This window comes from Setaria viridis, chromosome 7 (assembly GCF_005286985.2).
Source record: "Setaria viridis chromosome 7, Setaria_viridis_v4.0, whole genome shotgun sequence".
Taxonomy (NCBI): domain Eukaryota; kingdom Viridiplantae; phylum Streptophyta; class Magnoliopsida; order Poales; family Poaceae; genus Setaria; species Setaria viridis.
Genome location: NC_048269.2, coordinates 1,751,481 through 1,823,569, shown reverse-complemented (window position 1 = coordinate 1,823,569; position 72,089 = coordinate 1,751,481). Strand labels below are relative to the sequence as shown.

The following is a 72,089-nucleotide window of genomic DNA, read 5'->3' as shown; positions in this document are numbered from 1 at the left end:
AGGTTGTTTCCATTCTCTGTAACAACCCACTTTTTAGAACATTTAAAAATACGAACTTTTTAAAAATTTTCTTTAAATTAAACACATTTCCTTTTCTCAAATATTCAAAACCATTTTACAAATAAATCTTGCATAAAATATCAACATGCGTGTTGCATTTGATTGTTCTAGGAATATTTCTCTTGATGAAACTCTTCCTAAGATAATACTTGAATTATTCAAATATTAAACCCATCCAAACCCTATCTAAATTCCTTCCAAATATTATTCAAATTCTTGGCCCAATCTATACCCAAACCCCTCCAAAAAGTTCTATTTCTATGTTTCATCCAAACCCATGCCTTAAAACCTATTCCAAATTTGGATTTAAACCCTCTTAAAAAAATAGAAAACCCATTCAAACCTAAACCAAGCCGCCAACCACCCCTTCAGCCTACCTCCACTTGTGGCCCACCTCACCCCGCACCCTCCCACGCCCGAGCCAGCCTAACACACCCCCGCAGCCCACTCGCGCCGACCCACTCCACCAAGGCTCACTATCGTGCGCACAGCCCAAGCCTACCCTGCTCGCTCGCCGGCGCCGCTGCTGCTCCTGCGCGGTTCCCTCTGCACCACACCACCATGCCACACCGCATGGCGCGCCACCACGCCGGTACACTCCCCCTCGCCTGCCTTCTCCCCCAAGCAAACCCTCTTCCCTCACTCGCCCCTATCCCCGTCCTGCCAACCTCTGCTAACAGGCCGCCAGTGCCTCCCCCCACCTCCCCTCGCCGACCATCATTAATGTCGGTGGCAGAACACGTCCCTTCTCCCTTTCCTTCACCGCCATGGTAGCCGGCCATCCTTATCCATCGGTACGATGTGGCTGCTTCCCGCATGCCACTCCAACCTATAAAAGGCCCACCTCCCCTTACCGGAGCCCCTCACTCCTCCCCGAGGCGAAGAGGTGGGCGGTGCCACTATCCCCTAGTGGCCGCACCTCTTCCCCTCTCTCGCTCCCCCACGACTCCGCAGATGGATTCCCCTTGAGCTTCTCTTCCGCCTGGTGCGAGTCTCATGGCCGGCGACGAACCCTAGCTTGATTTCGGCACCGCTTTGGCAAGTTCTGCGTTGGTGGCAATGGCGCTGCGGTGGCGGCACCCCTCCCTTGCTGCCAACCACTACGCCTCCATGTCCCGTCTCCCCTCCGTCACGCCCCTCTCTTCTCTTTAACCTGACGTACGGGCCCACTCAGCCCAACGCCATCCCTTGCCATCTACCCCACTCCCTCCTCCCTCTATGCGCGTGGTGCACGTGGACCTCTCCCCCAGCCCGTGCCCCAGGTGCACAGCCTAAGTCCACGGGCTCACAACACAGTAACCCGTGGACCCTGCTGCTTGCGCTAGCCATCCCTAAAATGCTACGTGCACCCAACCTTGTGTACCCCAAACATCATGTAGAGACCTTCCCAATTTCCAAAATTTCCAAAATTTCACCAAAAATACTAGAAAATATTATAAACCTATCCATGTATTCTTTCCCATCGTTCATCTCATACAAGCCCTTTTTAAAATATCCTTCTCTCACATAATAGAAAACCCCTTTTAGTGTACGCTAAAAATAGCATTTTCATTTATTTCACTTCCAAAAACTCTAGGAAAATTCCTAGAAATACTATAAAACCATCCAAACCTATGTCCATGCCCATCTTTTGTCACCTTGTCCAGGCTCCGCCCTAGTGGCCAAAGTGAGTCTGTCGAACAATCTCTAACTTGTGACCCGCTTGATTTTGCCTAGCTCTACCTGCCGTGTGACTAGTCCATAGCACAAAGTTAGGTCGAAGCGATGTCTATCATGCAAACACTCAAGCTCTTAAACCTAACATCAAAACACCACCCAACCAGCCGAACCCAAGTCCATGGAAACTTGTTGGAGCTCCACCTGCCAAAGGGCTAGGCCCCGGGTGAAGCCAAGCTCGTTGTACAAGTATCCTTACCTTCGATTCTATTGTCACATCACCCCGTATCCGATACTCACATCCACACTATTCCTAGGATCCATCCATCCCGTTATGCTGCTCGGCCAAAACCCTAATTAGTAATAAAACCTAGTCATTATAATACCTAACCAAAACCCTAAGAAACAATCAGTAATTTCATGAATTATTTAGAAATCTATTAATAAACCATTCCTCTCTATTTTGGGAATTATCCCTAGAAATTAGATAATTCCCACAATGTCCATCATCCTCTCTCTTTCTTTACCCTTAAGCTAGAGATTGATTGTTAGAATTGTTTGTATGTTTGCATGCTTGTTTGAGCCAAGGGTACGTCCAACCAGAGACCTAGAATCCAAAGGTCAGGAGCCGAAGGCCCAAAAGACCAAGGCCACGTACGAAAATGTTAGCCTGACCAGGTGTCATACATACATCTATGGACCCACCAGGAGGTTTGGGTAGACCCAAATATGAGGCTGGACACCGCCATGCAACTGACATGGAGACCATGGCGTAGGATGGTGCAGTCTACATGGAAAGACAAGAACTAGTAGAGGATTAGGAAAGTACTTGTTGTAATAGGGTAGGCTTCTTCTAGTTGTATGTGACTAGTATTCTTGTAACCAACCGACCTGCAACCCTGCCCCCGACTATATAAGGTGAGGCAGGGACCCCCTCCAAAGCAATTCAATCCAACCAACACACATGATGTAGGGTATTACGCAATCTAGCGGCCTGAACCTGTCTAAATCACGTGTCCGTGTTTACCTTCGAGTTCTTGATCTTAACGAGCTCCACCAACAAAACACTACCTCGAGCACCCTCCTCAGTAGGTTGCTGGGTCTAAACACCGACAGCTGGCGCTCTAGGTAGGGGATCTCGCCAAGAATCCACTGGCGAACTCAATGGCACAAGTCATCATCAAGCCAATCGTCGCGTTCGAAGCAGGCGCGACATTCGTCTTTGGTTCTTGGGTTTGCATCACAGATGGCGCTAGAAATTTCCGCCACCACATTATGCAGACCTCGGAGAAGAAACAACAAACCATGAAGCTCCAGCGCCAAGCTCTGGAGGATCTCATTGAGAATTTTTGCGAATTTTCAATTTCTAACCTAGTCAGTAGCTGGGGGGACGAGTCCAAGTACAACTTGACTTCTTTCGCCGGTCGGATTGACTTGCACGAGCCGGCGCATAAGTCATCGTGCGACTCGGATTACCACCAGAGTCGATTCCTGTTTGGACTCCGCAACGCGACCACAGTTTATTAGGCAGTCCTATTCATATCACAATCCGATACGGATACGATCGACGACCTCGACTTCTACTCGGATCCGGACAAGGAGACTCCTTTATCAGCTCCACAGTAGGGCCTGGTAATCACATGAACTCCTCAAGGCAGATTCATCTACTGGCCCAACATGAAGCCACCCGCTCTTGCCAAGGATGATGATTCGCGCCTCATCGCCTACCTCGACACTCTCCCATACCAGGAGGGAGCTCCTCTATCACCCATCTACGAGAAAGGTGGCACCACGGAGGTCATCACTTCAAGCTTGGGAAGCTACTCTCCAAAGTGAGAAGTCTTCACCGTCGTTGCTGGACAAGAGGACAAAGAAGAAGAGCGACGGGACAGAAACTCGTGACATGAGCGCCACCCAGATGACCTCTCATGGGATGAGCTTACCGCCAACATTATCGAAGAAGAGACCAAAGCTAAAAAAACTTGACGACAAGCAAGAAATGCCGCAAGAGCAGAGTGCCGCCACCGCCTTGGAGCGGATCTACCAATCCAGAACCTAGATAACATCTTTGAAGTAGTTTACACGTGTCACCATCGTAATCATCTGGCTACCGTCGCGTCTATTGATCTCATCACCCGTATGATGCCCCAAAACAAGTACACTAGATAGGTTGCTAAACTGGCGGAACTCGCATATGAACAACTCAATCAGTAGAATCCGATACAGTCAGTCCAATGCTCTACATCCCTATGAAGTCAACATGGTAGCAGCCATAGAGGCCCTCCATCTAGACCATGTCAACTTAGAGGCACTAGACCAAGCCAAGCTGGAGCTGAAGGTAGTCGGGTAGGATCCTCAGGAGGCCGTGGCCACCGTGGGGCTAACCCAGAGCCTGAATGCCCAGTAGGAGACCTCCATAACAAGACCAACGCTAGCCGCGACGCCCGTACCATCATCGATGGATGGCACCCCGAGTGCGAGCAAGAAGTCAAACATCTAGGGGATGGTACTGACGGATTCTCCACCTTCTCTAGACGTGTGAGACTCATCCAATGGCATTACCAAGTACGATGGCAAGCAAGACCCAATCCAATGGCTCTGATTCTACTCACTGTCAGTACAATCAGCTGGGGGAAACGACGACACCAAAGTCGTCTACTTCCCCATCTACATGGAGGCAGCGCCACTCACATGGCTCAAATCATTTGACAAGAACTTCATTGACTCATGAAAGGACCTCAAGGTGGCATTCACCAACAACTACGCGGGGGCAATGCAACGTCCTGGCAATAGGATCAACTTGTCTCAGGTCAAGCAACAAGAAGGCGAGACCCTGCAAAGCTACTTACGCTGCTTCTTCGACAAGAAGGCCACAATCGTGGATGTCATGGAGCGCGACGTCATTGACTGCTTCCAAAACAGCCTCCACGACCGCCGGATGTTTCAAGACTTCGGCAGAAGACGCCCCGCTGATGTCAAATCTCTCAAGATCATGGCATAGACGTGGACAGATGAAGAAGACAGGGAGATTAAAAGGTTCGAGTCCAATCGCAACAAGGGCTAGAACAACAACAATTAGAACAATGGCCAATGCAACGACAAGAACCGCAACGATGACCCCAACAATGACAACCGAAATATTGTCATGGCAATCTCATAGTCATCCAAGAAAGGTGGTGGCAAGAACCAAGACATGCCCTTGTTTAACGAGCTTCTGAAGAAACAGTGCCCATGGCACCCATACCCCAAGCACTCAGTGTTAGATTGTTTTAGTCTATGCAGAGTCATGAAGGACCTATCAGAGCCATCTAGCACCAATGACAAGGGCAAGGACAAGGAAGATGAAGACGATGATAACCATGGCAAGTTCCGAAACCCATCCAACACTATCAATGTCATCTTCAGCGGAAACCCGGGTACTGCTACTAAGCAGTCTAGGAGATCACTCTTTGAGAGATAATGTCCATTGAACATGTGGCGCCAACGTCCCTCAAATGGTTCGAGGTGCCAATTACCTTCTCTAAGAAGGACCAATGGACTAGTTTCTTAGACCCAGGACGGTATCCCCTCATCTTGGACCCGATTGCCACTGCTCTAGACTTACCAAAGTACTCATCGACGGTAGCAGCGGTCTCAACATCCTGTTCACCAAGACACTGAAGAAGATGGGCCTCAACGTCACCGATATGCTCGCCCTGATGAACTCTTCGTTCTACGGGATCGTTCCAGGCAACACAGCTATACCCCTCGGACAGGTGGTTTTTCCAGTTACCTTTGGGACCAAAGAACACTACGACACAAAATACATCCAGTTTGTGGTGGCGGACTTCGAAACATTATACCACGCCATCCTCGAAAGACCAGCATTGACCAAATTCATGGCCATCCCGCACTACGTGTACTTAGTACTCAAGATGCCGGGATCCAAGGGAGTACTCTCCCTGCGCGGAGACTTGAAGAGGTCGTACGACTGCGACAAAGAAACCGTGGAGCTAGTAGCAACTACTCAAGTACCAAACTCGAAGAAGATGTCCCCGTCAGAGCTCGATATTCTAGAAAAGAAGTTGGGGGCAACCAAGATCAAGCCAGCAAGTGAAGTAGATGTCAAAGCCATTGACCTTGAGACTGGTGGAAGCTATCAGATATGCCGGGGGTGCCCGGGGAGTTTATTGAGCACTCACTCAATGTGAATCCAAAAGCTACATCAAAAAGGGAACGCCTACGATGATTCGCCCAAGATAGAAGGAAGGCCATCAATAAAGAGTTGGCCAAACTACTCGCGACGCGCTTCATAAAAGAAGTCTATCATCCAAAGTGGCTCACCAATCAAGTCCTGGTGCGAAAGAAAAACAACAATGAGTAGAGGATGTGTGTCGACTACACAAACCTCAACAAGCACTATCCAAAGGATCCCTTCGAGCTCGCTAGGATTGATCAAGTCATCGACTCCATAGCTTGATATGCCCTCCTCTGTTTCCTCGATTACTACTCAGGGTATCAGCAGATAGCTCTCAAGGAGGAAGACCAGATCAAAATCGTGCTCATCACCCCATCGAAGCTTTCTGCTACACAACAATGTCTTTCGGGTTGAAGAACACTGGCGCCACTTATCAACGGGCAATCCAGGAGTGCTTCAAGAAATAGCTACACCGCAATGTTGAAGTGTACGTGGATGACGTGGTCATAAACACCAAAAATCCTAACGATTTGATTGCTGACCTGGAAGAGACCTTCGCCAGCCTGCGAGAATTCTGAGGAAGCTAAACCCAACAAAGTGTGTCTTTGGCGTGCCGTCCGGGAAACTACTTGGTTTCATCATCAGTCACTAAGGAATTGAGGTGAACCCAGAGAAGATCTCCACCATCAGTGATATGCATGTCCTATCAGGCATCAAGGACGTCCAGAAGCTGACTGGATGCATGGTAGCCCTCAACAGATTCATCTATGGCTTGGAGAATGGGGCCTACCCTTCTTAAACTACTCAAGCGGCAAGACAAGTTTTAGTGGACTGAGAAGGTAGATCAAGCCCTACAACAATTGAAGGACTTCCTATCAAAGCCACCGGTCCTCACGGTGCCAAACCCCAACAAAAACTTGGCTGCTTTACATCGCCGCGACTACTCACATTGTCAACATGGTGATCGTGGTTGAAAGACCGGAACCAGACCATGTATTGAAAGTACAGAGGCCTGTCGACTTCCTAAGAGAGGTGCCATCAGATTCCAAGACCAAATATCCATCGGTCTAGAAGCTGCTATATGCGATACTTCCAACAACGAAGCTGAATACGAGGCACTTCTGCACGGGCTCTATCTGGCAGTATCACTAGGAATAAAGTGATTGTTGGTCTACAGTGACTTACTGCTTGTGATCAATCAAGTCAACAACGAATGGGACCGCCACAAGGAGAACATGGATGCGTACTGTCTAGAAGCACGCAAGCTAGAGAACAAATTCTCTGGTTTGGAGTTCCACCATAGCGTCCCGACAACAACATTGCTGCAGACATCCTATCAAAGCTCGGATCTACTCGCGCTCAAGTTCCAGCAAGAGTTTCATCCATGAGCTACACAAGCCATCCATAACGGAGCTGGCACCATCAACTATCACTGATCGAGATCCTATCGTACCAGATCGGGAGGTTATGATGATTGATGTACACTGGGCCGCTTCCTTCATCGACTACATCAAAGAGCACAAGCTACCTTCAGACAAGAAAGAGGTAGAACAAGTCTCACGGCGCAGCAAGAATTGTGTTCTAGTCCGAGACAAGCTATACAGAAGAGACTCATCATCAAGGGTGCTCATGAAGTGCGTCTCATGGCAAGATGGCAAGGATATCCTGGAGGAGATACAAAAAGGCATCTGCAGTAAACATGCATCATCACAGACAATTGTGGGCAAAGCTTTCAAATTAGGGTTCTATTGGCCTACAGCTCTCGCTAAAGGTAAGGAACTAGTCCACCGATGTCAAGGGTGCCAATTCTTTGCCAAGCAGCAACATGTCCCTGCCTACAAGCTAATCACCATACTACCGTCTTGGCCCTTCGCATGCTGGGGACTTGACATGATTAGCCCTCTACCAACTGCACCTGGGGGGTTCAACCGAGTTGTGCTGGCCATTGACAAGTTTACCAAGTGGATCGACGTGAAGCCAGTCACCTAGCCCAAAGCAGACAAAGTACTCAACTTTCTCGACAAGCTTGTTCATTGCTACGGCTCCCCCAATCGCATAATCACAGACCTGGGTTCAAACTTCAACAACCATGGGTTCTAGGAATACTGCGAGAACAATGGGATCAACGTCTGATACGTCTCCGCCGCTCATTCGCAGGCCAACGGCCAGGTTGAGTGCGCCAAAGGGATGGTGCTAGATGTTCTTAAGAAAAGGCTGCACAACATCTCCAACACCAAGGGTGTTGGGGATTGATCCCTAGTACCCGCAAGGCAGGAAGAAGGCAAACTCCTACTAGAATTCTCCAATAATTCTACTAGGACTCATACCCTGTAATCCTATTAGGACTTCTACCTTGTAACCAACTAGTAATCCCGCCCTCTGGAGTATATAAAGGAGGGCAGGGGTCCCTAGATCGGTAGGCCAAGACCTCATAGAACCATAACAGAGGACCAAATCCTCAACACCAAACAACACCCAATCGCAGGGCGCAATATACAACACCTCAAATAGGACGTAGGGTATTACACTACTCTGGCGGCCCAAACCTGTATAAATCAATGTCTTGTGTCCTTGATTTTACCGTCAAGTTCCAAGTCTAGCGACCCCCCACCAACCAATCTACTACCTTGGGATACCCCTCGGTAGGTTGCCGGGTATAAAACACTGACATCTAGCACGCCAGGTAGGGGTGATTGTCGAGATCATCGGGCGAGCTTGAAGGACCCTCTATTATCAAGATCAATATATTCGGTGTAACAAGACCGCCGTCCTCACCGTGGGCTTCGACTGGATTCGTCGCGTTGCCATGAGATCAACTTCCTAGACTCCGCATCCGAGTCGATCAGCATCAATTTTGGGCATATTGCAACATTTTTCCGCCGTTGCAATAGACCAAAAATCTAGTATTGATTGTATATATAGTAATTGTATAAATACTAGTTTGATTCGTTTAGATACTAGTTTGATTTCATTATAAAAAAAGTCTCAACTACTAAAGGTTAACCAAAGGAGTACGTACGTGATGCATGAAATTACAGGCAGCATGCAGGCGCCTGCATGGTGCGCTCTCAAAATTTCAAGCAGGACTTTAGTCCCGGTTGGAAAACCCAACCGGGACTAAAGGGGCTGTCTCACGCCTAGCGTGGCAGGCCCTTTAGTCCCGGTTGGTTTTACCAACCGGAAACCAACCGGGACTAAAGGAGGTCTTTAGTCCTGGTTGAGTCACTCGAGACTAAAGACCCCCCTTCATCTCAATTGGTTTATCCCGGATGAATTTTCGGGAGATTTGCTCCCTACCAACTGGGATTAAAGGTGAGTTTTGCACCAGTTTAACACACCTTGTCATGATGTGTTGTACTGAATATGAATTGGTCAAGTTATTTTAGAGCTTCTTTACTAGTCGATTCTATCTCAGTTTGAGCAAGCATCACAGAATCAGTCATTTTTCTCCTAGATTTGAGACATCACAAGTGCATTGAAGAATTGTTATTGACAATTTTACCGATCTTATACTGAAAACGAAAAACTCAATACTTTATTTTGCAGCTACCATTATGGCTGGTTTGGTTCTAAGATTTCTGTGCGGTTTTGGTCTCGTATATGCTGCTTAATTTCAAGGATTGACGTATCTCAGGAGGAATATATGTGTGCACAATTATTTTTGAAGGAACATGCATTCAGTTCATATTATGAAACAAGGGACTTTACATGTACACAGCAATAGTAGAGGCAATTTCACATAAATCAGGCCATCACAATCAGCATGATACGTCTAAAAGAGATATTTATATATATGTGGGAAACCTAGTCGGAGGTAGTTTGTTTACTTATTAATTGGTGGCGACACAGTTTGTACTCAACAAAGGTTTGAGGTCCGAGTAGTTGCTAGTGAGTTCCTTGGTGCCAAGGTCAAGAGTTCAAACCCAAGTTTTGGTAAATTTTTTTGATATAAAATATTCTATGATAGCACACAAAATCGTTCCAACTCAAGAAATTCATGGTAATACTATCAAGGAATTGCAACCATTTATTTTTTTATTGCAACATATAACAACTTTTTGCAATGAAAGACAAATTTATTACAACACAATAAATTTTGTGGCAATATTATCAACTAATCGCCACCATTTTACAAAATGGTGACAATAACAAGTAGCTATTACAATGAAATTCAAGATTATTGCATCAGAAAATACTTGTTTCAATCTTTGCGACATATTGCAACCATTTCTAAAAATGGTGGTAATAACACTTATCTATTGCAATGGAAATAAAGATTATCGCAACGGAATATATTCATGGCAATATTCTGCACATATTGCAGCCATTTCTCAAAATAGTGGCAATTACACCTACATATTGCAACGAAAATCAAGATTATCGCAAGACAAGATATTCGTTGTAATATAGTCCACCTATTGCAACCAGTTTTCAAAATGGTGGCAATAACACCTACCTATTGCAACCGAATTTGTGTTGTTGCAATGATTTAAGTGGCAATAGGGTAAAAATCTAGTAGTGTAAGCTAAGGTGCTAGACTACATGAAGAAAGGAGAGTGGTTTCCATAATACAACTTTCACCATGGGCAGAATAGGCCTCAATTTAATGCAAGCTCGTCCATTTAGAATATTGTTTCATTATGCATCCATTTTCTCGTATTCATCACCACGATAGAGGATATAGTCATTAGGGCATGCGTGTATCTTCTGAACATCCAATCCGAGAGGGCAAATAATCTGTTTAGCTTCATATGTTGTGGACAGTAATTCATTATTCTTGGGAAGAATCTTTTTGACAATGTTCAACATTCTCTCTAAAATGCCTTATCGGACACACCATTTTTTGCCTTCTAAGTGTCGTACCTAGTTTTTTATGGCCCTGCTGGCAATCTGGGTACAACAATTTTTGGTGATCATCTATCATGCGCTGCAACTTTGCTGCTTCCTTCTCAGTTTGTGTGCATCTCGTAGCACCTGACCAAGGTCATCAGTAGGGCCATTTTCTGCAAACTCATCTTCATCAGCCTTGCCAATTGTAGTATCTGCAAAAGCTTGGCCTACAACCCAGTCCGGAATGTTGTCATCCTCCTCCTCCTCCTCACCGTCTTCCATTACAACCCCTCTTTCACCGTGCTTGGTCCAAACCAAATAGTTAGGCATGAAACCGTATCTAAAACAAGTGGCTGTGAATAGTCCCCCAGAAATCCTTTGAATAGTCCTTCTTGTTATTGCATTGGAAGCATGGACAACATACGAACCCATTCTCTGGCTTGTTCGCTTTGGCCACTTCAAAAAAATAATGCAAGCCATCAATAAACACATTGCTCCATCTGTCTGCGTTATACATCCATTGCCGGTCCATCTGCATCGTATTACGCATAAAAATTGATTACACTTGAAAATGGATTACGCGTGAAAATTGATTACACTTGAAAATGGATTACGCGTGAAAATTGATTACACTTGAAAATGGATTACGCGTGAAAATTGATTACACTTGAAAATGGATTCACGATTGAAAGCATGTCAAATGTTGTAATGCAATTAATGCTGAAAGTTTAGATGTCGATACAGATACACATATTTAAATTAAAGATCCAAACAACATGATACAATACAACAAGCCATCCACTAGTTATTATCTAGGAGGACTTTAAGCATCCTTGGGTGGTGAAGATGAAGGTTCCGCTGACCCAACCTCATCCTGTGGTTTATTTGTGCCGTTTGAAACGGTAGTACTAAGTGGACGTGAAACACCCGGGACTGAGGGTGGAGCATAACGACCACCAAAAGGAGGTTCCTGACCCGCGGCAACAACTTCTTCATGATGTTTCTACAAATAACGAAGCATTGCTTTCTCCAACGCGCTCATTTTCTTCGGCTTATCCTGAGGGCCAACTATGATTTTCCCCTTGCCGAAAGAGGAACGATGATCGCCCCCACCATCGCCACTTCCTCCAGTAGCTGTAACATCCGCAAAATCAACAACCTAAAATCACCCGTTAAAAATCGCTTTTAAAACCTTTTTACCGTTGAGCTCCCGGAATTCCAAAACCTTCCCGGCGATTTCACCGTCCCAGCACCCAAGCCGACAGCCATCATTTTATCCGTGCCCATAATGTCACCGCATGCCGTCATCAGACGCCGCGCGCGTGCTCCGACCGCGTGCCGCGAACGCCACCGGTCTCCCCCTTTTCTTTTTTTTCCCTTTTCCTTCTTCCTTTCTTCTTCTTCTTCTTTCTTCTTCCACCTTCCTCCTTCTCTTTCCTCCTTTCTTCCTCCTGGCGCCCACCTACTCGGGCCTTAACTCCCCCCGGCGCCACCTCTACTAGCGTCACACCGCCTGGCCGCCTCGGGCCGCGCCCCTCCCGAGCCCCGTGCCGCCGCCCCGGCGCCGGTCCCGCCAGCCCTCGCGTGGACGGCGCGCCGCCGCCGGCCCCTACCCCCACCCGAGCACCGCCTCCGGCCGGCCACGCCACCGGTGCCGTGCCGGCCACCGCCACCCGCCGGCCCCCGAGCTGCACGCCACCCCGAGCCCCGAGGCGCCTGCCGGACCCTGCCTCCGCCCATACCGCCGGTGCCACCTCCTGCCCGGACCCCCACCCCGCCGCTGACCTATAAAAGGGCCGCCCGCCCAGCCTCCCTTGCCACTCCACCACCGCCCCAGCTCGCCACTGCCGCCCGTGCGCCGCCGCCTCCCGCCACCGCCCGTGCGCCGCCACCTCCTAGCCATGATCGGCCGCCCCCTTCCCCATCCTCAAAGCTCTGAGGTGAGAAGCAAAATGGGATCCCCTCCACTCCCTCCACCGCCCCGACCCTCGGCTCACCGCCGGCAGGACCCGGCCGGCCGCCGACAGCCACCCTCCACTCCCTCTCTCTCCCTCTGATTCCTGGAAGAAGAAGGAACAAGTTTCCTAAAAATGCCGATCTAACCCCCAACTTTCGTCAAATTACAGAGTAGTCCTTCCACCACTCTCATAACCCCTTTTCAAAGATAAGCCCCTCCACCTCTAGAAATATTTACAAATAGGTCCCTGGTTTACCGCAAATCAGTCCTAAACCTCTTTTTTAAGCCCCTAATCCATGTTTAACTCGTCATTTCATGTGCCAAACTTCCTCCAATTAATCCCAAATTTTACCACGTCATCCTCCAGAATACTTATGCCGATCCATATCCAAATTTCCTAAAAATATTCCTTCTACCTATTTTCCGTTCACGTTTTCTGTTTGGAGCTCAATGGATAAAAACCGATTTTGTTTTATTTATTTGTGTGTCCGTTTGTGTGTGCCGTAGATCGCGGACTACCCGAGGGGGAGCCCGAGGAGGAGTTTGACTGCAAGCCCGAGCCCGAGGATCAGCAGCACGAGCTGGAACTCCCGGAAGGCTTTGAAGACGGCAAGTCCAATCTCACCCTTTGATGCATACTTAATACCTAGTTTTTCAAACACAACCTTTTGGCCTATTTTATAAAATGCATATTGTTTTATTGCAAGACATGGTTGGATAGCCACCCCTTGATTGTTATGAACGTCCTTGTTGTCCTATGGTTGTCTCTAAATATGACCCGCTCTATTTAGGTGATAACCACTGCTAGAACGCTTAGGAAATTGCTACTCGACTACAATCATTATTACAACGGTTTACTTGGAGAATAAATGTGTGTGTGTGTTCAATTGGGAAAATGGTTTTCCAGGTTCAAAGGAAAGAAATGTGTTAGATGAGATGGATGGGTGTTTCTTGTGTGAAATGCCAGGGTGTTGTGCTCGTACCTTAGTGGTTGGGCAACATCGGGAGATATCCATCTTGTCATGGTTAAGGACCGAGTTGATGTGTCATCTTGCCTAATTCAACCATCGTGCAACCACTCGACCGTTGTATGGGCAACGGCTTAGCATAAATCCCACTAGCTGAACTGTTAGTCTTTAGGGGTGCTGGTGAGCAACGGGAGCCCATGGAAAAGGAGTAAGATCTTGGTGACTTAGGTCCCAGTTACGGTCTCGTGGATGAGCCGTGAACCCCTTGGGTGCTTCCGTGAGGACTAGCTAGACTTAGCTAAGGTGGGTAATGGCTTTGTTAGGATCCGCACTGGCACTAAGGTGATCGTGCTGCGGTACCCTACTTGTGGGAAAAGTGTACAACCTCTGCAGAGTTAAAACCTATCCGGCTAGCTGTGTCCACGGCATTGGACGAGTTACAGCTTGGTCACATAACTAGTACTTGGGCATGGATGGTCACGAGTGTGTGTGCGTGTGTGTGTGTTGGATTTTGGAAGTGTCCGGCAGTTGTGCCGTGAGCTATGGCGGACGGGGAGTCCGATAGCGATAAAACTTGAATCCTTTGTGTAGGATCAGCCCCACTCAATGTTTCGGTTACTAAAGAAAAGCTTTATGAAAACTTGTTTGAAAACGAGCCCATGCATGTGTTGGGAATTTAGCTTTACCGCAAATGAACTCTAGCCTATCCTTGATATATCATGTGCATATACTTGCTTGTATCCCCCTCCGTGGATGGGGTTGGACTTGTTGAGTACGTTCGTACTCACCCTTGCTTCGTTGCTACAGAGAAAGACCCGGACTTCATCACCGAGGACCTTGAGTAGAGGTTGTGTCCGCACCCAACGCTGCCTGTGGTGTTGGCCTTTCCAAGATGTTGCTACTGCCGTGTAGTCCCGAGTGATGTCTTTTGGTGGTCGCTTAGTTAGCCGCTGTTGTTTATTTACTTCTTATCGCTGCGTGGCTTTCACGCCCACTCCCTCAGAAGTTGTACGGTAACTGAATTATCTATCGAATAAATATGCTATCAGACTCCTGTAACTAATATTTGTATCACATTTAGTCTCTACTTATGTGGGGACGCTTCAGGTGGTATCAGAGCCGTCGTTTGGTTGTAGGACGCGACCTTAGGACCGGACTAGCCCTTTTTGACCAAAATAAAAAAACTTACAAAATTTCTTCCGACCTCTATTCTATTGCAAAACTAATTTGTGCCCCGGTTCTTTTCCATATGGACGAAGGGTTGTGGACCCACAGCCGTTGCACGGAAGAGCCCGGTTTCCCCAAGTTGTTGCTTGTTTGCCTAAAGTGCCTTGGCATCCGAGAGCCCCCGGAGTATTCCAGTAGAGAATATGAGCGCTACGGTATCTCTCAGTGTGAAGTAATCATTCACATTGGAAGGAGTGCTCGCTACCCCAACATCGAGCCGCTCCAAGTATCAGCTATGGGTTTCCGGCACCGAGACACTTACCCAGTAGCGGCTTGAAAGGCCCTTGGTTACCTATGTCAGATGTACGAGATGCACCTCGAGCCCACATCTATGAGATACTTTCCACCTGCCGAAAAGGACCATCCGGATTGGAGAGCCCGGATGAGAGCTTTGGACGAACATGGACGGTGTGAAGAGGACACCACCGTATATCACATGGCCGCTTATCTCATCAACTTGGATAGACTCTATGATCAGCAGGCCACAAAGCTGAAGCAACAGGTTCGTCACGTTGAGAGGGTAGAGATTCACATAAGGATGCTCCAAGCAATGCTAAGGGAAGCTAGAGCACAAGTGGTAGCCGCCCGAAGTGTAGAGAGTGCAGCTATGGAAGCCCTTAAGCAAGCTCAGGATCGGCATCTCTGAGAGCTTAAGGAGGCGCATCTCAGGGGGATTACCATAAGACGGATGGTTGCCTCGGAAGTCGAGGGTCCTCCTTGCTCCGACGGGAACCCTCTCGCCCTCGAGTACTACAAATGTCACGGCCTCAAAATTCCACCGGTTGCCCCCTTCCTCGATGCTTCCAGAAGAGGCATTGAGCTCATGATGGGAGAAGCCGCAGATCCTCCTCCCGTGTGCGGAGCATAGAACAAGGACGATGAGTCATCCCTCCTCATCCCGTTAGAAGACCACTCAGTCCAGGGAGAAGACGCACCCCGTGAGTAGTATGCCCAGCCCAGAGTTGCCCAAGGGAATGAAGCCGTCATGGTCCGCAGTTTAGAGTTGTACCCCCTTCAGTTGTGTTGTTGTAACCGGTCGTGTAGTACATTTTTTAGCCTTACCCCCAGCAGTGTTGTACCCCCCCCTGGCAAAATGAATAAAATCGCTTGTGTTGGTTGCTTGTTAGTCTGCGTGCTTGTTGACAGAAGGTGGATTCTGTCTCTTCAAAAATACGAAATAAAAACTCTAAAGATCACTAAAACCCAAATCCTACTCTCATAAAAGTCTCACTCAATCTACAGATGCCACCCAAGCGCACCACCAGGACCTCCCCAAGTCAGGCCCATGCCACCCCCAGTGCAGAGAGGCAGCCAGAAAGGCAAGAACCGCCTCCGGCAGTGCTTCCCGAGGAGCAGGAGGTGAGTCAGCCAGAAGGAAGGGGAGAAAGCCAAGTGGGAGCACAGCAGCCACCGCCTCCACCAGTCATTGATCTGGTTCAAGTGATGAACAACCAGTCCCTTCTGCTGGAAGCTCTGGCCAACGCCGTCACCCGCCAGAGGCCCCGTGGGCAGAACATGAATGAGAAGTTGACGGACTTCCTTCGAACCAAGCCACCCACTTTTGGCGGGTCCGTCAACCCTCTGGACGCAGATGACTGGCTGCGCATCATCCAGAGGAAGCTGGAACCATTTGGTTGCGAGGGCAGGGACAAAGTCCTCTTGGCTGTCCACCAGCTCACTGGAACTGCCCTAGCCTGGTGGGAGAACTACTGCTCTACCGCCCAGGATGCCTCCACTATCACCTGGGATGAGTTCGTGATAGAATTTCGTCGCTACCATATCCCCACAGCCACCATGAAGCGCAAGGCGGATGAGTTCCGCGAACTCCGCCAAGGCAACAGATCTGTGGAAGAGTACACCTTCCAGTTCATGGAGCTGGCCCGTCATGCTCCAGAGGAGGTGGACAAGGATGAGAAGAAGCAGGACATGTTCAAGAAAGGCTTGAACGCGGAACTGAGGACCCTGCTCACTCCCCAGATCTACCCCGACTTCAACACCTTGATGAACATGGCCATCTTGACTGAGAGGGCCAAGGCAGAAGAACGGAGGGACAACAAGCGTCGGTTCCTAGAGAGCAAGACGCACCAGCAGGACCGATTCCAGAAGCCAAGGAGCTTCGGTCATCCCTTGCCCAGATCCCAAGCTCCCATGCATTACCGGACCCAATCCCAAGCACCCGTTTCACACCAGACCGCTGCCCCGTTCAGGAGCCAGAACCCTGCTAAGGCCCCACAAAGCGGTGCCAGCCAAGTCACTAGCAACAGCAGGGCATGCTTCAACTGCAGAGAGCTAGGGCATTTCATCGCCCACTGCCCCTATGCCAACAAGCCAGCAGCGTCAGCCTTCTCCAACTCGGTAGCGGGGCCTAGGGCAGCATTGTCAGAAGCCAACCGTGTGCCAGTCCGCAGCAACAACAACCCCAGCAACAACAACAGCTAGCAGATGAGGCCGCCCCAGCAATCATTTGGACGAGCCCGCGTCAACCACATCAACGCGCAAGAGGTCGCGAAGCTCAGGGCGTGGTACTCGGTGAGTTTCTAGTCAGCTTAGTCTTGGCAACAATACTTTTTGACTCTGGAGCATCACATTCCTTCATATCCTCAAGTTTTGTGGAAGAACATAATATACCCACAGTACTACTAAAGTTACCCCTACTAACCCGGACTCCTAGAGCTGACATTCAGTGTCAACTAGGTTGTTCCCAGGTAAGGATTAATTTAAGTGGGGTAGAATTTGTAGCGGATCTAGTAGTACTTAAGTCTAAGGGGATAGATGTGATTCTTGGAATGGACTGGTTGAGCCTGCATGACGGTCATATAGGGTGTGCCGATAAGATAGTGCACCTAACCAATCGGGATGGTGTACAAGTGACCTGTCACACTCGAGGGAGTGGCCCAGACCCCATGGTGTTTAGCATGGAAATCAAGACCATAGAGGGAGTCCCTGTAGTAAGTGAATACCCGGATGTCTTTCCTGAGGAACTACCTGGAATGCCCCCAGATAGGGACATAGAGTTTGTAATTGACCTTGTCCCCGGAACCTCTCCTATAGCCAAGAGACCCTATAGGATGGCAGCCTTAGAGTTAGCCGAACTGAAGAAACAGTTGGGAGAATTGCAGCAGAGTGGCTTTATCAGGCCTAGCTCATCCCTGTGGGGAGCCCTCGTGCTTTTTGTCAAGAAGAAAGATGCGAGCATGAGGATGTGCGTGGATTATCGCGCGCTGAATGAGGTTACCATTAAGAACAAGTACCCACTCCCCAGAATAGATGACCTATTCGACCAGCTAAAAGGAGCCAAGTATTTCTCCAAGATAGATCTGAGGTCAGGGTACCATCAGCTCAAGATCAAGGAGAGCGACATCCCGAGACGGCCTTTGTCACCCGTTATGGTCAATTTGAGTTCACTGTGATGTCTTTTGGATTGATCAATGCACCTGCTTATTTCATGAACCTCATGAACAAGGTGTTTATGGATGAGTTAGATAAGTTTGTCGTAGTCTTTATTGACGACATACTTATTTACTCCAAGAGTGTTCAGGAACATGAACAGCATATACGGGTGGTGTTAGAGAAATTGAGAGCCCACCGACTCTATGCTAAATTCAGCAAGTGCGAATTTTGGCTTGAGAAAGTGGCATTCCTTGGTCATATCCTGACTGCGGAAGGAGTCACAGTTGATCCAGAAAAAGTTGAAGCTGTCTCCAACTGGCAACAACCCACCAATGTTAGTGAGATTAGAAGCTTTCTGGGTTTAGCTGGGTATTACCGGAGATTTATTGAGGGATTTTCCAAGATAGCCCGGCCCATGATAGAGCTACTCAGGAAGGATAAGAAGTTCACCTGGACCGAGTCATGTGAGCGGAGCTTCCAAGAGCTGAAGAAGAGGTTGACGACAGCCCCAATATTGACCTTACCTGACATCCAGCGAGACTTCATCATCTATTGTGATGCATCCCGACAAGGATTAGGATGTGTCCTCATGCAGGATGGGAAGGTTGTGGCCTATGCTTGCCGCCAACTTAAGCCCCATGAGCAGAACTACCCAACCCATGACTTAGAGTTTGCAGCCGTAGTGCATGCCCTCAAGATCTGGAGGCATTATCTGATTAGGAATAAGTGTGAGATCTACACCGACCATAAGAGCTTAAAGTACATCTTCACCCAACCCGACCTGAATTTAAGGCAAATGAGGTGGTTAGAACTGGTAAAGGACTACAACCTAGAGATCCACTACCACCCCGGCAAGGCTAATGTTGTGGCTGACGCCTTAAGCCGGAAATCCTATGGACAGCCCGGATCCGAGAATGCCCGCCTACAAGAAGAAATAGCTCGGTTAAATGTGCACATAGTTCCCCAGAATACTAGTCGCAAGCTAAGTGTCCAGCCCACCTTGGAGGATGAGATCCGAGAAGCCCAGGGTTCAGATCAGGACTTAGTAAAAATCCGCAAGCAAACCGGAGAAAATAAAACCCCGGATTTCAGAGTGGACAACAAAGGAACCTTGTGGTACAAGGATAGAATTTGTGTCCCCAAGGACGGAGAATTCAGGCACATCATCATGGACGAAGCCCATAACTCGGCATATTCCATTCACCCCGGATCCACCAAAATGTATATGGACTTAAAATAGAGATACGGGTGGAATGGGATGAAGGCAGACATAGCTCAGTTTGTCGCCTGTTGTGATACTTGCCAAAGGGTCAAGGCCGAGCACCAGAAGCCAGCCGGCTTGCTGCAACCATTGCCTATCCCGGTTTGGAAGTGGGATGAGATCGGTATGGATTTCGTAGTAGGCTTGCCCAGAACTCAGAAGGGAAATGACTCCATATGGGTAATAGTGGACCGACTCACTAAAGTCGCTCACTACCTACCCGTAAGGACCACTTATGGTGGAGAAAGACTAGCCCGACTTTACGTCGACAACATAGTAAAGCTGCACGGTGTGCCCAGCCGGATCATCTCGGATAGAGGAACTCAATTCACCTCTAGGTTTTGGAGAAGTTTTCATAAAGCCATAGGCACCAAATTGGACTTTAGTTCAGCCTATCACCCCCAGACTGATGGCCAAACAGAGAGGGTCAATCAAATCATAGAAGATATGCTGAGAGCGTGTGTCCTCACCTATGGCAAAGATTGGGAACAAAGTTTACCCTATGCAGAGTTCTCATACAACAATAGCTATCAAGCCAGTCTAGGCATGTCACCATTTGAGGCCCTTTATGGTAGAAAGTGTCGGACCCCTTTGATGTGGTCAGAAGTAGGAGAACGCTCCCTAGTTAGGCCTGCTTTCATCAAGGGAGCAGAAGACCGCGTGGCAGAAATCCGAGCGAAGCTGAAGGCCGCACAGTCCAAACAGAAGAGCTACTCGGACAGGAGGAGACGGGAATTGTGCTTCAATGAGGGAGATTTTGTCTACCTCAAGGTCTCCCCGAGTCGGGTTACTCGAAGGTTTCAAGTACAAGGAAAACTGGCACCTCGGTATATTGGACCTTACCAGGTGTTAAAAAGAGTTGGAGCCGTAGCTTACCGTATCCAACTGCCCGAGGAAATAGCGGATATACACCCGGTATTTCATGTCTCCCAGCTGAGAAAGTGTTTGAGAGTACCGGAGGAACAAGTACCGGTGGAGACAATAGAGCTACAAGAGGACCTTCGGTATCAAGAAGTGCCCGTCAAGATTCTGGACACCATCACCAGAAGGACAAGAAATACAGCAGTCCGGATTTGCAGAGTACAATGGAGTAGACATGGCGAAGAATAGGCCACGTGGGAACGCGAGGACGCGTTAAAGAAGGAATTTCCCCACCTTTTGAGGACTCAGTCGAATCTCGAGGATGAGATTCAATTTAAGTGGGGTAGGTTTGTAACATCCGCAAAATCAACAACCTAAAATCACCCGTTAAAAATCACTTTTAAAACCTTTTTACCGTTGAGCTCCCGGAATTCAAAAACCTTCCAAGCGATTTCGCCGTCCCGGCACCCAAGCCGACAGCCATCATTTTATCCGTGCCCGTAATTGTCGCCGCGTGACGTCATCAGACGCCACGCGCGTGCTCCGACCGCGTGCCGCGAGCGCCGCCTGTCTCCCCCTTTTCTTTCTCTTTTTCCCTCCCTTTTTCTTTTTTTTTTCCCTTTTCCTTCTTCCTTTCTTCTTCTTCTTCTTTCTTCTTCCTCCTTCCTCCTTCTCTTTCCTCTTCCTTTCTTCCTCCTGGCGCCCACCTACCCGGGCCTTAACTCCCCCCGACGCCACCTCTACTGGCGCCACACCGCCTGGCCGCCTTGGGCCGCGCCCCCCGGGCCCCATGCCACCGCCTCGGCGCTAGTCCCGCAAGCCCCTGCGCGCACGGCGCGCCGCCGTCGGCCCCTACCCCCACCCGAGCACCGCCTCCGGCCGGCCCCGCCACCGGTGCCGTCCCGGCCACCGCCGCCCGCCGACCCCCGAGCTGCACGCCACCCCGAGCCCCGCCGCGCCTGCCGGACCCCGCCTCCGCCCATACCGCCGGCGCCACCTCCTGCCCGGACCCCCACCCCGCCGCCGGCCTATAAAAGGGCCACCCGCCCAGCCTCCCTTGCCACTCCACCAACGCCCCAGCTCGCCACTGCTGCCCGTGCGCCGCCGCCTCTTAGCCATTACCGGCCACCCCCTTCCCCATCCTCAAAGCTCCGAGGTGAGAAGCAAAATGGGCTCCCCTCCACTCCCTCCGCCGCCCCGACCCTCAGCTCCCCGCCAGCAGGACCCGGCCGGCCGCCGCCGGCCACCCTCCACTCCCTCTCTCCCCCTCTGATTCCTGGAAGAAGAAGGAACAAGTTTCCTAAAAATTCCGATCTAACCCCCAACTTTCATCAAATTACAGATTAGTCCTTCCACCACTCTCATAACCCCTTTTCACAGATAAGCCCCTCCACCTCCAAAATATTTACAAATAGGTCCCTGGTTTATCGCAAATCAGTCCTAAACCTCCTTTTAAGCCCCTAATCCATGTTTAACTCGTCATTTCATGTGTCAAACTTCCTCCAATTAATCCCTAATTTTACCACGTCATCCTCCAGAATACTTCCGCCGATCCATATCCAAATTTCCCAAAAATATTCCTTCTACCTATTTTCCGTTCGCGTTTTCTGTTTGGAGCTCAACGGATAAAAACCGATTTTCTTTTATTTATTTGTGTGTCCGTTTGTCCCGGTTGGAGCCTCCAACCAGGACAAAAGGGTAAACCCACCGACACCCTGGAACTAGCTGTTACAACCAAATACTAACTGGGAGTAAATCTTCCCTCCATTCTTGCCTACCGTGGCACACCCCTTTTCTCCCGGACCTACTTTAAACCGGGACAAAAGGGGGCGCATCGAAAGTCAGTTCTCTACTAGTGCTTGGTGGTGCCATGGTCTCGAGAGTTCATACCCAGGAGGGCAGGACCCGTCTTTTCCTATGAAGGAATATATAGTTTAATTTCCAGCCACGTATCTTTGGAACATCACATTGAGAAAACATACAGTACACATGTTTGGGCAATGGTGCCATCTACAACAAATTCATTCCTTTGCGAAATCTCTGCACTAATGGCACACCCCTAACGCTCGCCACTCCTAGCCGCCATTTCAGTGGGTTCAAGTACAAGTCTAGCGTTTCTCCATTCGTACTCATGTTGTCTTAGTGTACACGGCATAGAATAAAAAAGCAAACCAGATTATCGATGGAACCAGAAAAACCGTGAACCAGTGATCAGACCGGTTCAGTTCAATCAAAAGATTAGTCCTCCAATTGGACCGGTGCGAATTGGTTGAACTATCAGTTTGGTTTCGGACTGGTGAAGCATGAACTAGTTTTTAGTGAACCGCTGATAGTTTGATGTTTGAACATTGGTTTCGAACTCTAGATAATAGACTATTATGATAATGTTCGAATAGTAAACCGCTGGTTGGATCAAATTTTCCCCTCATGCAACTGTTAGAGATTGAAAAAATTCCTTCAATGCGAGGAATTTCCTAATGGCATATATATTTTCTCTTACCAATTCGGGGGTATACTTCATTGCGCGGTTAGGAGGAGATTTCTGCGCTTCTGATTCCGTGTGTTAGAACTTAGAAGTCAAGGATCCCGGCAATGGTAGCTTTGACTTTTGGCAGCCTTGGGGTGTTTGGATACGAGGTGCTAAACTTTAGCAGGGTCACATCGGATGTTCGGATATTAATTAGGAGGACTAAATATGAGCTAATTACAAAACTAATTGCACAGATGGAGTCTAATTCGCGAGACGAATCTATTAAGCAAATGGTTACTGTAGCACCACATTGTCAAATCATGGACTAATTAGGCTTAATAGATTCGTCTCGCGAATTAGACTCCATTTGTGTAATTAGTTTTGTAATTAAACTATATTTAATATTCTTAATTAGTATCAAACATCCGATGTGACATGTGCTAAAGTTTAGCAGGGTACCCTTAGCTTATTTGAATCACTGGAGGACAAGGAGGAATTGAAGTGACCATTATTTACGTACGTGGGCTAGCTGGTAAGAATTGATAGGACACCCTGCTCTATCCATCATCTTCGCCGAGGAAAAATGATAGGAATAGACAGCTTCAGATGGCACTGCTCTATTCAATTGCAAACTAGCGTCTCGATTAATTCGTAGTCGATTTCTGGTGTTCAACATTCAGGATGTAAACACACTCAAACACTAAACCGCCCCCTACCCCTCCTTCCCAGGCAGAATTTCTGCCGACGCTTGTAACAGGTGCCAAAACTAGCAGTTCTTCACTCGTAGAAGCAACAATAATGGCCGAATCAAATGCCAACAGCTCCTAGGCTGTCTACACCTTGAACTAACATTCGTTGCTGGCAGCCTAGGAGGAGATGGCATTTGAATTGGCCATTGCTAGCTGCTTCTGCCAACATATGCATTTGAATAGAGGAATGTCTACTCAATCTGTTGGTACTTGTCATATTCTATGTTACGAAGACTTGGTACATCCAATTAAGTGTCCTCTGCGATTCTTTCTCAAGGGTTGTTTTTTCCACGTCAGCAATGATGCGTCAGTACGTTACTCGACTAAATGCATATTAATCGCCTGTGGCTTGACGGTGGCAACTTGCACATGCCACTTGGTGATGTTTGACCTCTGAGTTGTTTACTGGAAGTTCTCCTAATTTGCTAGCTACATATGGAGTGCCTTAAACTTTTGTTTATACATATAATGTATTGGTCCGCTGTGTTTCTTTGAATGCCTTAAACTCTGGGAGGTGCTTATAATATAGAATGAGTGCGTATATATTCTTAGGGGTCAGTTTGTTTGTGTGTACATGAGCGACAAATGTCCATGCTTTGTTTTTCTCAAAAGAAAAAAGGAGGAAAGGACAGCTAAAAGTCCGAGCATCCATGCGCATGCATGCAAGTGTGAACGCACGAGACCTCGGTAGTCGGTAGGAGGCTATAAAGACTTTGAGGATGCTGTCAACTATGTATATGGACCAAATGCATCCGCGAACAGATGACAGCGTATCGATTGTACATCTGCGTGGTCTTCCAGTTGGCATGAGGTTATTAGTTGACGATTATCTTCTATTCTTCTATGGTCCATGACGTTGTTGATGCTTCCTGCCTTTTTTTAGACCCCTGCATTTTATAAGAACCATTACACGCTAAAGAAAAAATAGCCTGCATGAGACCACGCATTCTGGCTCTGCTACTTCCTCACTACTTCCATCTATAAATACACCCCATCTCCTCAACCTCAGAAAACATAATGAAAGAGGAGAATAGCTGAGCTATCCAGGATAACATACACCCTCTCCCCTCCTTCTGGGAATTAACACTCCCCCTAGCCATGGCCTCTTACACAATATCTCCCGTTCAAAGTGAGCTTAAGATGACCCTGTACAACAAGGAGGTGTATGCTGGAGCGGGCATAAACGGAGTAACGGTTATAAACAAAGAGCCAATGGGTACAACCTGGGTCTTTTCGTGGCCTGTAACCGATGGGCCAGGAACCAATGCAAATATCGTCGGCCATCTGCAGGGCACAGGTGTTCAAGTAGCCAATACTCCCAATTATGTGTGGCACTACTCCCTTGGATTAGTGTTCGGGGATAAAAGGTGAGAATTTATTCTTTAGCACAAGACAACAATCTGCTTTCACAATCTCTCCCAAAAAGAGTATATCTAGGTACTTACTTTTAGAGGTAATACTTATGTTTGCTAATACTCATTGATTCAATTATAACGTTATGGTCTCTTAGACACAAGTTTTACTTCTGTTTTTCAAGAAAAAGGTCCGACGACTCATCGGATTTTCCCTTTGTCAACATACCACATGATATATATGTTGAGAAAAATTATATTGATTGACTGCAAGTAACCCCACAGAATTACCTTTTCTTGCTGTTGGAGCAGTATATGATAACATTTTCTTATATTCATTTATGCTTCTGTGCACAAAACAGGTTCAATGGGTCCACACTACAAATATCTGGGACTTCCCAAATAAATGGTGAATGGAGCATTGTTGGAGGCACTGGAGAACTTAGTATGGCAAAGGGTACTGTCACACGCACAGAAATCACAAATACGGGAAATACAAGGATTTCAGAACTCAAGATACATGCGTTTTACACTCCAATGAACCGTACAAATGTAAGCACAATAATACTGGATTTTTAATATGGTGGGCACCCATTTTCCTATTTAAGTTTACTACAGATTATGTTGACAGAAGTTTCATATAATATTCTATGCTTAGTAACACATTTGAAGATGATGATGCAATGGATATTTGTTGGACTTTTTTATTCACTTATATACTGCTAGTGCCGAAAACTTTCCATTGTCCTTTTCTCAATGATTGTTATATATGATGACTGTATCCATCATCATGGCCCATCAAGTACGATTAGTTTATGCCGTAGTTGTGCATTGATGATGTTCTACCCATATGTGTACATTCTCATAGTTAGGTATAGGACCGACGGTACAAATTTGTTAATTTGGTAACCACATATGCCATATAGTTAACGTTAGGTATTGCACAGATTATTCTTTAGGACAGAAAAGTAGCATCGACGGTAATCCTCAATCAAGGTTTTTAGCAGAGCTCTAGCTCTAGAAATTTGTTGAATTCTTCACTTGTTGCTCCAAAAGAATCGTAGATCTAGTGTAGGTGCACAGTATCTCGAAAGATTAAATAAATAATTTTATTTGTAGTTTAGACTAAATATAAATACTTAAATGACTTTAATTTAGTCTACATATAGATCGAAACTAGAACTTGAAGCTGGAGCTGGCCACATAGGCCCTAAGATCCGGGGTGAATGGCGAACGAAGTCCTCTTTCTACAAGTCCAAATCAATGCGAGGAGTGTGTGAGAGAGAGGTCACACCCAGTGTATGGATAAAAGCATATATTATGACATATAGGCCTGTATTGTATATAGCAGTTGAAGCTGGAGATTTCTTAATTAACTTATGCATGTATACTCTTGATTAATTTTCTGTATAACCTTATATATGTAGGTTTCCGGTACTGCTGGTTGTAAATTCGAGAAGGCGTGAGTTTTATGCAGTCCTTTTGATTGTTCTTGGTGCAAGCCACAGAAGATCTGCAAAGGAAATATATATCCGCACTTCATCAGTTGTTAATTTTTTTTCGTGATAATAATCTCGATTCTGTATTCGGGATTACAGACCAAATTTGTTTGTTCAGCATGACCTTGTACTTTGCTCTATGAATAATTTGTACTCATATAATCTAGTCTTATTACTATTAAATTTTATCACCGTGCCGCTATTATAGCGATGTGTATTCATAAAATTTATTTTGTATTATGTCTGTCCGAAGGACCTTAACTCATACTCCCTCCATCCCAAATTGTAGATCATTTTGGTTTTTCTATATACATAACTTTTGCTATGATCCTATATGTATGGCATATATACATACATAGAAAAACTATATATCTAGAAAAGCTAAAATAACTTACAATTTGAAATGAAGGAAGTATTATGTATAATATAGCACAATCAATCAGCATATAGATCTCTAGCTTGGTGGTTTTCTATAGCGTACATAATATACTTAATATACTTCAGTTAGTAAGATTCCTTGTGATGGAATCTACTTATTCGGGTTTAAATCCTTGATTTCGGATGAGTGCTCGAATTTTTCACGATTATTTTTTATAATTTAGCAATTCTGTTTTTTTATTGGTAAAAGATATACCTATCAAAAGCGAGAAATTTGCGGTTGTGAACATCTATCAGCTCATTCTAAGGAGGTGTTCATATGATTATGATGTGTGTGTGTGCACCCTCACAGAGATGATAGTCACCACTGGATTTGGCACATCTGTGCCGCCTTCATACCGAAGGCGATAGGTACCTAGCTATGACCTTGCTGACATTGAAGGGTCCCTCCCACGGGACCAACAACTTGTGCATGCCATCAGTTGACTGGGATCGTCGGAGCACCAAGTCGCCAATGCTAAACACCCTCTCTTGGACATTTTGGTCGTGTAGTGGTGGAGACATTGTTCATATCGCTTGTGCTAGATCATAATATAAGTGTGCCACCTAGTCTTCAATGTTGTAGTGCTGGTGCCATATATATATGAGGTCGATGGAGCGCTGGTGTAGATCTGATCCATACACCGAGAGGAAGGGGGTATACATACGGCTCTACTTTTGTATATGTGCATCCTCCAAACCATGTGGGGCAACTATCATAGCCATCTTGTTGCGTATTTTCCCAATGGGTCAAAGTTTTCGAACTTGAACCCTTGCAGAATCAGGCTATTGGCATGCTCGACCTGTCCATTGATCTAGCGGTGGGTGGGTCATGGCATGGCCCACCCTTCGAAATGGCATTAGCAGAATCAGTCAAATGCAGAAGCGAACCACTGACCCGCCTCTGCTAATGCCACTCAACCGCTCCTAAAATCTTTTTTGTGGTGGTGCCATTTGGGCGGCTCAAAAGCATAGTATTTAGGTAATGCTTTCCTAGATGATTATGGCAGGCATTGTGCTTCTTCTGACTTTTTGAGGAGTCATTCATTTGCACTCCTTGCTTTGTTTATTCTCTCCCTGAAAATGATCTATGAACACATCCTTCTGTATCCGGACAAACCTGAAATACTGATGGGGCCAAACAAATTGAAGTGTGTGGCTGAGCACTTGTTTGCCACAGGAATGATATGTAACAAAGAGTTTGTTGGCGCATACTTTGTGGTCGAATTTTTTTAAAAAAAAGTATATCAGTATTTTTTTTGTTACAAAGAGAGGTTGTTCCCATTTGCAACTTTTGTTAATTCCTACTTGACACTCCGGTTCACAATATTTGTCCGCTCTGCATGTCTAGCAAGATGCCAGAGTAATGTTGAATAAAATCGAATCGATTTTGTGCTTTTCAGATAGAAGAGTAGTTATTCTATCAAGTACAACAAAGCATCACTCAATCTAGTGAAAAAAATCACATAGCTTTATTGTCATTCTAGATATGCAAATCATACGGATACGATAGTATTGTCTGGCTTCCTCTTGTGATTTTGACCACTCAAGTAGTTGCCTCGGTTGTCATTGTTGGGTCAATCGTTGCGATTCTTGTCATTGCATTGGCCATTACTTTGGTTGTTGTTCTAGCCTCTGTTATGACTAGACTCGAACCGCTTGATCTCCTTATCTTCTTCATCCGCCTAGACTTGTAACATGATCTTGAGAGACTTGATATCTTTTGGGCGTTACCTGCAAAAATCTTGGAACATCCAGTGGCCATAAAGACTGTTCTGGAAGCAATCTATGGCGTCCCGCTCCGTGATGTCCATGATAGTGGTCTTCTTGTCGAAAAAATAGCATAGATAACTACACAAGGTCTCGCTTTGTTGCTGTTTGACTTGTGTTGTTTGACTTGAGACAAGTCGATCCTATTGCTAGGACGTTGCATTGCCGTTGCGAAGTTGTTTGTGAACGCCTCCTTTAATTGACTCCATGTGTTAATGGAGTTCTTTTTAGGGATTCTATCCATGTGAGTGGCTCTGCCTCCATGCAGATGGGGCGCCTGGACTGACAGCGAGTAGCACCTCAACCATTGGACTAGTTCGTTCTTGCAGTTGTACTTATAATACCCGGAGGTTTAAATTTGTCGGGTAGAACCATCTTTTGTACTCATTTTGAGAAGGTGGGGAACCCGTTAGAGTCTCCTCCCAAGTACTCGAGTTCTTGTTCGCGCTCATGGCGGCGCCCTTCAATGATTGTACGGCATCGCGGTTGTTCTTGAGCTTCTGTCGGAGGTCGCGTGTTGGGGGTTCAAGCTCTAGATGGGGCCCACGGTGGCCACGGCCTCCCGAGGGTCCCGCCCGACTACTCTCTGCCCTGTGCTGACTTGGTCTAGGGTTCTCGATTCTAGGAACCTCGTTTCGACTTGGTCTGGCACCCTCATTTCAACTTGGTCTAAGGATGCTGCCATGCTAGGATGAGGTGTGTCGAATCGAGTGTATCAGGCTCTGTTGATCGAGTTGTTCGTACGCACACTCCACCAGTAGAGCTAGTTGCCTGGTGTACTTGGTTTGTGGCAATGCCCGAGTAATCAGGTCAATGGAAGTGATGGTGGCGAGAGGAGTATGATGTTGATGCGATTAAACCGCTTCAAACGCGTGGTCCAAGTTCATGATGGGTAGGTCAGATGCAAGGCGGCGGCGACGCTCTGCTCTTGCACCGTTTCTTGCTCACCTTTGATCCCTTTGAGCTTCAGTTTCTTCCCCTACTATGTTGACGGTGAGCTCATCCTGTGACACATCATCTGGGTGACGTTCATGTCGCAGATTCCTTTCTAGAGGTTCTTCACCGTCACCTGCTTGTGCATCAACGATGGTAAGGAGTTCCCATTCCGGAGAGAAACTACCCGAACTTAATGTGATGACCTCTGTGAAGCTGTCTTCTTCATAGATAGGCAATGAAGGGGTTCCCTCCTGGTATGGGAGGTTATCAAGGTAGGTGACAAGGCGTGACTCATCATCCTTGGCGAGAGTAAGTGGCTTCATGTTGGGCCAGAAGATGAATTTGCCTTGTGGAGTAGATGTGATTACCAGGCCTTGTTGCGGACCTGATAAAGGAGGCTCCTCGTTCAAATCCGAGTAGTAGTCGGGGTCCTTAATCAAATCCGAGTTGAATTATGATACGGACAAGGTGTCTTGGTAGATAGCGCCTGAGTTTCGGAGTTTGAACGGGAATCAAATTGTGTTGTAGACCAATTCGCACGATGGCTTAAGCACCAGCTCATGGAAACCAATCTGACTAGTGGGAGAATTCAAGTTGTACTCAGACTCGTCCCCTGAGCCTTGGAAGACGTCAAAAATTTCATTGAATTTTTCAACAAAATACTCCAAAGCTTGGCGATGAAGGTTGATGTCGTAGTGCTTCTCCTCTGAGACCGGTGTGATGTGGCGGTGGAAGTTTTCAGCGTCGACTGTGACGCAAGCCTAGGAGCCAAAGTTGAATGTCGCGCCCACTTCGAATGTGACGTTGGGCTTGATGATGACCTAAGCCATCGAGCTCGCCAGTGAATTCTCAGCGAGATCCTTTACCTGGTGCGTCAGTTGTCGATGTTTAGACGCGGCAACCTACCGAGGGGGTACTCGAGGTAGTGTTTCATGCGTGGGGCTTGCCAAGATTAGGAACTCAAAGGTGAACTTGAACACACGATTTAGATAGGTTTGGACTGCATAAGTCGCGTAATACCCTACGTCATGTATGTTGGTTGTGTTGTATTGATTGAACTTGTTTGGAGGGGGGTCCCTGCCTCGCCTTATATTGCCGAGGGCAGGGTTACAGGTCGATTGTTTACAAGAGTACTAGTCGAATTCGACTAGAGGGTCCTACTCTAATTGCTACGAGTAGTTTGCTAATCCTCGACTAGTTTTTATCCTCCATGTAGACCACGACATCCTGCATCGTAGTCTCTATGTCTAACACGTCTCGGTGTACAGCCCTATATCTAGGACTGTCCAAACCTTACGGCGGATCCATGGATGTATGGCCAGCACCAGGTGGGAGTCTTCCTTCACGAGGAAGGTCTCCATCGGGTGTAAGGCTCCCCCCACGGGGAAGGTCCCCATCGGGTGAAAGGTTTCCCCCACAAGGAAGGTCTCCAATGGGTGGAAGGCTTCCACCATCACCAGAGTCATCATGTGTTGGTGACCAAAATTGGCACCAAGCCGATCTGGCGAGACTGACCGGTAGACCAGTCTCGGTCCTATAGTGGGTCTAACAATACAAACTGGTTTGATCGGTTTTTAGAGCGGTATGACCGGTCTAACCCTAGTCTGAGTAGAACTGAGGAATCCTTATAGATCATGACTTGTAAAAAGATTTCCTTGTAGGGCAAGACCTCCCGACTCTATAAATATAAACGCTATGACTGATTGAGAGTTTTACTTTTTTCCAACCCCTTTTGCTTCTCCTCCTTCATCATTACGATGGTTGAGGGAGTTCTGAGTGGCCTGCCGATCTCAGAGCAACCCTAGGTATGCCATCCTAGATGGGGTCCCTCTCAGGTTGGTGATTCTAAGTTTTCATGACGCTCCTGTGCACTAGTTTGACCGACTTCCTGGACCGATCTGACCGGTCGAGGAAATAGACTCCTCAAGATGACTTTCGACGACCACATGATCTAGCACATTTGGTGTGTTGTCCTGAATTTGCGTCAACACTGTGACATTAAAATACACAACTGCAGGGCCCTCGTACACTTAGCTTGTTTGGGCTTGGTAACCACCAACACGAGGTGCTCATCCCCTTGAGCAGGTGGCGTTGAGGACTGGTGGTATTCAAAACTTTTGACCCTAAATCCCTAATGGTCTCTACAATCCCTATCTAGCTCAACTCACTGCAAATGCTCCCCTCTATCAACATGTGTAGTTGGGTTGAGCAAGAGGGGCTGACCTTTAGGGTTAACACTAACAGAGATCTACCCTGCCAGTGGGCAGTACCGGCTCACGAGAGACCATGAGTGAAGGCTACTTTTACCCCCAGTTCGGGTTTGTATGTGTAGCCGCAGTTCACTTTCTGGTTGTGAAAGGGAGTTATGAACAAGGAATGAAACCCTATTAAGCAGTAGTGGCACGAACGCAAGTGATTTTCTAGTACATGTACTCAATATTTTTCCTTTCGCTACACAACAATTCAATCCAGTTCACCTCCCATCTGTACTGACCAACTGTGAGAAGGTGTTATTCATCGACATGTTGGAGTTGTCTTCGCCTGACTCCTGCAGCTGCAGCGCGTATTCCAGGTTCCATATGACATCTCCCATTGTGGGACGATCGACGCCATGATCAGCAAGGCATTTCTCAACCGTATCCCCGTACCTCTTCAATGCTTCAGGCTTGATATTCCCAGCAATCCGTGGGTCGATGATCTGATAAAGCTGCCCTCTCTTTTGCCACTCCATACCCCATTCTGCAAGGCTAACCATTTCTTTTGGAAGAGATGGGTTGAGGGCCGGCCTTGCACAGATCACCTCAAGCAACACTACACCAAATGAGTATACATCTGACTTGTCGGTCAGCTGCTGTCTCCGGAAGTACTCAGGATCAAGATAACCGAAGCTCCCTTTGACTACCGTGCTAACATGCGTATCATCAACACCACCCCCGACTTTTGAGAGGCCAAAATCAGAAACTTTGGCTGACAGATTTTCGTCAAGAAGAATGTTTGTTGACTTGACATCACGATGGATTATTGATTTCTTAAAACCAGTGTGAAGGTAGTGGAGTCCTTTTGCTGCTCCTATGCAGATTTGGAGCCTTTTATTCCAGCTGAGAGGCGGCTTATCACTGTTATAAAGATGACTTCTCAGAGTGCCTTTTTCCATGTTCTCATACACCAAGATCATCTCATTTTGCTCGTCGCAGTAACCCCTGAGCGCCACAAGATGGCGGTGTCGCACCCCTGATAGCACCTCGACTTCCGTCCAGAACTCCGCCAACCCTTGCTGAGACTTCGGGTTGCCGCGCTTTACTGCGACTTTGCTTCCGTCCTGCATCACGGCTCTGTAGACCTTTCCAAACCCTCCAACTCCAATGACCATCCGGTTATCGAAGTAATTTGTTGCCTCTTGTAGCACAACAAAAGGAATTCGGTTTCCATGAGGTGCTAGCTTGGCCACATTCTGCTTGGATTGTAACGGAGGAGCTACAAGAAACGAAGACAAGCAATTTATTAACCAAACAATTCATATTTGATAACTGTGGAAAATGGTTCATCCTTCCTAACCATCAGTCATAATAGCCATGCTTAAAACCATCAGCAATAATGGCCATGCCTACTATAGAACCGTAGGTGATTACATACTATTACTCATGTTTCAAAACCGTCAATTTCTCTGCAAATGCACATAAAACAGAAAGATCTAAAGATGCCCGTTTCAAAGACAGGCAGACAGCAACCAAAAGGCTCTTTGCGGGATTTATCCGGCTTTGAAAGTTATAGTACAAATTATACCCAATACAGGAGATCTAGGGGGAGTGTTTTGACTAATTCTATAGAGAAATGTATGTGCCAGTGCAATTGCCATCTCAATCCCCGGTGATGCTGGAAGGATACGGATATTGTGCAAAATGGTGTATAACAGCACCTCGATTCAAGCATACGGAACAGAAATCCACATGAGAGAACTGCAAAAGTACCTAGAAAAGCCGGTGGGGGACCGTCGCCTGCCATAATTACAATAACAGGGACGGGATTATTGGTGGTCACGTCGGCATCTGCAACCTGAATATACGATATTAGATTAAGTTTTATAGAGGTTTCATGCACAATAATTAGGGTGCCATGTCAGTATTTTTGATGATGTGGCAGTGAGTTAATGAGAAGAGAGGTAAGAGGAGTTCATCTAGATGAAACCATGTATGCACAGCTACCAACACAGTTTGTGTCTTGCATGTAGTACATATGAAATTACACCATAAAATTTTACATTGTAGAGGTAGTTTCAAATATAATTTTATTTTCATGTTGCTTATGTGGCTATCTTAGAAATATCAAAATCAAACTTGGATTAGCCTTAGTGGAGAAAAATAGGGCATTGACATAAAGGGACGGAAACGAACTGTGCTAGGTGTTTCTGGTACTGTCTCTCATCCAGCCTAGAGCCGCCGGCACAATTAATTAACAATATTCCTGGCTCCACGTTCGTGCCAATGTGCGCGCAGAAGGATTTGCGCTAGCCAACATTCCCAAAAGGAAAACCAAACTATTCCACATATCGAAAAGAGTCAGATGGTCTAAACCTCTAAGTTTTGAAATTTTGAATTCGAAATGGAAACTTCCAAAAAAAGAACAGCCCACAGACAACATTATTACACTATTCAAAATTTGAACCAGCACGTCTCCACTAGAACGCAATAAGAGAATAAAGACGGCTAGCTCTACTGCGACAGGTTTAGTTAGGGAACCCTAAACCTCACAAGAACCTGGCCCTAACAACCATGAAAATGAGTAGAGCCAAAACCACTGTAGGGACAAGGCTGAGCAGAAGAGGATGCTGGCCATTTCTTTCTCTTCTTATTAGAAAAGAACTTCATATAACTTTTAAGTGGTGTGCAAATAATTAACCAATTATATATGTTGATTGTTAAATTAAGTGATGCTCATTTAATTTTTATACAAATTTTGCCTGACGTCTCCAAAATCATGATTCCGCTATTAGAAGGGAGGATTACGTGTGTACTGAAAAAACTGCTTAAAATTATCTAAAAAGACTCAAGTTTTCTGGAGAGAGAGAGAGACCTGAGCCGGAACAACGCCGGTCAGGTGATAGATTTGGCGTCTGATCTCCTCATGCGCTTGCCGAAACACAGAGGCCACATCGGCTCCTGTGAACATCAGGTGGAGTTGTTTTCTGGTGTACTGGCTGCAGAAACATATGAGCATGTATCCACGGAAAAGTATGTCTTCCAGCTGCTCGAGGGACCTCTGCGTCCCCAGCGGCCTCTGGAGCAGATTTCCGACGATAAGGGCTTGATGCGCCAGCTGCTGGCACTGGTCCCTGTTGTGGCGTGCGGTGTCTGCGCTGTGCACCATCATTAACACCAGCTCCTCCAAGTGTTCTACATTCATCAAATTGAAAAAAAAGAATGTAAACGGTCGCAACTCACAATTTTGTAGGGCCTAAAAGATGGAACTTTGCCCACAAATTGTCATTTAAAATATTGTTGCTGAACCTAACAAAATAGTACAATGACAAAAACACTTTTGCCTCTGGTAGCAGACATAAATCATTTCAAACAAAAGAACTGTATAACTAGCTCGTGTAATGCGGCACAGGGCTTGGCAAGCGACTCACTCCAATCACAAGGATATAGTCACTAGCAAAGTATTTTTTACAACATATTAGTAGTAAAAAGATAGATGCAAATATAATAACAGCTTTGTAGCATTATGAATCTATTTTCCAATGCCAATGAGTTTATCATTTTAAAAAACAATCACAGGATTCAAAGATACTAACGGCCGACATTTAAATGTGTTGATTACACACAACGTAAAACAACATTTCTTTGGAGGGTCGGTGAATACCTTGAGCCCAGTTGTTAGCTGAGGCGTGACTCAATTGACTCTGTGTTGGCTCTTCGTTTCGGGCAAAAATCAGGAGTGATGGGCACATGCTTCTCCGTACTGATTCGTATGGAATTAGCCCGACCCGGCGATCAAATTCTTGGTGGGAATCATCAACTTTATAATGTTTTAATAACGGCTCACGCTTTTTTAATGATCTTTTTTATGGTTATGCCGGCGATGATAGGTGGATTTGGGAATTGGTTTGTTCCGATTCTGATAGGTGCACCTGACATGGCATTTCCACGATTAAATAATATATCATTCTGGTTGTTGCCACCAAGTCTCTTGCTCCTATTAAGCTCAGCCTTAGTAGAAGTGGGCAGCGGCACTGGGTGGACGGTCTATCCGCCCTTAAGTGGTATTACCAGCCATTCTGGAGGAGCAGTTGATTTAGCAATTTTTAGTCTTCATCTATCAGGTGTTTCATCAATTTTAGGTTCTATCAATTTTATAACTACTATCTTCAACATGCGTGGACTTGGAATGACTATGCATAGATTACCACTTTTTGTGTGGTCCGTTCTAGTGACAGCATTCCTACTTTTATTATCACTTCCGGTACTGGCAGGGGCAATTACAATGTTATTAACCGATCGAAACTTTAATACAACCTTTTTTGATCCAGCAGGAGGGGGAGACCCAATATTATACCAGCATCTCTTTTGGTTCTTCGGTCATCCAGAGGTGTATATTCTCATTCTGCCTGGATTCGGTATTATTAGTCATATCGTATCGACCTTTTCAAGAAAACCGGTCTTCGGGTATCTAGGCATGGTTTATGCCATGATAAGTATAGGTGTTCTTGGATTTCTAGTTTGGGCTCATCATATGTTTACTGTGGGCTTAGACGTTGATACGCGTGCCTACTTCACCGCAGCTACCATGATCATAGCTGTGCCCACTGGAATCAAAATCTTTAGTTGGATCGCTACCATGTGGGGAGGTTCGATACAATACAAAACACCCATGTTATTTGCTGTAGGGTTCATCTTTTTGTTCACCATAGGAGGGCTCACTGGAATAGTTCTAGCAAACTCTGGGCTAGACATTGCTCTACATGATACTTATTATGTGGTTGCACATTTCCATTATGTACTTTCTATGGGAGCCGTTTTTGCTTTATTTGCTGGATTTTACTATTGGGTGGGTAAAATCTTTGGTCGGACATATCCTGAAACTTTAGGCCAAATCCATTTTTGGATCACTTTTTTCGGGGTTAATCTGACCTTCTTTCCCATGCATTTCTTAGGGCTTTCGGGTATGCCACGTCGCATTCCAGATTATCCAGATGCTTACGCCGGATGGAATGCTCTGAGCAGTTTCGGTTCTTATATATCCGTAGTTGGGATTCGTCGTTTCTTCGTAGTTGTCGCAATCACTTCAAGCAGTGGAAAGAACAAAAGATGTGCGGAAAGTCCTTGGGCTGTTGAACAGAATCCAACCACACTAGAATGGTTGGTACAAAGCCCTCCAGCCTTTCATACTTTTGGAGAACTTCCAACTATCAAAGAAACGGAAAACAAAGGAATAAAATAAAATAAAATGAACACCCCACGGTGTTACGAAAAATTTGTCTACTTTTTCTTATTCTTCTTCTTCCAGGTGCGGGAAATCATCCGAAACGAATGCCTTCGTTCGATGATCCATGAGGGATGGAAATTTCGAATTTCATTATTCAAAAGTGAGTAGAGGGTCCACATTAAACAAATCGGACTCACCAGAATACTAGACTTCTGTGCTGGAGTGAAGAAGCCACTTCAGTACAGTTTCAGGGCAGTAAGGAACTCAGCACCGAAAGGAACTGGTCTAACAAAAGGGGCCGAGAACTACATATGGTCTGAGACTAACTTCCTTGAAAAGAGGAAGACAAGTTATGTAGGCAGTAGCCGTTCAAGAAATGCAGCGGTTGCTCGACCAAAGCCGGTCAATAAGACAGATCCGAATGCCACAATACCGGCTGTTCAATTTGAGAAAGGCCCATCTCCTGATTGTGGACACTCAAATCGAATACTTTAGCAATTGGTCTGACAGAACGGATGGTAAGGTGGGGGACCCATACCTTTATTCTATTCCCGTGCTTAGAGCGAGTGAATGAAAAGCTACGCCTGCTGCTTGTGTTGATTGAAAAGAAACCTGTCGGGAGACAGATCGATGTAGGCGCTCGTCCACTGTTGGCGGTGCTACACCATAGATTTGTACCTAGGAGCAAGAACCGTGGCTTCAGGATCAGCTAAGGGTTAATGGGGTTTCTGATACCTTCTATTATTCGTTGAAGCAGGTTCTTTGACTCGGTAGGCACAGCTAGAAGTCACACGAGGTACGCCGGATGAAAGTTTCCTTCTTTCCATGATGGATCCGCTACTAAGAAAGTAAGAGAAAGAACTGGTCAAACCCCCTTTTTACCAGCACCGTAACAGACTGGAATCGCAGGAACAACTGGTTCCATGGAAGTAGAAATGGCCCTCCTCCTAGAATGCCAAGAGGAGCAATGAAAGTAGTATATACTAATTGTCAATGGCCTGATACGGTCACCCTATGGCCACTTTAACAGGGACTGCCACTAGACATAGGTATTACTCCGGGGTTGTAAAGAGCATTGGTCCAGTGCAATATACTATAGCATATCCCCAGACTGGAGAGTACACCATATCATCTAAAAAAATAAGATTTCAAGGATCTACGCTATGGGTACTAATACTATAGATAATCGGAATCCTACACTCCCATGAGGAATGAATGCGACACCCTATAGAAAGAGTCCAGATAGAACGATTCTTTCTTACCTAAAGTCCCACTTGCTGACCTGCTTCCCTAAGGGAATAGAGTGACGTGCACTGGCACTAGATGAGCTTAAGATTTTCAATATACTTGCTTAAGACTTTCTTATACAATTGGCACTCCAAGGGAAGATCAAGGGATAAGCACTCACTATAATCGGGGTGAGATCTCGTAAGAGTTGGCACCCTCGCCGCTGGCTTACTAAATGTAAGAGAACTTGCGGTGAAAAGGGTACTCCCAATTGCTGTAACAGAACTCGCAGGTAGAAGAACGAACTTCCAATGCATCGAAGCTTTCTACTCCTGCTTGAATACTTGCTCTTGCTCAATGGCCGAAAGAGAACTTTATTTAGTAAAGCACTTTTAAAAGCTTTCAAAAATTGGCTAACTGGATTGATTTTCCCTTGTTGGGACTGGAGAGACTTGTGCAATTGGAGGGGCACTTTCACCCACAGGCTCGTAAGGGGAAGGGACAAATACCTTTACTTGGTCTAACAGTCCAAGAGCTCTCACGGTAATTGGATAGCTGGAAAGCTGGCTTGAACCAAGCCAAAAGGCGGTGTGTCATCACCTTGAACCAATGAATTCTCAGATTACTGGCAGTAATTCGTTCATTTCAATGAAAGAGCAGGTAGCTATAAGTTTCCCCACTCTAATAGTATTTTTGAGATTCAAGCTTATTTCCTTGAGGATCGCAACCCGAATCTTAGGATAGTCTACTTTCTGATAGTATAGGAATAGCAGTCACAGAGGGAGGATCACAAATAAGTGTATTCTTACTAGATGAGACATCTTCTCTATTCTTACTAGAAGAGACATCTTCTGAAGATTTCTTAAAAAAATTCAAAAGAATTTATCGTTGGTCCTGTCTTCTTTCCAAAAAAAGTGAGGGGGCCCACCACACCACTTCCCTCGACCCCTTACCACGGGAGTCACTAAAGATGAGACTGACCATGATAAGGGTATGGGGCATTGATTGGCTTGGAGGATTAAGGGGAATAGATTCGGGTAGTGGAGCCAACATATTAGGTCGGCCACTGAGATTTTGCCCCTTTTTCTCCACCAGCGCAGGAGGGATTGCAGCGGGATTCAGATGCCGCTCTTGACTGAGCCCGGGTTTAGGGGCTACCTGGGTTTGTGCCCAACCTGGGGGCGCCAAGCGCAATTCGAGATCGGGATAGAGGGTTCTAGGGTAAAAGCAATCCATCCTTATAGCAAGTCCTAGAGTTAAGTAAAAAAGACTTCTCGGGAGTTTGGGAGTGTGACTATAACCAGTACTCTTGTATAATATCCTCTCTCTAGTTAAAATGAGTATTACCTGCCTGCACAATCAATCTATGGCGATCTCGGTCTCACGCGCCAGTCCCTCTTGCTAAGCCTAAGTGTTAAGCATAGCATATCTTATATTAACCCATCTTAAAAGGACTTCCAGACATTGATTTTAGGAGAGTCATTTTGTAGGGCCATTCTTTTTCTCCTCGCGAGCCAGTACCCTTATTAGGAAAGTAGGGACTTATTTGAAGTTCATAGATATAGTCTATCAGGCTGGTCTCCGGGGTCGTTTCCCTAGCAGAGCTGGTTGGTTTCTGCAGAGAAACTAACAAGATGCTGCAATCGCAGAGGCCCACTGAACATGTTTTCTGCAAGAGATATGGATCGCCCTGTTGTCCCCAATAATTAACTCTCGCTGACCGCTCCCATCCAGATGTTCATGACAGTTCTCGATTGCGAAAGAAGCTGCTTCTAAGGAATGATGAATCACCTAAGACTCCGACAACCGAATCGCACAGAGTGCGAAAACCCGACTCACTTCAAACACCCGATCACGGCAAATTGGGTAATAAAAACAGTCAAGAGGGCTGTCAACTTAAATGATTTTGAACCCCTCTCGGTCGATCTTGACATGGATAGTCCACTGGGTCATTGGCTAGAGAAGTACCGCCAAGCAAAGGGAGAGCAATCCACGCGGCATAAGAGTGAAGGTACGTTTGTTGGTAACACAACACAACGAAAGCAATGAATTAAATGGGATCAATGCCTAGCATAGTGGTCTATTAAAAATTCAATTGACTTTGCTATTTGTCTTTTTTGAACTATGTTTCATTCATATGATAGAATATGGGTTTAAATAAATTGGATCCTTGCTGAGTCTTCCCCGGATAAATACTTATTTATCCACAGATAGCAAGTTTTAATTAGTATACAAAATACTAAACAAAACCAATGACTATTCATGATTCCATCCATATTGGATCAATTCCCTATACCACTTTGAAATGAAATTAGAGGAATGCTATGGTAAAACTTCGTTTAAAACGATGTGGTAGAAAGCAACGTGCGACTTGAAGGACATGATCGATTGTGGATTTTGCTATCCATCATTTTCCATAGTAATGAAGATGCTCTTGGCTCAACATAGTTTGTTCTATTCTTCCAAAACCGAATTTGTGCTGGGTTCTTTGTAAGTAAATAGTACATGATGGAGCTCGAGAGGACAGAATTTCTTTTTATCAAGGGAAAGAATCATGGATCCTGATGCTAAATTATGGGTTGATACAAAAGGATTCAAACAAGTGTGGCTAATTGTTTTTTATTCAAACAACAAAAGTATAGCTGATCTTTTCTCCTGCAATGTAACTCTCAAATATGCATGCTAGAAAGCTGATATGTTGCTGAGAGAGAGGTTAGTCAGATTGATTTCTTTTTCTTCCTTTTGCAATTGAGCTATTAAGGTGGGGATGTGTAGGCGGTTCCTCCATCGCTCGAAGGGCACTCGTATGTCCAACGTTCCATCCTCTTTCAAATAGAATAGCAATCCCAGAACCTACAAAAGATGAAGCACATTTGTAGTTCTAATTGATCCAATGCACAGTACTGGGGAAGAAAAGAATGAGCTCAGAAAGAAAAGGTAAGTCCTTGACCGTAATTCTTCCCATATAGAGAGATAAAGAAGATGCCTCTGTACATATTCTGGTACGTTATTTGAATCCTTTCGATGCAGGAACCATAGCTCAGACTGATGATCCCTCTCTCTCCTTAGGTCACCCAAGGTAGAAAAAATGCCCCAAACAAAGCCGAGAGTTCGATCCAAGTACTAACCCTCTAGTTGTGATTTCTAAAGATTGAATTTCAACTTAGAGTAAAACTTAATAGTTAACACTAAACCTAAGCAACTCTGACTTTTCCATCAGCAACTACTTCCAATGGCTAAGAGTAAGCTCGTCCGGACCACTCCTATGGCCCTCTCGGCTGGACCTACTCCCACCCTATCCGACTCCAATCCTTATCCAACTTCCACTCAATCATCTCCATAAGAGTAGACTTAATAGCTATTGTTAGCCTCACTTTTGGAAAACTCACAGGATTGCTAGCTTTTCATAGAACCTGTTATCAAAACTTTCAAACTTCTGCTTTCAATATGGATAAGAGACTTGCTGCCCAGCCCTAGGAAGCTGCTATAAAAAAGCTTGCAAAAACACTCTTGCTTGGGAAGGTATGGTAAAGGTAAACTGTATCTATTTTTTTATATAAAAAAAGGAGTGCTAAAGGAGTCATTCAGAAGTGAGTGAAGGGGCGCAGAAAAAAGCTCATTTCTTTCATTCAGGAATGGACACTGGACCAGAATGAAATGTGGGAATATCGGGATTGGCAGATTTGTTATATTGAAATAAGCCTCAACTCAACACGACTAGTGAATTCAAATTATAGTCACTTGCGGATTTCTTCAAATTGTTGTAGTGCGGATGAAAAGAAGTCCCTGTGAGCGGAGCTACAAAAGGAAGTTCAAGCTCAAGAAATCCTCTCAATAGGGATTGGGCAAGCAAGCTGTTTGTTTATTTGATCTTACCCGGTTGTGAGACGGGACGTGAAGTCAACCAAGTACATGTGTGTTCATAGTGTCCCCGGCACCTTCCTCCTAGCTGAGTATGGATGCTGAAGTTCGCTGGAGTGTGGGGCGAGTGCGTGGTAGATGGAACTCCTATTTACCGCTTTACCGCATTTCTTCTTGCACTTCCAACTTGAAGAGGAAGAAGCATCTTCAATAGATAGGAAAAAGGATCTTGACCTGAAGCCTTCGAGCAAAGAAAGGAAGAGTTGGTGAAGTCAGAGTTCCTTCCCTAGATTCATGGAAGGACTTTTTTTTTAAAAAAGGTTTCAAATTGATCGAGAAATGAATGATGAGTTGTTTAAGTTCCTGCTGAATCCACTATTATCGATGTAGGTAGAAAGGGCATAAAGCCACGGCGCTAACACGCATCCATTTTCTTGCTAGATGCTGACCAATTGGTCATGAACATCGTAAGGCGTTGCTCTTCGCGAATCCCTGCCGTAGTATCAGCTACCCCTACTCGCTTAAAGCCCTTTACCGAAGAAGTTCTACTTTCCCTTTGACATCTTGTAAGTCACAGCCTCCTTACCCAGCGAGTGAATGAACGAGCCAATAAACTGGTGATCGGTCCATTTACTATTTATTATAGTCTATGACGGAAGATCGTCTCTTTGCACATGAGATGCGTACTTTGTGGTTGGCCAGGATAAGCAAAGCCTACATCATCTAGGACTTGCCATTGAAAATCAACCTTTCTATTCGGTCATCAACAGCTCGGGTCCATTTAGCTTCGGTGACCAGATAGATCCATCATCTTCGAGGAGGAGGAAACATAAGTCCAATACGCGTTATGGAAGACTAGGGATTGCTAATCCGCCCACGCGGGAAGCCTTCTCCCTCTCAGGCTCAAGAGTCAAGATAGCCCGCCCTAAACAAGAAGCAGCTTATTCTTTCTACTATGGCGGATAAAGCAAACCAAAACGCGCAACGGCTTTCGCGCTAGTTGCTCAACCCGTTGCTTGTTCGGAAGAATCCGCAAATGAATATTCTTTATTTCCTCTCGGGCAGGCCCTCTTTTTTCATTCGAATGTACATCTTTTTCGGTAAATGATCATCTACAACTGAAAGACTGACGTCTTCCTCTACTCGATCCTTAGTGAAAAATTATCCCTCCACCTCAATTTTTATGATCCTCATAGCCTTTTTTATTCGCGTCCTCCCCCTGGATCTATTCCTGCCGCGTCCACGTCCTCTGCCTCCAGCAACTAGAGTTGCATCATCTTGTTCATTATTGAGAATAGGCCTCTTCTCACACCGTACCAGTTCTTTTTGCAGTTGAATCTTCCCGTTCTGGCTTATTGAGTGTATAGATTCTTTTTGAAATGCAATCTATTCCCACGTCACTCTTCTCATAACATATCCTGTTCTCCTAGTACACAGACACTATTACCAATCTTATAGAATAGATTCCTGTGCCATGCTTGCTTGCCTCACATTCCTAATGTATTGTTGACAACGCTTGCAATAGGGCGTAGTAGTGTTGCGCTGGGTCGTCTTGTTCGGAAGCTGATTGAGAAGATATGCTGGCGAAAATAGGATGCGTAAACCTTGGACTCATCATAGCTATGCTATGGCTATGTACTAGTTGACGAGCTTGCCTCCAGTACTTGATAGATGCCCATGACTCTCTATCTTCAAGTGATCTTTGCCCATAGGCGTAGTAGTTGTAGCGAAGCGGCATATATCGTAGTTGTTCGGATAGCAAGCTACCTGACGTGATAAGGCTACTAGTGCCCTCTTCCTCTGCGTGTAGAAAAGGAAGAAATAAATCAATCAAATTACGAGAAGCTTCATAAAGCGCTTCTTTAGGAGTTAAACTTCCATTCGTCCATATTTCTAGAAAAAGTATCTCGTGTTTTTCATTTCCATTCCCACAAGAAAAAATACTATAATTCACATTTCGAACAGGCATGGATACAGCATCTATAGGATAACTTCCATCTTGAGAGTTCTTTCTGAGTTCCGTATGATATCCGCGATCTCTCTTGATCTGTAACTCAATACAGAAATCAATGGGCTCTCTCAAGTTAGCTATAGGTTGTGTCGTATCAACGATTTCTACGGAAGGCGGTAAGATTATATCTTGAGCGGTTATGTATCTAGGACCTTTGACGCAAATTGATGCGTCTTTAACTCCATAGAGATTACTTCTCAATACAATTTCTTTCAAATTTAGTAAAATTTCTTGTATGGATTCTTCAATACCTACTATTGTAGAATATTCGTGTGGCACGTTCCCAAATTTGGCGCGTGTGATACATGTTCCTTCTATTTCTCCAAGTAAAGCTCTTCGCAAGGCAATACCGACAGTATCCGCTTGACCTTTTCTAAGCGGGAACAGAATGAAACGACCATAATAAAGACGCTTACTATCTACTCTTGATTCAACACACTTCCACTCTAGTGTTTGGGTGGATCCTGTTACCTCCTCTCGAACCATAACAGACTAGTATTATTATTTGATCATTGAATCGTTTATTTCTCTTGAAAGCGGTTTCACTTTTTTACAGACGTCTTTTTTTAGGGGGTCGACATCCATTATGCGGCATAGGTGTTACATCGCGTATACAACTTAACCGTACACCACTTTTAGCAATGGCTCGTAATGCGGCATCTCTTCCGCTACCAGCACCTTTTACCATAACTTCTGCTCGTTGCAAACCCACTGTACGAATAGCATCTACTGCTGTTCTTTGACCAGCATAGGGTGATGCTTTTCTTGAGCTTTTGAATCCACAAGTACCTGCGGAGGACCAGAAAACCACCCGACCTTGTGGGTCTGTAACGGTTATAATGGTATTGTTGAAACTGGCTTGAACATGAATAACCCCTTTTGTTATTCTACGTGCACTCTTCCGTAAACTAAAACGGGCATTCCTACGCAAACCAATACGCACTTTCTTACGTGAACCTATTTTTGGTATAGCTTTGCTAATCTTTGATGGCCATCTTGTAAAGGAAAATCAAGTCTCATGTTGCTCCTCTGAAAATGCGTATAGAAATGGTGTGGTGGAGAATGCGCGTTAGCGCAACGGCTTTCGCGCTAGTTGCTCAAAAAATCGTATAAAAATCAAGCAAGAAAATGGTTCTTGCAGGGCAGTGGGCGTGGGACTGTAAATCCTCTTTCGTTCGCTGGGCCTGGGCCCTTTGGACTGTAAATCCAAACGGAGTAAGTGGTTCAATTCCACTCATGAACGAGAGCGAGACTGAACGAAAGAAAATGCAAGTGAAACGAGACGAGAATCAAAGATTGGGAACATGCATTTGAACCTTCCGAAACCGGTATTGGACAGTGTTCAGTGACCCAATATCAATATAATATATAGTACTATAGTAAGTACTAAAGTGTTGTCCCTTTCGTCTAGCGGTTCAAGATCTCGTCTTTTCATGTCGAAGACACGGGTTCGATTCCCGTAAGGGATAGGTACTGATTCCTGCCGGTCTGATTGCTGAGTGGTTAGAAGATCAGCTGCTAACCTATTTTCATTTCTAACTTACCACCTGTATTTCCGGAAACGAAAACCGGAAATGACAATCCTTTCAACTGTCTGTACAAAATTACTTTGTACGAATGCACATCTCGGCCGTCGGGTAGCTGCTCACCATTTAAAAGTCTATACCCGTGGTTCCAGAAATGGAATTGCTATTCTCGATTCAGACAAGACACTGATTTGTTTACGAAGCGCTCTTCATTTTATAGGATCTCTCATTCGTAAAAAAGGCCATTCCTTCTTTTTAAAGACTAATCATTTATTTATATATTTGATAATGGAAAAAATGATATATTCGATAATGGAAAAAATGGGGAGCTGTATCAATGATTCTCAATGGAAGATCGGGGCTTTTTTGACCAATTCTTATGCTAATCCTAAGAAATTCCGTTCAAGAAAGAAGAAAATCCATTTTGGGTTGAACCAACAACCTGATTGTGTGGTTATTCCGAATCCAGATAGAAAGTCATCGGTCATACTGGAAGCTAATCGATCACAAATACCGATTGCATCCTTACTTGATTCTACGATCCCATGGGAATCCTATAAAAGAATCACTTATCCCATCCCAGCAAATGATACTATACAGTTCATATATCTATTTCGTCATTCGATCACGAAAACAGTGATTCTTGAACGGCCAAGAATAACAGCAATTCAGGGGGCTGGAGCACGAGCTTTTAGTACGGCAGGGTCTGGGGGTAGGAAGCACTACGCCTCTGCCTCTGGGAATAAGTATAAATACAAGGCTACCTTTATCCATTTATTTTGGATGAAAATCCTCCTTCTCCTTCCCCGGGTTCCACTAGGATTATTATGTTTATTTTGCCGGATACCCACGAGCATACTAAGTCTTTTTTTTTTCATACTAAGTCTTTTTTTTTGTGTGGAATCCGCAGCTGCTGCGACAGGGGGGGGATATTGTAATGGCTCATCCGCCCGGGAGTTCGGGATACACCACAAATACACTGGTGGATGCACTGATGGACACGACGAGTGCTAGTGCTTCCTCCGGGGAGCCTTCTGTGAATCAGCCGACGCCTGAATTCCATCCTGTTGAGCAGGAGGCACCGATGGATGCACTGATGGACACGACGAGTGCTCGGCTGTGGCAATCCCTCCTCAAGTGCAAGCGAATTGGTAACTGCTTGAATGGATGACGGAGGCGAATCGCTGTCATCTTGAATGGATAATTGAGGTCTGCAGGAGTTTTTATTGAATGAGTTGGCCCAAAGAATACTATATGGATGCAACTAATGACTTGAAACATTTATAACCTTTGGGCTGGGGCTGGGTCATTGGTCACGTCGTCCTGTTAGATGAGGAAAATAAGACCTTCAGATGAATATGCATGGTAAAAGACATGCGTACGAGCCCTTTTAAAAGAAAAACGAGCCAAATTAAATAAAGTTGACAAAAGGAGCAGGGCTTGTAATTAAACAATTCGATACTATCATTGTTGACCGGTTCTATTAAACTGTCTCGCGATGGGAGGATGCTTGACATGCTTGTTCAAATGGGGTCAAGTCTTTCGACCAGCATGTGGGTGCCCATCTCGTTCTTTAGCTAACGCTAGAGCTGTAGGTCATTTTTTTTAATAAACAGTGTAGTGTCGTATTTTACTTCTAGAAACAAATGCACTGGTAGTGCTTCAACTTGTCGCTACGTCCACGAAGTTTGAAACTATAGGATCCTTAAACTTGCTAAATACTCCCTCCATCCTAAATTATAAGTCATTCCAAGAATCTTGGAGAGTCAAAGTACCTCAAGTTTGACCAAATTTATATGATAATATAATAACATTTATGATGTCAACTAAGTATCATTAGATTCTTCATCAATTATATTTTTATAGTATACCTATTTAATGTCATAAATCTTTATATTTTTCTCTATAATTTTGGTCAAACTTGAGATGCTTTGACTCTCCAAGATTCTTGAAATGACTTATAATTTTGGAATGGAGGGAGTATATTATATCTAGGTCTAATATGCCCCTTTGGTATGCTGTATCGGCAATCATACGGGTATTTCCAGCATTAGACCTGGATATGTCCAACAAGTTTGAGGACCCTCATCTATAATTTCAAAATTCGTGGACTTAGACGCCACAATATGTTTTTTTCGAAACGAACCAGTTAGGAGAGCTGCTGATTATATTAAAAACAAGATGGTCCAAACTGAACAAATACAAAGCACCAAGCGGTGCGAAAGTTCAAGAAAAGAAAATATATACAAACGTAAAAGGCCCTAAGCGCGGAAAGAATTAACAGCGGGTGATTAAAACGGAAAGGTGTTTTGCTCCGGCCGTAGTCCACAGCGCAGCCTCGTCTTTAACTTTGTGGAACATCATATTGGTTGTAGATTCCTTGCGCTCAAAAATTCTCGAATTTCTCTCTCTCCAAATAGTCTATGAAACAAGCATGATCATGGAGCGTATGCCTCTCCTAGAGCAACACGGCGTTATTGTCCTCGTCGACCACTAGTGATGTAAACTATCCTCATGTTCCCAAAGCAGAGGTTTAATTTTCACACAGGATATCCAATTCGCCACCATATCCCACAGTCTACACGTCACTTGGCATTGAGTAAAAAGGTGAACTGCCAATTCTTGAGTGTTGCGACATAACGGGCAATTAAGTTGATTGGACCACCCCCGTTTTTTCTATCCGCCGTCCATAGCCTGTTTTGGATCACGAGCCACGAAAAGATCTTACACAATATGGGTTTGAAGATCATGCACTTATTTACCATTACCTCTCACTCCTATCACTCCGTGTAATAACTTACCTCTGTAAAGTATTTGTATAAACTCTATTGGTGTATGTTGTTAGTAGTTCTTTATGTGCTGCGATCATGTATGTATATGAATAAGATAATAGATGTAAAAGTGGATGATTCGGGTTTGCCTTGAGGACACCTCAGATTGCCAGATTTACACCGTTTCAAATGTGTATCGTGCCGGACACATTGAGAATGATGACAGACACACTAAAGTGGAAGGTCCCACCACACTGCCCTCATTTTAGGATTCATTGTAAAAAAAACTCGGACGACAATAAAGATATATGTTATCGCATTCATTATAAAAGGTGTGGTTATAGTATCTAGCTTTGTTTCGTTAAAATGACATGTTTATACAAAGCCTTCATCAAAGTGTTACCGCATGGACCTATTGACGTCCTGAATATAATATATTTTTAAATGGACGAGATAAAATTTTGACCCCAAACTCTTATCAAAAACTAGTTGTGTCACTAGAAAGAGTGCTACTTTTTTCCCACTACTCTCTATATTTCAAATTGTAAGTCGTTTTAGTTTTTCTAGGTGCATAGATATTTTTGTGTACCTAAATATAGTATATGTTTAGATGCATACCAACGTCTATAAATTTAGAAAAGCTAAAATACTCTACAATTTGAAACGGAGTGATTACTGCAAAAGAAAATTGCTGAAATCTGAGGTCGAGATACAGAGGATACCCGGGATCTGACGGAGGCGACAGTGGTGATCAAGGGGATGAGGATGATGTAGCTGTCGATCTCGTCTTTGGCCTGGCGAAGCATGGATGCCATGTCGGCGGCCATGAACAGTTGGCGGAATTGGCTTGTGCTCTGTTGCTGGCTGCAAGACCACACGAGCACGTATCCACGGAAGAGCGCCGTGCGCAGCTCGTCCAGCGGCCGGCGCGTCTTCCGGTGCCGCCGCAGCTCCGGGATCTGCAGCTCCTCGAGCAGGCCGCTGACGATCTCGACCTTCTTCGCCAGCTGCTGGCACAGATCCCTGTTGCGCCGCGCCGTGCGCGCCGCCTGGACGATCATCGGCACCATCCCGAACGCGTCGACGCCGGTCAGCTGCATCACGCCCGTCACCTTCCCCAGCACATCCCAGAAGGACGCCATCTTGAGTTCAACCGCCGAGTTTAATTTGCAGCAGGTCTTGATGAGCTCTTCTTCTCCGACAACCGTATTTTCTTAATAGAACTGAGACTTGCAGTTCCAGTTCTGGGTGTGAGGTCAAGGTCTGCGTCTCCAGACTCCACTATAATAACCGCATCCGGGCTCCCTAGGATGCAAGGAACATTTCTGCAAAAGCCAGTGCGCGCTAAAACAGGGGAAGGGATTCCCTTACTTTTTTATTCCCTAAAGAAACATTCTGCGTGAAACGCGTCCAAACTCCACTGGAAGCTGCAAGGAACATTTCTGCAGAAGTTAGTGCGCGTTAGAACACGCGTTAGACCAGGGGAAAGGATATCTCTTCTTTTTTTTAACGAAACTTCCTAGTATGTCTATTAGAGGAGAAAACATTTCTGCATTAATGGTTAAACGTAACAGGCTAACTACCTAATAAAATTACATGGCCCACAAGAGCATGACGCGCAACAGTTTATTTATACGTCGAATAAAACTCCGAGTTATTCAATTATTAATATTCTTCCGTATGCTGCATAATGTTTGCATTCTATTTTTACAGCTTAGAAACTACTCGGCATGCTTCCTCCCGCCCGGCCGACCTCCCAAGCTCGAGGGCTGGGAGCGAGAGGTGACTTGGAGCTCGGGGGCTAGGCACCACAAACGACTTGGCGTGCATCATGCCACCCGGCCAACCTCCCACACTCGGGGGCTGGGAGCGGGAGGCGACTTGGAGTGCTTCCGCGGCTCGTTCAGCTCCCAGGCTGGAGGGGCTGGGCACCACAAACGACTCAGCATGCTTCCTGCCACCCGACCAACCTCCCAGTCTCAGGGGCTGGGAGCGGGAGGCGACTTGGAGTGCTTCCGCGGCTCGTTCGTCTCCCAGGCTTGGGAGCTGGGCACCGCAAACGACTCTGCATGCTTCCTGCCACCCGGCTGACCTCCCAGGCTCGGGGCTGAGAGAGCGAGGCGACTTGGAGTGCTTCTGTGGCTCGTTCAGCTCTCAAGTTGGGGGGCTGGGCACCACAAACGACTCGGCATGCTTCCTACCACTTGGCCGACCTCCCAGGCTCAGGGGCTAGGAGCGGGAGTCGACTTGGAGTGCTTCCGTGGCTCGTGGCTCTCAGGTTTGGGTGCTGGGCGCCATAGACGACTCGGCGTGCCTCCATGTCTCTGCCTGTCCTCACGCTCGGGGGGCTAGGAGCCTATTTCAGGTATTTCAAGTCGGCATGCCTCTTTAGCTCCACCAGTCCTTGCACTCAGGGGCTGGGCGCCTATTTCAGATCGGCGTGCCTCCTTCGCTTCGCTAGTCCTCGCTCTCGGGGACTGGACTCCTATTTCAAGTCGACATGCCTCCTTGGCTCTGCCAGTCCTCGCGCTCGGGAACTGGGCGCCTACTTCAAATCAGCGTGCCTCCGTTTACTCATACTGTCTATCTTGTAATTTTTGTGATCGCCTGTCTTGAGTGTCGTGCTGGATGATGAACGCGGCACACAGCTAACCAGTTGCTCGACCCGGACCGAGGGGTCGAGCGACCGCGTGCCTGAGCAGACACAGCCTCCGGAGGTCGGAGGAAGCCAAGGTAGCTGCGGTGGAGGAGGAGCTGTACCAGCCCTAGCAGCACAGCAAAGAGTAGTCAGCTCCGACGTTGCGGATGCTGCTGTGGCCGACCCTAGGGTCAAACTTGTGCCTGATGTGGGGGCTAGAGCCGAGCCTCAGCTAGAAGAGCTGCCCAGGGATGATTTGCCGCCCGAGAGGTCCACTAGAGACATTGACGTTGGTGTACAAAGTGAAGATGATTCTGATGCTGAGGACTTCGACGACGTGGATTTAGCAAGGGACGCGGCGCGAGACAAGGAAGACCTTACTAGGCTGCGGCAAGCATCCTTAGATGTCGGTGAGGTGGTATTTGTAAGTATGCCACCCAACTTGTATTTGAATTCCAGTTTCTTTGCAGAACTCTGAATGTTGAAATGTAAACAGTGTCTGGCTACGTGCACTCAGAAGAGGGCGAAAGCGACCCGGTGAGCTGAGCGATGCCGTCTAAGGGCAGAGTGCCTTGAGGCCGAGCTCAAGAAGGCCAGGGAGGACGCTACAAAGCGCGCCGACCAACTCCTGCAAAAGGAACTGGACCATGCCTTGGAGAAAGAAGTGCTTGTCGCACACTTGAAAGGTACATTTTGATGACCTTGTGAATTGATTTTGCCCTTGAAGTCTTAGCACTGACGTATACTTGTTTGGATGAGCAGATGCCGCGGTGAAGGAGCAAAGGTTCAAGCGGCACCTCAAGGAGTGCGAGGACTCCAATGCACACCTTCAGCAGGAGCATGATGGCGCGGTCCATCGAACGTATGTCGTATCGCAAAAGCTAACTTATGAAGCCAATGCGCGAAAGGAAACTGAGCACTGCTTAGAGGGTGATATAAGTAGTCTTCAGCATGACCAACATGTTATTGCAGGGCTAGAAGTGGAGCTGGAGGATCTTCGCAAGGTGACCGGCTACGTGATGGACATGGTCCAACCAGAGGCTGACCCGACTGCTCCAACACCGTTGCTTGACCGCCTCAAGGCCGCACCTGGTCGCCTAAAGGAGCTGTTGAAGGACACTGTGGTGGAGTGCGTCAAGAACGTCCTAGCGGTGCTGAAGACACACTTCCTGTGGATCCCCTTGGAGCGTGCTGGAGGAGGGGTTGCAACCAACTTTGACACGGACACACTTCCAGAACTGGCCGACTAGTATCAGGATGTAGCAGAGAACATTGTACATGATTTAGACCTATAAGATTAAACTTAATAGTGTATTAAACTATTTGATAAGGCATGTCATGTAATTAATTTGACGTATGCGAGGAAAAAGAGGCTCCTCCCCTCCCTTGGTATATGCGACAGTACAACGTGTGGCCGAGGCCTATAGCCACTAGGTGCCTAGTCTTGCCTAACCAGCATCTTGCTGAGACCATATCTCAAGCTTGTAGGAGGGGTGAATGCAAAGTTGTCTAGGTTCCGCGAGCTGGGACGCCGACCACATGAGTTAGTAATATTGCCTTGAAAGGGGGAGGAGGAGGATGCGAAACCCAGAGGTCGGTGACTAGAAGTGAGAGACCCAGATGTCGGCGACTGGGGGGAGCCCCTGAGCTTGAAAGCGAGTGGTTTGAAGAATAGGTCGGACAGCCCCCGATTAGTAGGAACAACTTGGGAAAAGTAACAGGAAGGAAGTAGTTTTGCAAAGAACCTCGGAGGTTTAATTAATTCAATGAAAAGGGAAAGAATACATAGCTTTTAAGTCCTAAGTGTAGAGGCGCCGCAGGTGCTCGATATTCCATGGATTGGGGACGCCTAAGCTGTCTGCCTAGTGGAGTCGATAGGCTTCTAGCTGGATCACTTCTTTGATGATGAAGGGGCCTCACGATCATTGCAGCGGTGGTTGTCGGGATGACTGTCGTCCCTACGGTAGTTGCAGCGAGGTCGATTGAACTTCACTGGGGCACCGATCTCTTTTTTGATGACTTTACAATCCCAGAGACTGTGATGCACGTCCTTATGGAAGGGGCACAGAGCATCCATGGTGTCATCAAACTTTTCCCAGAGGAAGGTGGTTGGTCCGGCAGGATCGGCTTCGGCGACGAGGACCTCGGGAGCCCTATTTTGGAGTTGGGAGGGCACCTCCTCCTCTTCACGGGCTGGCTCCAGCCAACCTCCCACGCGGCTACCGTGGTCGTCTTGGTGGAGACTGGATTTGCTATAAGCGGACTGGCTTCGAGAGTGCCGGGTAGATGTTATCCTAGAGTGTGTTAACTGACTCCGGACCCATTCTTCAACCTGGGCGTTAGCTATGCGGATACGTGCCCGGACTCGCCGAATTAGCTCTGGAAGGTGTTCCATATTGGCGAAGGCAGCCCCCAGGTTAGCTTGGGGTGTGGTGAAGATATTGTGGCCAGCCTCGTCAAGGTCGGCTTGTACAATGTGGTCGCGCATAGGATGCTAGCGTCTGCCCCGAGCATTCTCCTGGTTGGCGTTGTCACCATCATTGGCACGCGATGGGTCAGCGGTGGTGGCAAGCGGTGGTCAGCGTTGGTTACCTGCTGCCTCGGTTCCCATGTTATGACCAGGTTGATCGCCATCTATGGGTGGATCGTGGGCGGAGACCACGAAGGCTTCGCGACCTGGCATGGCGTAGTTGACATCATTTCCAGAAATATTCGGAGTCACGACGATGCGGGGGACCTAGAACTCACCACAGTCCAAAAATTGGGTGGGTGCGGGTGGGTCTCTAGATTGGATCTGGAAGGACTGTGCAAGATTCGCGGAGAATGCAGCAGCCAACTTCCTCAAACTAAAGGGGATGAGGGAAGGACCCTACGCCGACCTAGTTGAGCGTAGCACTACCTCAGAGAAATCTATGCACTCAGCAATAGTGTTGCTGACGCGATCTAGCCCCACAATCAGGTCGGAGGGCGTGGGTGGGTGGGTTGCTGCAAGGGTGTGCGAAATCCTTTCGGAGAGAGAGATCGCCAACCTGCTAGGCAAGCAGCGTGATGATCCTTGCGTAGAGGTTTTGCTTCGTCAAAGTAGATCCAGCGGATGCAGAGCTGGTGATGGACGTCGAGCCGACAAAAGACACGATCGAGTCAGAATCCACTGGCATGCTCTCGATGCGGAGCTGGACCGGGTTGGCAAGGAAATCCTTCATGCTCTCGCGGAAAACGACGCCAAGGCAGGATGCCATCGAGCTCGCTAGGGAGGATCTCAAATCACCCCTATCTGGCGCTCCAACTGTTGGATTTATAAGCCCGACAGTCCACCAGGGGGTTACCCAAGTGGTTGATTTGTAGGTGTAGGCGATTGTGAAACCAAGAACTCGAAGGTGATCGTGAGAACACAAGGGACACGAGGGTTTTAGACAGGTTCGGGCCTCCGAAGAGTAATACCCTACGTCCTGTGTTTTGGTAGATTGTATTGCTCAAAGGTCATGTGTGTTGGGTTGCCCTCGAGAGGTGCCCTTGGCCTCCTTATATAGGTTGATGACCTAGGGTTACAAGTCGATTTAAATATAATCTAGTCGGTTGTTACATGGAAGGTGATCTGAGTTGGATTACAATATATATCCCGCAATATCTGGGCTGATTTGAATCGCCCGGCCTCCTTGACTTGTACTCCAAGTATCTTCATGTCCTTGGCCCGCACGCACTAGTCAGGGGAGCCCACTTGTCCGGTCCAGCCAGTATCCTGGTCGGTGGGGATCCATGGGGTACTCATATCCCTCAATTATTTTTCACCTTTCATTCATGTGCAAGTGATTTAAGGGATCTCTTTTTATCGCTCTAATAATGTTGTTCATCCAACTATGCTTGTCAAGGATTCTGTACAGAAGATCATCTTCGATAGGCTCTTTTTTCCATCATCTTGTTGATACATTCTTGACAAGTGGTCGGCCACCACATTTTCTGATCCCTTTTTATCTTTTATCTCCACATCAAATTCTTGCAGCAGCAATATCCAGTGAATCAGATGTGGTTTAGCATCTTTCTTGAATAGAAGATATATAATTGTAGCATGGTTGGTGTACACAATTACTTTCGAGTTCACAATATAAGACCTGAATTTTTCAAAAGCGAACACTACTGCAAGCAATTCCTTTTCTGTAGTTGTATAATTTATTTGAGCCTCATTCAAGGTTTTACTAGCATAGTAAATTGCGTGTACCTTTCCATCTTTTCTTTGTCCAAGGACTGCTCCAACAACATAGTCACTTGCATCGAACATTATTTCAAAAGGTAGATTCCAATTTGGAGGTTGAATGACAAGTGCGCTGATAAGTGCTTGCTTTAAAATTTTGAAAACTTGGAAGCAGTCTTCATCAAACTTGAAATTCACATCTTTTTGCAGGAGCTGTGTCAATGGCTTGGTGATTTTTGAAAAATTCTTAATGAATCTCCTGTAAAATCCAGCGTGTCCGAGAAAGCTCCTTAATGATTTGATGTCTGTAGGCAGAGATAATTTTTCCACAGTTTCAATCTTTGCTTTATCAACTTCTATCCCTCTTTTTGAGATGACCTGCCCAATTACTATCCCTTGCTTCACCATAAAGTGGCACATCTCCCAGTTTAGGACTAGATCAACTTCTCCACATCGTTTAAGAATTTTATCAAGATTTTCCAAACAGTTGTCGAAACTTGTGCCATGTACTGAAAAATCATCCATGAATACCTCCATATATTTTCAATGAAATCCAAGAATATAGCCATCATGCAGCATTGAAAACATGTTGTCGCATTACACAAACCAAAAGGCATTTTTCCATAAGTGAAAGTTCCATATGGATAAGTGAACGTAGTCTTATGTTGGTCATATGGGTGTATAGGAATCTGAAAGAACCTGGAATATCCATCAAGATAGCAAAAGTGAGAATGCTTTGCCAAACTTTCGAGCATTTCATCAATGAAAGCCAGTTGCCTTGTTCAGCTTCCAGTAGTTATTGCATATTCTCCACTCTGTCACTGCCCTCTGGGGGATCACCTCATTTTTTTTCATTTGTCACAATAGTAAGTCCTCCTTTCTTTGGTATGCAATGCACTAGGCTCACCCATTCACTGTGTGGTACTAGATAAATTATCCTAGCATGAAGCAATTTGATCACCTCTTTCTTTACTACGTCACGCATGGCATGGCTTAGTCTGCTCTGGCCCTCCACAACTGGCTTATATTGATCTTCTAATTATATCCGATGAGAGCAGAAGGCTGGACAGATTCATTTTAAGTCTTTGATCATGTACCCATTCACTTTTTGATGCTTTCTCAATAAATTCAGCAACTTCTCAATTTCTTGTTCGTCGCTAATAATGACTGGATAAATCTTGTTGTTCCCCAAATATCCATATTTTAATCCCTTGGATAATGGCTTCTGCTCAACATTTGGTGCTTCTAGTTCTTGTTGCACAAATTCTCCAATACCTTCAAATTTTCCTTCTTCCAGAGTTCCATATTGAGGTGACAATGCATCAATTGCTTCTCCCTATTCGTTATCCTGGTCATCCTCGTTATTTTCCATTGCTCTTAGTAGAGGATCCCTGAAATTTTCAGCAAAGCATACATTCTTTACCTCCTCGTTATCAGGAGATAGATGCAAATTCTTTCAACATGTAGGCAGAAAATCATAAGTGTATTTAGCACCATCAAGATTAATAGTTACTTTGCCATCTCCAGCATCAAGCACAGTATTTACCAACTTAAGGAAACGTCTACCAAGGATTATATCATCATGTTCATCGTGGCAAGCATCAATAACAAAGAAATCAGTTGGTGTAGATTTATTCGAAATATTGACTTTTAGATCTTTAAGCACACCCAAAGGTCTTATGATAAAGTTCATCATAAAGTTTTGAAGACATGACACTTACATGTGCTCCTATATCGCAGAGTGCCTTGTCGATAATCTTCCCATTAATCATGTAGTCAATATGCGGTGTAGGCAAATGTGGTCCTTTGTTTTGATTAGTTCCAATTGCGTATATTTGCATCAAACTAGCAAACTGTGATGCTTCAGGCTTTGCTCCCATGACTTTCTTTACTTTAGTAATGTATTCTGGGTCTACTTCTTCTTCGCTGAAAAGTTTCTGAATTTTGCAAAGAGACTTGTTCGAACCCAGGACCTCCGGGCCGCACAGCCTCTTTGTAGAATTTTAAAAGAATTTTGAAAGGGTAAGGCTGTCTAAAATTTCTCTTCCCTAGACTCCACCTTGTGTGGGAGCTTTCGCATTGGGTACGCCCTTTTTTCTGAAAAATAGAATGTATGCAACAACACATCATGTGATAATTCAAGCTTAGATCCTTGTTCAAGTAATCTATTGAATCTATCCTATACTTGATCTATTCCTTCATCTTCTCCTTGCTCAAAATTAAGCAAGTCCTTCCGAAGGTTTTAAAATTTGCTTACAGAGAAAAATCTTCCACAAAACTTTGTCATTAGTGTCTCCAAATTCCCCTTCGCATCGAAAGAAGTTTCTGCATACCATCATTTTGCTTCACCTGCAAGTGATAATGGGCCATCTAGGCACCAAAAATAAAAACAAAAGTTTTTCTTTTCTAGAGAAAAAGTTAGATGCTAGAGGTTAACAAAAAATTAATACAAAGTTAAACATAGCAAAACTGACTTGTTCCTTGGTAACGACGCCAAAAAAGCATGTTGACGGCAGTTAGCACGCCACTTTATGAACTGCAAGCGCACAAATCAGTTGTCGCTCTTCCCTTAGAGTAATCCCCCAAGGTTTACCAATCCGTGGGGCAGTTGGATTTGCATGCTTAACTAAGCACTAATCTATGTAACCGAAGATTCTTTGTATAAGATAGGATTGAACTAACAAAAGAACTAAGCAATCTAGATTAAAGCAGATAGAGAGTATGGATGTAAACAAGATAGATAAAACGTGTGTCCTAGGCATGTAGGAACTTGCAGATGCAATCGCGATGCATAAAAGTACTAGATCTAAGTGTTATCGTGAGTGGATATGAATCATGCCCAACGCTTTCCCTTTCGCATGTTGTCACTACACGAGAGCACTCAACTATTGGATGATAAGAACACAGCATGATGACCGTTTTAGGTAAGCAAATAAGCAACCCAAAGTAGCGTTGGCTAGCAAGTACATCAAAGAGCATTATCATGATATGATAGATAATAAATAGATCTTAAACAAGAGGTTCAGCAATTACAAATCAAGATCTCCGTACAACCTCAAGGACAAACAAAGACTTTACCCCCATGATCTTACACATGTCGACACAATTCTAGGTAAAGATCGCTTTGTAGATCAACTCAACCGAAGATAACAACGAACGGGGGTAGGAAAGCCCAAGGCTGACTGACTTGGACACCTCCAAGCTGATCGGCTTGGGAGGTTTTCCCCTCCTCTGGTGCTATGCTTTGCGTGGCTTCTTGTAGATCCAATCTTCTCTCCATTTTTTCTCCTTGTGGTGGCGGTGGATGGTGTTTTCATCGTGTTTCCTCCATCTCTCTCCTCCTCTGTTCAAGTAATCCATAAGAGGGTAATTATAGTCTCCAATAGACGACAGCTCTGGGTCAATGGTCGATGGAAAAACCCTAGAGATGTCATGGACATCAAGTAGAAGAAATAGGAGGATGATTGGGCCCAAGATGGGCTAGGTGGATCAGCCCAAAGGGTCCCAGGACGATCGGCCAAGGCCCTCCCTATGCCTCCTGGTCCTCTCCTTTCTCGTGTTGGCTTCCCTCGATGACCCATGTCCAAATTTTCATTAAGCTCTTTATGCAAACCCCCTTGATTATGTCGTATTTCCTGTCATAATGCAATATACTCCAAAATACAATACATATGCAATAATGGGTTTATTTCAGGTGCCAAGTGGTGGGTCATTATAAGTTTAAGTATGAAAACACTAGTTAAATAGCACTAAAAGTGTGTCAAAAACGAGCGTCAACAGATATTAATGGCATGCTGCGGGCATTAAAGTTAGGTCCACGCTTTGAGGTATGCAACATAATTTCTAGCAAGTATATACCGCTGCATCGAGGTGTCAAGTAGGAGGAGAAGATCAAGAAGGCGGAAGAAAAGAAGGCAACAGAAGATGTTGCTATCATCTAGAAGAAGGAAGAACGCCAGCCTTTGAAGACCAAAAAGATAGCCAAGCCTATACCTGCGTTGAAGCCTAAGATGGTGAAGAACTGGGTACCGAAGACTGCATTGCCGACACCGAGCACTGGTCCAAAGTGAAGAATTGAAAAGTCTAGCTATAGACTATAAATGAAGCGCTTGGTGAGAGGCAACCCGATCATTGAGTCAAGAATAAGCTACTGAGAGTACAACCCTGAAGTCATTTGAATTATCAAGTGAGTACAACCCTGAAGTCATTTGAATTATCAAGTGAGTTACAGATTTTACTACATCATACCTGGTAAACATTTAAAAAGTAGAACCTTTGGTCAAGACAATTTTTGGAGTTTTATTCGCTCGGTCATTTTCTATTCCTCTCTTTTTCATAAACCAATGACATGAGCAATCCTAATTTTATTTGATTTTTCTTGGAAAACTAGAACCAAATATCCACATCCCATCAGACTTTTCATCTTGACCATGATGATCAGCCTAACTTGCTTCTCATGATAAACACACGAGTAGAGCTCATGTTGTTCTTACTTTGTTAAATTTGATGCATGCTAGGACTCGCGCAAACCTAAGATTTTGGTTTACTTAAACTTAGAAACAAAATAATTGATCAATTTTCCTAGAATTAGAATTTTTCTCAACCAGATTTAATTTATTTCATTCAAAATCCCTACCTCATTTTATGCCAAAATTAGAACCTAAGCCCACTACCCCGCGTTTGAAATTGAAATTGCTTCATCTAAATTCATGAGAATGGATGATACCAGTGCAACTAAAATTAATATAGTCGGAAATCCTTTCAACTTAGATTTATTTTTTATGCTTTAAAACTCCTCTAAAATATATTTAAACTTATTGCTAGCTCTGAGTTAATTTTTAATTTTTGAAATTAGAGGAGGATTAAGCATCTAAACATGATTTAGAAGGTTTATGAACTTTATTTACACTAATGGTTTGATTTGAGTGCACTGGAATCATTAGCAAGCAACTCCTACCTACCACCACATGCAAAAGAATACAAAGGAGGGGCAGCCATGCATGTTTCTGCAGGTCACAAGACAAAATGATGGGCATAATTGAAGAAAAGGATGCACCGATGACACATAGGTACAAAATAATAGGCAAGGTGACAACACTTTCAATCCAAAGGAATGAAGGAGGTTGCTTGGATGGTGCTTTCATTTGATGGAGATAAAAATTTAGTACAATAACTGCCAAGCGATCATGGGAAGAAAGGAGACAAATAAAGGAGGAGGAAAGGCACTTGGCCGATCGGCCTGGTGTGCCTCGAGCCGATCGGCCTGAGGTCATTTTAACCCTCCTCATGCCCCCCCCCCCCCCCTTGGTAGGTAAGCTGCTCTCACATTTGCTCATCAAGTTTTTCATCCAAAACACCAAACACAGGAACACATAGGCTCTAAAAAATTCGAGAACCAAACTCCACAAAAAAATTCTAGCAACCAAAAATTTCAGCAAGCACACATTTGCTAGTCTTTGCTCTTGTGCAATTTCTCATCGGCAAGAAACCCCAGCAATATTTTTTTCTTGAGTGTGCAGCCATGAAGAGCCTTGGAAAACTTTTCAGCAAGTCAAGGGAGTTGTGATCATCAGCTCAAGCTTCGTCTATGTCGAGCGCTTCACAGGGGCACTCGGTCTCTAAGTCACCACGTAGCAACAACGTCGACATGACGCCACCATGCAGCGACTGGATGTTGCTTGGTGGGATAAGTTCTAGAAGCACTTCCATGCGGTTTGGCAAACCATATGGAATACCTGAAGTCCCAACACAAGAAATAAGGAGAGCGACTCTCTCTTAGAGTGGCTTCGTGTAACGCCCGTAAAAATCTACCAATTAAATCACCCGTTAAAAATGCATTCCAAAATTTTTCCGACCGCTGAGCTCCGTCAAATCTTTTCCCTTCCGTCGGACCTGTCGTTCTGGCCCCGACTCGTGAACCCTCTTTTTCCGTCCCCGTGATTTTCGCCGCGTGCCCGTCAAGTCCATCACGCGTGCCGTCGAATCCCGCAATCCCCACCATCTTTTTCCCCTCCCTTTTCTCCCTTCTCTTTCCTTCTTCCTTTTCCCTCCTCTTTCTTTCCCTTTTCCTTTTCCTTCTCTTTCTTCCTTCTCTTCCTTCCTCCTCCTTCTCTCTCCCCTTTCTTTTCCCTGCCGCACCTTTTTCTCTGACGCCTGGCGCCCCCCCTGCCTGGCACGCGCGCCGAGGCGCTCTGGGCGCGCACGCGCGCTAGGCCGCGCGCCCGCCGCCTGCCGCACCTTGCCTACCTCCACCACCGCCACCAGAACGCCGCCGGCGCCCCTTCCTTCTCCCCCGCGACCGGCCAAGGTGAGGGCCAAAATGGGCCCCCTACACCCTCCTCTTCCTCCCCTACCGCTCGGCCTCGCCGCCGGCGAGCCCGGCCGACCGGCCCACCGCCGGCCATCCCTTCCTCCACCTCCTGTTGTCTCCAGGAAGAAGAAAGGGATAAATCCCTCTCCTCGCGATCCAACCCACCAGTTTCCCTTATTCGCGAACAAGTCCTCCCACCATTCCAAAAATAATTACAGATAGGCCCCTGCTCTCGCGGTTCAGTCCTAAAACCTCATTTCAAAGCCCCTAATACTCCTTTAACCCGTCATTTCATGCGCCAAACTCCCTCCAATCGATCCCAAATTCAACCACGGCCTCCTCTCCTATATTCCCGCCGAGGCATATCAAAATTTCATGAAAATACTCCTCCTACCTATTTTCCGTTCATACTTCCTGTTCGGAGCTCAACGGGTAAAATCTTTTTTTCCTTTTTATTTATTGTGTGCTCGTTTGTGTGTGCCGTAGATCGCGGAGTACCCGAGGAGGAGCGCGAGGAGGAGTTCGACCGCGAGCCCGAGCCCGAGGACCAGTACCGCGAGCAGGAGCTCCCGGAAGGCTTTGAGAACGGCAAGTCCAATCTCACCCTTTGATGCATATTTAATACCCAGTTTTTCAGACACAACCTATTGGCCTGTTTTATAAAATGCATATTGTTTTATAGCAAGACATGGTTGGATAGCCACCCCTTGATTGTTATGATTATTCCTTGTTGTCCCATATTTATCTCTAAATATGAGTTGCTCTGTTTAGATGATAAATACTGCTAGAATGCTTAGGAACTCATTATCCAAATTCAATCATGACTACATCTATTTATTCGAAAAATAAATGTGTGAGTATGTTCAACTGACATGTTGGGTTTTCGGGTGTAAAGAGAGGTGGTGGATGAGATGGATGGGTGTTTCGTGTGTGGAATGCCAGATTGTCGAGCTCGTACCTTGGTGGTTGAGCAGAGTGGGAGATATCCATCTTGTCATGGCTAAGGACCGAGTTGATGTGTCATCCTGCCTAATTCCATCATCGTGCAACCACTCGACCGTTGTGTGGGCAACGGCTTAGCATAAACCCCACTAGCTAAACTGCTAGGCTTCAGGTGTGCTGGTGAGCAACGGGAGCCCTTGGAAAAGGACTAAGCTCTTGGTGACTTAGGTCCCGGTTTCGGCCCCGTGGATGGGTTGCTAACCCCTTGAGTGCTTCCGTGTTGACTAGTCAATGTTGGCTAAGGTGGGTAATGGCTTTGTTAGGATCCGTACCGTCACTAAGGTGATCGTGATACGGTACCCTACTTGTGGGAAAAGTGTACAACCTCTGCAGAGTTAAAACCTATCCGGGTAGCCGTGTCCACGGTATTGGACGAGTTACGGCTCGGTCACACAACTAGCTTTTGGGGGATGACTGGTATTTACGGTGAGTGTGGGTGTGTGGAATTTTGGAAGTGTCCGGCAGTTGTGCCGTGCGCTACGGCGGACGGGGAGTCCGGTAGCGATAAAACTTGGATCCTTGGTGTAGGATCAACCCCACTTGATATATCATTTATTAAGAAAATGTTTTTATGAAAATTCTTTAAAATGAAACCCTGCATATGTCGAAAATTCAGCTTTATTGCAAATAAACCATAGCTATATCCTTGTTGATTCATATGCATATTCTTGTTGTATCCCCCTCCGTGGATGGGGTTGGACTTGCTGAGTACTTTTGTACTCACCCTTGTGTTGTTGCTTCAGAGGAGGATCCGGACTTTGTCGCCGAGGATTTCGAGTAGGAGGTTGCGTCTGCACCCAACGCTGCCTGCGGTGTTGGCCCTTTTGCAGGATGCTTCCGCTGACGCATAGTTCCGATTGCAGCCCGAAGTCCGACTGGACTGCAACTTGGATTTGTATTGTTATCGCTTTAGTCTTGCTTTGGGTGTGGCTTGCCCGCCCGCTCCTTCGTGAGTTGTACGGTTTCTGAACTATCTGTTGAATAAATGTGTTATCAGCCTCCTGGGACTGATAATTGGATCACATTTAGTCTCTACTTATGTGGGGATGCTTCACTTCGCCGAGAAGAAGTCCATATATGGCTTCATGATAAAGACCAAGTAAGAAGAAGAAACGCTGCACAATATTGAAGGGAGAATTGTGGCCAACTACGATTTCGATGATGACTTCCTTCAGAAGATCGGGTTTCACAATGATATATATAATCTTCTAAGCAACATTGGTTGGATGCAGTTCGCTCTCAATGGCTCCTTCAGTGTGCAAAAAGACATGGCCATTGAAATGTTCATGACTATGAAGAAAGTGATACGGTGGAACGAAGAAGAAGATGAACAAGTGTCATTCAGTGAGGGATGAAGTCAAAGAAAAAAAATTTCAAGATATCACAAACTTGTTGGGTTTCAATCTGAAGGTCCCAGAGTTTGGTGCAGCGGAAGATGAAGTTATAAAATAATTTTGGGGCAAAGACACCTACCACCTACCATAGCCACAAAGAGGTCAACCGCATGTTACACTGGCTTCTCAGTTTAGCCACCTACCACAGCCATAGAGAGGTGCACGCACCATACGCATGTACGTGCAAAGAAATTTACAAGACACAGATACTATGAGGCAAGCCTCTGGGAGGATCGAAGATGGAAACATGAGCATCGCTTATCAATTCAGCATGATGGGAATCATTCCTCCAAATCAGTATCAAGGTGGAGTGCAGGATCACTATTAGCAGGGGTTTTACGAGCACCAGCAGTAGGGGGAGCCACATTAGTAGCCACCGCAGGATGATCTGGATAGAAGACAGAGGGACCAAATAAAAATGCACACGTGTGGTTCGAGTTTTCTTTTTTTCTTTTATTTATTTCAGCATGTGTGTTTGGTGTGCGTAGTATTTTCTCTTTATTTTCCATTTGTAAGTTTTATTTCACTATCACATGATAAATAAATTGGATCACCTGAACCTAAGTTATGTGATTAATTGTGATGGTTTAAGTTCTTATCATGTTGAAAGATGATGATCGTTGTCACTCTGTTTAATTTTTGTACTTGGTTATTGCACCATTGAACTAATGCTCTTTCTAACGCGATCTGAAATTAAATTAAATACCAGCTTATTTTTTTGTTAAGGTTATAATAATTTTGGACCCATACATATTTTTTAGCTCACTCTTTTAAATGTATCAAAGGCTCTTTTACTTTTGAATATCATTGCACTGACCTTGTCAATAATACTTCTTGCAATTGCTCTACCTATCCAAACCCAAATATTTATATCATGATGAAACATAGATTGCAAGATTTATTTTTGGGTGAACTAATTTAGGATTTACTTCTGTGGTATGAGACTTAGAAGCTGGTCATTCTTTTGTGTAACCTTTTGTTGCTAGCCTTTCTATCCATGCATTGTGAATTTCTACACCGGAAATCTCACAAACCTCGCTGGGCATCCAAAACTAAACCCAAAAATATCATTTTTGTGACTACCTCCTTGACCACAACCCAATACGAGTATGGAAAATATTTCGATGAAGGTTCAAAAGATTAATCAGTGCCTTTTCAAGAAAAACAAGACTTGGAGGTATCCACCAGAGTGGAGAATAAAAAGCGAAAGAAACGGATGTCAAAAGGGGCTAGGCCGATCGGCCTGGACACCCTCAGGCGATCAGCCTGGGGTGTTTTCCCCACTGCCACCTCAGAAATTTGGTGTGGAAGTCCCTCCAAAGAAATAAATTAATTTTTTTTGCAGAAGATCGAAGAGTTTGGTACTTGCATCAGCAGTTTATCTTTCTTCATTTTCATGCTCGAGGACGAACATGGTCTAAGCATAGCAGTTTATCTTTCTTCCTTTTCATGCTCGAGGACGAGCATCGTCTAAGCATGGGGGAGAGTCATCGTATTATATCTGACTAATGCTGAGTAAGTTTTATGTTGCAAAGAGTTCTGAGGAATTTTGAGGAGAAAAAAGAAAAAAGTTGTGGAAAAAGAAAGAAGGAAAAAGAGACATAAAGTACTCATCAATTCTTTGATCTTCATAGAAGTTCCCAGTGCTTTCAAGATTAATGATTTTTTCATACTCATTTTCCAACCATGTGCAATTCGATTACGAGAACTTCATTTGTATCTCGCGATAACCCTTTGCCCTTGCACATGTCCACTATCTAAATGTGTGTGTTCATTCTCTCCCTCTCCATAAGCAATTGTTTTTCATGATCTTTTTGACAAGTCTCAGTAAGATCCATCAGAAGTCTTTCTTAGTTTGATAAAATCCTGATTATAATATTTTTGCTACGACTAAACTTCCCAAAGATCCAGATAAGTTTTACACATATTATTTAAGTGATGACAGGTTGGAGAAGTTTTAGCACAGGTTTTAGAGACTTGATGAGCTGTGAGAACAATGAGCAATTGCAATGAAGTTTAAATTGTTGATCTGGATTCAGTTTCTTTTTTAAAAAAATTATTGAAAATCTTCTGAGATTTGTTTAAATTAGAGAGCAAGAAAATTTATGAAAAAAGTCCAAATCACTACCCTCAACTATGAGCAAAGTTCATATAATCCCTTAATGAATTTTTTTGGTTTACTTAACCCCTCTAATTTTCTAAACCAGTGCACTATTCAGCTTAGCTCCTAATCCAATCCGGTTTTGCTGATGTGGCGGTTGTTTTACTGATTGACTAGTGCCACAGTGTGCTTTCTGACATGGAAAGAAGGTTTGAGGCTTACAGAACTTCCTTCCAAATGTGTCGATTGTCTCGCTAGCGGTGTAGCTCGTCCTGCTCCCCCGTTTCAGGGTGTAGAGCAGGTAGTATGCTTCGAAGAGCTTGCCCTGCAGCGTGCAGGTCGTCCTAGATGAGGCGCTTGGAGCTCAGGACATGCTCGACTGTGTGCTTCCAGATTAGCGACATCCTCCTGTTGAACTTCTCCATTTCTGCAAGATGCTCTCATCTGTGAATCTACCAAAACTGATGGAGGAAGAAGCTCCGTATCATCGATTGTTCCTGGCCTTGTCGTGTAGGTTGCAGGCGGAACATTGGCACGATTCTCATCATTAGTCCTTTTAATGGATTTTATTCTCTCAAATGGCTTACCTCATGTATCCTGTCATACAAGTAACAAAAGTACGTACAAAGATCAAGTTCATATTTGATCACCATATTTGTAGGTACATAAATGAATGAAATAGTTTACAAACCATTTACATTGTATGAGCTGTCTATTTTGTCGTTTGTTTGTGACGTGACAAATCTTTACAGACAACAGCCGTCTAAACCGTTGTACATGCTTTTAGTCAGAATAGAATGGATCTTATCTATCAAGTGAAGCCATGCTATACTCAATGTCCACGTTTAAATTGTGCTGACACGAACCCAATGACCACGCCTACGTATCGGCATGTTATTGGAGGGATCCAAGCTACTCCCTCCATTCTAAATTGTAATTCGTTTTAACTTTTCTAAGTGCATAGATGTTTATATGCATTTAAATATAGTACATGTCTAAACGTTAACAAAACCAATGCCAATGCCGTACAAATTCTGAGTGATCGAAGGTTTATCCAATCAATAAAAACACAAGCACTTTACTTTTTCCGTCTCTGAACCCTAATTCTCGTTTGCAATACTAATTACTGTTCTTCCTTTTGTCTTTATAGTGATCTGAGCTAGCTGTCCTGCAGATACTAGCACAACCCAAGATTTGTACCGTCCGTGATGGGGCCATGTTATGCAGCGTGGTCTGGTTTATACAGAGCCTAACGAGGTGTGCAGCTGCTACGTGGGCATCCCTGTGCTATGCTTCCAGCAATAAATTATTATTCCACAGCCTATTTGGAAAGCTGATGTGTCTTGTAAGATTAGAATATCTGTTTGTTTGAGTGGCGTGTTGCCAACAGTGCTGGATCCTAAAAATACAATCAATCAAAGAGAGAATATAGGGCCCAATAATCTAAAATCTGCTGCAGGCCCAATTATCCCACCCGCAACAACAGTAAGCAAGCACATAATAAAGCCCATCCCAAAAGCAGTCAACCTGCTTCTTTAGGTGCTGTGTTTTTTTTCTTTTGGCGAGGTTTTTAGGTGGTGAGTTCATCAATCATCAGCACCTCTTGAATGTTCGTGTTTTCGTTTCACCTTGTGCGCCGCCGCATGCCCACACCTGCTGCAATTCTACTTTATTTTTTGAAGTTATTTTGCAGGCATGAATTGAGCAGAAGTCTACGATTGACACATGGTCCCGTCGAGCCTGATCAACCGAATCAAAGCCGGCGAGTTGGGCCAACACCAGACTCGGGTCTTGGGCCTGGCCCATATCATGCACCGGACGATGAATTATATTTTTTTATTTTAGCATTTTGCAAAAAAACATGTTCTCATAAAAAATTTGCAAATCTATACACATCATACAGTCGTTTGAAACGGTTATAGCCAACTGAAATGGCGGAATGTGCATTGGACCCACCTTAGCGCCAGTTGAATCAGCAGAATTTTCCTTTTCTAGGCAGCACATCTTCAAAAAATCATAACATTTTCATATAAACTCGGATGGAGATAAACTTTATATGAAAATTGTAGATTTTGACGAGATCTATAACTTTTTAGTCAAACTTCTTTCATTTAGAACTATATTGATACTCAAATAATTAACACAATGTTTAGAATAATTTATTTGCATAGCTAATTACTCATACTCCGTCCCAAATTGTAGGTCATTTAGATTTTTTTTTTTCATAGCTTTTGCTATGCATATACACATAGTGTATATCTAGATGCGTCGCATAGACTATAAATCTAAAAATACTAAAACAATCTACAATTGAGGATGGAGGAAGTAGGTGAGATGAATCAAAGAGATGGATTCGTCTATACTTAGATATCGATCTCTTGCTTAATCCAATGCAGTCCCTTCATCCTACCGACTTGGATATCAATCCCTTGCTTAATCCAATGTAGTCCCTCCATTCTCTTTTGATACGCATATTTCACACTTACCCAACGACAACAAATAGAGAAAACAGCCATGTTTACCATCCAATTAATCCAAACAAGCCTCTCCTCGTTAGTCCTCTCTTATTTTTACTACGATAACTCCTTGTTAAGATCTATTGGCGTGGCCCACATCGACGGCAAATATGACTATCGCTTGTGAAAATATGATTTCTAGAAATATATCTATCGAGAGAGAACGGAGGTTAGGGTCCCAAAAGGATTCTCTACGTATATATTTTGGAGGTGCAATGCATAGGAACATTAACTGTTCACATGATGAAATAGTCGTGTTCTATATATGAAGGTTTTGTTGTCACACATGTTTGGTCATCTTTAATCGTCTATTTCACAGTTGGTAAAGTCGCGCAGCACATAGTCCAAACTACTATAAAGATATAATATACAGAGCAGTGGGTGGTAGAATGGAACTATGGAAGGGCATGAAACAGCTAAAGAAATGCTTATTTCCTTACAACGAGCTAAAGAAAATGTTAGCACGCTGCAGGTCAGGGCGGGGGCCGGTAGGATCCGATGCCTGGACGCGCGCCGCCCCCTATGGTGGATCGGATCATGCATTCATGTGTACGTGGGAAGGGAGCATCACTGCACATGATTCACCCGTGGTGTTATCATCACCTCCTTTCCTCCCCGTTAACTAATCGTACAAGAAACAAATTAGCATGGTACTTTGTACGATTTATTTATATCTATGATGGTGAAACTATGCCGTTGCCATATATTGATATATAGCAGTCTACCACGTCATTGCTGGAACCAGGGATTTTGAGCAGGAGGGCGACCGAGCAAACACTATTGACATTTCATATATTATCTTAAGGGGTGTTCGGCCTAAAATTCCTGTCACATCGAATATTTAGATATTAATTAGAAATATTAAATATAGACTAATTACAAAACCAATGGCACAGATGGAGGTTAATTTGCGAGACGAATCTATTAAGCCTAATAAGTCCATGATTTGACAATGTGATGATACTGTAAACATGTGTTAATAATGGATTAATTAGGTTTAATAGATTCGTCTCGCAAATTAGCCTCTATCTGTGTAATTAGTTTTATAATTAGCTCATATTTAATCCTTCTAATTAGCCTTCGAATATTCGATATGACATGAATTTTAGTCCGGACTAAAGATCCAAACACCCCCCTTACACTACTAGAAAAAATGGCTCTAGTACCAGTTGGGAAGCCCCCTCTAGTACCGATCGGTACTAGAAGTCCATTAGTACCGGTTGGAATAATCGGTATTAGATGGTATTAAAAAATTAAAAAATAGGTAAATCCCCCCACCCTCGCTAGCCTCCCGCCGCCCCCCTCCCCGCCGGCCCCACCCCGCCTCCACCTCGTCCCCGTCCCCTCCTCCTCCGCCCGCCACCGGCCCCCTCCGCCTCCTCCTCCTGCTCCTCCGCCTCCACCGCCCACCGTCGGCCCCTTCCGCCTCCTCCTCCTCCCGCTCCTCCACCTCCACCGCTCGCCACCGGCACCCCCCGCCTCCTCCTCCCGCTCCTCTACCTCCATCGCCCGCCGTCGGTACCCCTCGCCGCCTCCTCCTCCTCGTCCCCCCCCTCCACCGCCTCCCCTCCGCATCCGCCTCCGCCTCCGCCCCTCCCATCCACCTCTGCCCTTCCCATCCGCCTCCGCCGCCACGGCTTCAGCCCACCACGCCCGTCGTCACTTTGTTGCCCCGCCGCCATTCCCCAATGGCTACCGCCGCTTCTCGCCTCAGGCATAAAGTGAGGGCCGAGCAGAGGGGGGGCCTGGGGAGGGAGGGAGGGGGCCGGTGGTGGAGAGGGGGGGCTAAGTTGGAAGTTGGGATGAACTAAACTAGGGGATCTCAAACTTGGATCTGATACTAATGCTAATATTAATACCGGGTTTAAAAGTAACCGCTAATGTTAGGGATGAGAGATCATATTTCTAGTGGTGTTAATAATGTAGTATTATCAACACCCTCCCTAATAGCAAGCATAAGGCAAAAAACGCTTATGAAGCGACTAACGAATTGCGGTATCTATTCTGCCATGATTATCTTTTTTTTAATTAGCACATATTTTTTTAGTTTTTCACGTTAAAAAATCCCTCCATTTCTTAATTAAGGCATATAATTAAATAGTTTCCACGACCATTTCGGTATGGCAGTCAAGCAAAGGCCCTATCTGCTCCGAAATCGCTCAAGCGCATGCACATCTTACAAGGAACTAAAAGTAAAACAAAAGACAATGCACCAGACAGAGAATGCACGGATGATGTTTGATCAATCAAAGAGAGAGATAGATGGCTAGCTGCCGACTTAGCCTTGTTTAATTCATCCCAACTTCCAACTTTGGTACTATGCAAAAAGAAAATTTCTCATCACATCAAACTTGCGGTACATGTATGGAGTACTAAATGTAGATGAAATTAAAAACTAATTGTACAGTTTTGTTGTACTTTGCAAGACGAATCTTTTGAGCCTAATTAGTCGATGTTTGGATAATAATTTATAAATACAAACGAAACGCTACAGTGTGCTACAGTGCTGTAACAGTAATTTGGCACATCCAAACTTTGACTGTTTAGACCTTAGTTTCCATCTCGACCTAATTCCTCACTCTGCTAGCCCGCTAGGAGCCGAAGTAGGACAGACGAAAAGGAGACAGAACGGGAGCGGAGCGGGTGGCATGGGCGCATGGCCACGCCATCACTCGGCGCGAGACCGCACCACACCGCGCCTGATGCGTGGGCCCGTCCGACCGGATCCGTCCAACGGTCCAAGCCACGAGACACGCCCCCACGCACAAACGTGTGCGCCTCCCGCCACCGCAAGGCACACCTCTCACAGACTAACATGCGGGCCCAGTTCTTTCTGTGCCAGCTTGTCAGTGTCAGAGACATGCGCAGCTGCGTGCCGCGCGTCTAGTTGCTTGCGTGGCGGCGCTTCATGGGAAGGAACCGACCGGGCCTCTGCGGTCTGCTCCGTCCCTTCCCGCCCACGCCGCGTGCGTTCTCTGCTAAGCACAACCTACCTGCACACGTTCCATGTGTACCGCGGGACGTGAAGCCATCTGGGTCCACTCGTCAGCCGGAACGACCGTACGCTCCTCGCATGCGGTCCACCGTGCACCACCAGCGCGAGGCACAGGCGGCGGGTAGTAGGAACTAGTAGGAAGCAGAGGAAGGGCAGGATCCGATGCCTGGCCGCCGGCGTGGCGGCGCCTACACGTCCGCGGTTCTGAGCACGGCGTGGATGGAGCATCCCATCACATGATTAATTAGGAGCCTGATTAATTATGAGCACCGGACACAAATTCGCACGGAACTCCTGTCTATAGTTTAGTGCTTTCTCTAATCTGTTTTTTTTTAAAAAATTTAAAATGTGCATCTGTACTCCGGACTAAAAAGTTACTATTACTTCTGTAACGTTTGTTTGCATCTCGAACACTTAATTATGTTGCTCTTCTAAAAGAGAAGCACTTGTGTTACCGTTGCCAAAGTGGCTCCGAACATTTTCTTCGTAATTTGAACTGAGAGTGTAATTTTTAGCGAGGACAAAAATATCCCTCCTGCCAAATTG

General features: G+C 45.4%; 3 protein-coding genes and 1 pseudogene across 4 annotated transcripts; 2 read left to right on the top strand and 2 right to left on the bottom strand.

Annotated features, from left to right (window-relative positions):
- The first annotated feature begins 24,605 nt into the window (after positions 1-24,605).
- LOC117863663 (pterocarpan synthase 1) lies at positions 24,606-26,718 on the top strand. Its single transcript, XM_034747472.2, has 3 exons — positions 24,606-24,973; positions 25,321-25,510; positions 26,386-26,718. The coding sequence occupies exons 1-3, from the start codon at positions 24,705-24,707 to the stop codon at positions 26,422-26,424; spliced, it is 498 nt and encodes a 165-aa protein (XP_034603363.2). The 5' UTR covers positions 24,606-24,704; the 3' UTR covers positions 26,425-26,718.
- A 5,078-nt stretch (positions 26,719-31,796) lies between these two features.
- On the bottom strand, positions 31,797-32,950 carry LOC117863662 (receptor-like protein kinase HERK 1). Its single transcript, XM_034747471.2, has one exon. The coding sequence runs from the start codon at positions 32,948-32,950 to the stop codon at positions 32,054-32,056; it is 897 nt and encodes a 298-aa protein (XP_034603362.1). The 3' UTR covers positions 31,797-32,053.
- A 4,124-nt stretch (positions 32,951-37,074) lies between these two features.
- LOC140223290 (cell number regulator 13-like) lies at positions 37,075-50,100 on the bottom strand. Of its 2 annotated transcripts, none has more exons than XR_011898704.1 (2): positions 46,916-50,080; positions 37,075-46,838 (listed from the first exon to the last, which is right to left on the bottom strand). XR_011898704.1 is itself a non-coding variant. In XM_072294916.1 (2 exons), the coding sequence occupies exons 1-2, from the start codon at positions 49,538-49,540 to the stop codon at positions 46,909-46,911; spliced, it is 462 nt and encodes a 153-aa protein (XP_072151017.1). In that variant the 5' UTR covers positions 49,541-50,100; the 3' UTR covers positions 37,075-46,908. The 2 variants fall into 2 exon arrangements, 1 of the variants encoding a protein (XP_072151017.1); XM_072294916.1 differs by having other exon boundaries at positions 37,075-46,950; positions 49,121-50,100.
- On the top strand, positions 39,927-46,798 carry LOC140223317 (small ribosomal subunit protein uS2m-like; annotated as a pseudogene).
- Positions 50,101-72,089: the final 21,989 nt, after the last annotated feature.

Coding starts and splice junctions, on each gene's coding strand:
- LOC140223290 (XM_072294916.1), bottom strand. CDS start 49,540: ATGGCGTCCTTCTGGGATGTGCTGGGGAAGGTGACGGGCGTGATGCAG. Junction 46,951..49,120: donor TCGCCTCCGTCAGATCCCGG/GTATCCTCTGTA, acceptor CTCATCTAACAG/GACGACGTGACCAATGACCC.
- LOC117863663 (XM_034747472.2), top strand. CDS start 24,705: ATGGCCTCTTACACAATATCTCCCGTTCAAAGTGAGCTTAAGATGACC. Junction 24,974..25,320: donor TTAGTGTTCGGGGATAAAAG/GTGAGAATTTAT, acceptor TGCACAAAACAG/GTTCAATGGGTCCACACTAC. Junction 25,511..26,385: donor CTCCAATGAACCGTACAAAT/GTAAGCACAATA, acceptor TTATATATGTAG/GTTTCCGGTACTGCTGGTTG.
- LOC117863662 (XM_034747471.2), bottom strand. CDS start 32,950: ATGGTCATTGGAGTTGGAGGGTTTGGAAAGGTCTACAGAGCCGTGATG.